Source organism: Panulirus ornatus, chromosome 29, assembly GCF_036320965.1.
Source record: "Panulirus ornatus isolate Po-2019 chromosome 29, ASM3632096v1, whole genome shotgun sequence".
In the NCBI taxonomy this organism is placed as follows: Eukaryota; Metazoa; Arthropoda; class Malacostraca; order Decapoda; family Palinuridae; genus Panulirus; species Panulirus ornatus.
In genome coordinates this window covers 1,329,795-1,401,883 of record NC_092252.1, presented here as the reverse complement: position 1 = coordinate 1,401,883, position 72,089 = coordinate 1,329,795, and the positions used below count along the sequence as shown (strand labels likewise).

Here is a 72,089-nt window from a genome sequence, read left to right as displayed (position 1 = left end):
ACAAACCTTCAAAATATTCACTCCATCTCATCACTTCATCACTACTTGTTATTACATCCCCATTTACCTCCTTCTAAAACATCTTTTTATTCTCCCTAGAATTTAATGGTACACTCTCACCCCAACTCTCATTTGCCCTCTTTTTCACTTCTTTCACATTTCTCTTAACCACCTGCTGCTCTCTTTTATACATCTCCCAGTCATTTGCATTACTTCCTTGGAAAAATCGTCCATACACCTCTCTCTTCTCTTTCGCTGACAATCTTACTTCATCCCACCACTCACTACCCTTTCTAATCTGCCCACCTCCCACCTTTCTCATACCACATGCATCTTTTGCACAAACCATCACTGCCTCCATATTTCTAAATACTTCCCTAAATATTATTATACTTGATCACTGTTTCCCACATCAGTGAGTTAGCTCCAGGAAACAGACGAAGAATGGCCAGTCCACTTGTATACACAAATGCCCATACAGGCACATGCACACATATACATACACATACACAGACATATACATATATACACATGTACATATTTATACTTGCTCGCTTTCGATTCCTGGCGCTACCCAGCCCCACAGAAAACTGTATCACTACCCCCTGCTTCAGTGATATAGTGCCAGGAAAACGGACAAAATAGGCCACATTTGTTCACACTCAGTCTCTAGCTGTCAGTGCAATCCACCAAAACCACAACTTCCCATCCATGTGCAGGCCTCACACACCTTTTCATGGTTTACCGTAGACGTTTCACATGCCGTAGTTCAGTTCATTGACAGGATGTCAACTTGGGTATGCCACATCATTCCAATTCACTCGATTCCTTGCACACCTCTCACCCTCCTGTATGTTCAGGTCCTGATCACTCAAAATCTTTTTCTTTCCATCCTTTCACCTCCGATTTGGTCTCCCGCTTCTCCTTGTTCCCTCCACCTCTGACACATATATCCTCTTTGTCAATCTTTCCTCACTCATTCTCTCCATATGTCCAGACCATTTCAACACACCCTTTTCTGCTCTCTCAGCCAAACTCTTTTTATTTCCACACGTCTCTCTTACCCTTTAATTAGTTACTCGATCAAACACTTCACACCACATACTGTACTTAAACATTTAATTTCCAACACCTCCACCCTCCTCCGTACTACCCTATCTATGGCCTATGCCTCGCAACCATATAATTATGTTGGACCTACTATTCCTTCAAATATACCCATTTTTGCTCTTCAAAGTAACATTCTCTCCTTCCCACATTCTTCATTGCTCCCACAACCTTTGCCCCCTCCCCGTGTGACTCACTTCCACTCCCATGTTTCCATTCGCTGATAAGTCCACTCCCAGATGTCTAAAACACTTCACTTCCTCCAATTTTTCTCCGTTCATACTTACATCCCAGTTAACTTGTCCTTTCACTCACTTTTCCAAAATCAGTCACCAACTTCTGCAGTTTCTCACTTGAATCAGCCACCAGAGCTGTATCATTGGAGAATGACTGACTCATTTCCCAGGCCCTATCATCCCCAACAGACTTTATGCTCACCCCTCTTCCAAAACTCTTGCATTTACCTCTCTAACCACCCCATCCTTAGATTTAAATGACCATGGGGACATCACACACCCCTGCTGCAGATGGACCTTCACTGGGGACCAGTCACTCTCCTCTCTTCCTACTCATACACTTGCTGTACATCCTTGTTAAAAACTTTTTGCTACTTCTAGCAGCTTACCTCCCACACCATATACTCTCAAGATCTTCCATAAAGCATCTTTATCAATCCTGTCTTAAGCCTTCTCCAGATCCATAAATGCTACATTCATATTCATGTTTTTTTTAAGTAAATCTTGCACACATTCTTCAAAGCAAACTCCTGATCAGTACATCCTCTACCACCTCTGGAACCACACTGCTCCTGCCCAATCTGATGCTCTGTTCATGCCTTCACCCTCTCAATCAATACCCTCCCGTATGATTTACCAGGAATACTCAACAAACTTATACCTCTGTAGTTTGAACACTCACCTTTATCCCCTTTACCTTTGTACAATGGCACTATGCATGCATTCTGCCAGTCCTCAGGCACTTCACCATAATCCATACATACATTGAATATCCTTACCAGCCAATCAACAACACAGTCACACCCTTTCTTAATGAATTTTACTGCAATACCATCCAAACCTTCTGACTTTCACTACCTCTTCTCTCGTAACCAAACCATTCTCCCTCACCCTCTCACTTCACACACCACCCAGACCAAAACACCCTACATCTGCCACTCTTATCATCAAACACATTCGACATACCTTCAAAATACTCACTTCATCACTACCTGTTATTACTTACCCCCTTCACTGATGTTCCCATTTGTTCTTTTGTCTTACACACATTATTTACCTCCTTCCAAAACATCTTTTTATACTCCCTAAAGTTTAATGATACTCTCTCATCCCAACTCCCATTTTGCCCTCTTTTTCAACCCTTGCACCTGCCTCTTGACTTCCTGTTGCTTTCTTATCCTAGTCTTTAATGGAGAAAAATTGGAAGTGAAGTGTTTTAGATATCCGGGAGTGGACTTAGCACTGGATGGAACCATGGAAGTGAAAGTAAGTCACAGGGTGGGGAGGGGGAGAAGGTTCTAGGAGCAATGAAGAATGTGCGGAAGGAGAGAAATTTATCTTGGAGAGCAAAAATGGGTATGTTTGAAGGAATTATAGTTCCAACAATGGCATGGCTTATTGATAGGGTTGTATGGAGGAGAGTGGATGTGTTGGAGATTAAATGTTTAAGGACAATATGTGGTGTGAGGTGGTAAGAGAGATGTGTGGTAATAAAAAGAATGGTTGAGAGAGATGAAGAGGGTGTGTTGAAATGGTTTGGACATATGGAGAGAATTAGTGAGGAAATATTGACAAAGGGTATTTGTCAGAGGTGGAGGGAACAAGAAGTAGGAGACCAAATTGGAGGTGGAAGGATGGAGTGAAAAAGATTTTGAGCAATCGGGCCTGAACATTCAGGAGGGTTAGAAGCGTGCAAGGAATAGAGTGAATTGGAGCAATATGGTTATACCTGGGTCGACTTGTTGTCAATAGACTGAACTAGGGCATGTGAAATGTCTGGGGTAAACCATGGAAAGGCCTGTAGAACCTGGATGTAGATAGAGCTGTTGTTTCAGTGCATTAGACATGACAGCTAGTAACTGAGTGTGAACGAATGTGGCATTTTTTTTGTCTGTTTTCCTGGCGCTACCTCGCAGAAGCAGAGGTTAGCAATATTATATGTGCGTGTATGGGCGTTTATGTACATATATGTGTGTGAGTGGATAGGCCATTCTTTGTCTGTTTCTTGGCACTACCTTTCTGATGCGGGAAACGGCAATCAGGTATAATGGATATGAATAATAATTTTCCTGGGGATAGAGGAGAAAGAATACTTCCCACGCATTCCTCACGTGTCATAGAAGGCGACTAAAGGGGACGGAGCGGGGGGCCAGAAACCCTCCCCTCCTTGTATTTTAACTTTCTAAAAGGGGAAACAGAAGAAGGAGTCACGCGGGGAGTGCTCATCCTCCTCGAAGGCTCAGATTGGGGTGTCTCCACACACGCCCATATACATACATGTACATTTCAACATATGCATACATATACATACATAGACATATACATATATACACATGTACATATCCACACTTGCTGCCTTCATTCATTCCCGTCACCACCCCGACACACAAAAAATAGCATCCCCCCCTCCAGCGAGGCAATGCCTGGAACAGACAAAAAAGGCCACATTCGTTCACACTGTCTCTAGCTGTCATGTATAATGCACCAAAACCACAGCTCCCTTTACACATCCAGGCCCCACAGACCTTTCCATGGTTTACCCCAGACGCTTCACATGCTCTAGTTCAATCCATTGACCTCACGTCGACTCCAGTATACCACATCGTTCCAATTCATTCTATTCCTTGCACTCCTTTCACTCTCCTGTATGTTCAGGCCCTGATTACTCAAAATCTTTTTCACTCCATCCTTCCACCTCCAGTTTGGTCTCCCACTTCTCCTTCTTCCCTCCACCTCTGACACACATATCCTCTTTGACAATCTTTCCTCGCTTATTCTCTCAGTGTGTCCAAACCATTTCAACACACCTTTTTCTGCTCTCTCAACCACACTCTTTTTATTACCACACATCTCTCTTACCCTTTCATTACTTTCTCGGTCAAACCACCTCACACCACACATTGTTCTCAAACATCTCATTTCCAGCACATCCACCCTTCTCCGCACAACCCTATCTATAACCCATGCCTCGTAACCATATAACATACCCATTTTTGCTCTCCGAGATAACGTTCTCGCCTTCCACACAATCTTCAACGCTCAGGGAACCTTCGCTTCCTCCCCCACCCTTTGACTCACTTCCACTTCCATGGTGCCATCTGCTGCTAAGTCCACTCCCAGATATCTAAAACACTTCACTTCCTCTATTTTTTTTCCATTGAAACTTACCTCCCTCAACCCTACTGAACCTATTAACCTTGCTCTTATTCACATTTACTCTCAACTTTCTTTTTTCACACACTTAACCAAACTCAGTCACCAACTTTTGCAGTTTCTCGCCCGAATCAGCTACCAGCACTGTATCATCAGCAAACAACAACTGACTCACTTCCCAAGCCCTCTCCTCCACAACAGACTGCATACTTGCCCCTCTCTAAAACTCTTGCATTCACATCCCTAACCACACCATCCATAAACAGATTAAACAACCATGGAGACATCACGCACCGCTGCCGCAAACCAACATTCACTGGGAACCATTCACATTCCTCTCTTCCTACTCGTACACGTGCCATATATCCTTGGTAAAAACTTGTCACTGCATCTAGCAACTTACCTCCCACACCATATACTCTTAAAACCTTTTACAAAGTATCTCTATCCACCCTATCATATGCCTTCTATAGATCCATAAATGCTACATACAAATCCATTTGTTTTTCTAAGTATTTCTCACATACATTCTTCAATGCAAATACATGATCCACACATCCTCTACCACTTCTGAAACCACACTGCTTTTCCCCAATCTGATGCTCTGTACATGCCTTCACTATCTCAAGCAATACCCTCTCATATATTTTTCCAGGAATACTCAGCAAACTTATGCCTCTGTAATTTGAACACTCACCATTATTCCTTTGCCTTTGTACAGTGGTATTATGAATGCATTTCGCCAATCCTCAGGCACTTTACCATAAATACGTACATACATACATACATTGAATATCCTTGCCAACCAATCAACAACACAGTCACCCCCTTTATATATACATTCCACTGCAATACCATCCAAACCTGCTGCCTTGCCGGCTTTCATCTTCTGCAGAGCTTTCACTTCCTCTTCTCTGTTCACTTAACCTTTCTCCCTGAGCCTATCACTTCGCACACCACCCCAATCAAAACACCCTATATCTGTCACTCTTGTCATCAAACACATTCAACAAACCTTCAAAATATTCACTCCATCTCATCACTTCATCACTACTTGTTATTACATCCCCATTTACCTCCTTCTAAAACATCTTTTTATTCTCCCTAGAATTTAATGGTACACTCTCACCCCAACTCTCATTTGCCCTCTTTTTCACTTCTTTCACATTTCTCTTAACCACCTGCTGCTCTCTTTTATACATCTCCCAGTCATTTGCATTACTTCCTTGGAAAAATCGTCCATACACCTCTCTCTTCTCTTTCGCTGACAATCTTACTTCATCCCACCACTCACTACCCTTTCTAATCTGCCCACCTCCCACCTTTCTCATACCACATGCATCTTTTGCACAAACCATCACTGCCTCCATATTTCTAAATACTTCCCTAAATATTATTATACTTGATCACTGTTTCCCACATCAGTGAGTTAGCTCCAGGAAACAGACGAAGAATGGCCAGTCCACTTGTATACACAAATGCCCATACAGGCACATGCACACATATACATACACATACACAGACATATACATATATACACATGTACATATTTATACTTGCTCGCTTTCGATTCCTGGCGCTACCCAGCCCCACAGAAAACTGTATCACTACCCCCTGCTTCAGTGATATAGTGCCAGGAAAACGGACAAAATAGGCCACATTTGTTCACACTCAGTCTCTAGCTGTCAGTGCAATCCACCAAAACCACAACTTCCCATCCATGTGCAGGCCTCACACACCTTTTCATGGTTTACCGTAGACGTTTCACATGCCGTAGTTCAGTTCATTGACAGGATGTCAACTTGGGTATGCCACATCATTCCAATTCACTCGATTCCTTGCACACCTCTCACCCTCCTGTATGTTCAGGTCCTGATCACTCAAAATCTTTTTCTTTCCATCCTTTCACCTCCGATTTGGTCTCCCGCTTCTCCTTGTTCCCTCCACCTCTGACACATATATCCTCTTTGTCAATCTTTCCTCACTCATTCTCTCCATATGTCCAGACCATTTCAACACACCCTTTTCTGCTCTCTCAGCCAAACTCTTTTTATTTCCACACGTCTCTCTTACCCTTTAATTAGTTACTCGATCAAACCACTTCACACCACATACTGTACTTAAACATTTAATTTCCAACACCTCCACCCTCCTCCGTACTACCCTATCTATGGCCTATGCCTCGCAACCATATAATTATGTTGGACCTACTATTCCTTCAAATATACCCATTTTTGCTCTTCAAAGTAACATTCTCTCCTTCCACACATTCTTCATTGCTCCCACAACCTTTGCCCCCTCCCCGTGTGACTCACTTCCACTCCCATGTTTCCATTCGCTGATAAGTCCACTCCCAGATGTCTAAAACACTTCACTTCCTCCAATTTTTCTCCGTTCATACTTACATCCCAGTTAACTTGTCCTTTCACTCACTTTTCCAAAATCAGTCACCAACTTCTGCAGTTTCTCACTTGAATCAGCCACCAGAGCTGTATCATTGGAGAATGACTGACTCATTTCCCAGGCCCTATCATCCCCAACAGACTTTATGCTCACCCCTCTTCCAAAACTCTTGCATTTACCTCTCTAACCACCCCATCCTTAGATTTAAATGACCATGGGGACATCACACACCCCTGCTGCAGATGGACCTTCACTGGGGACCAGTCACTCTCCTCTCTTCCTACTCATACACTTGCTGTACATCCTTGTTAAAAACTTTTTGCTACTTCTAGCAGCTTACCTCCCACACCATATACTCTCAAGATCTTCCATAAAGCATCTTTATCAATCCTGTCTTAAGCCTTCTCCAGATCCATAAATGCTACATTCATATTCATGTTTTTTTTAAGTAAATCTTGCACACATTCTTCAAAGCAAACTCCTGATCAGTACATCCTCTACCACCTCTGGAACCACACTGCTCCTGCCCAATCTGATGCTCTGTTCATGCCTTCACCCTCTCAATCAATACCCTCCCATATGATTTACCAGGAATACTCAACAAACTTATACCTCTGTAGTTTGAACACTCACCTTTATCCCCTTTACCTTTGTACAATGGCACTATGCATGCATTCTGCCAGTCCTCAGGCACTTCACCATAATCCATACATACATTGAATATCCTTACCAGCCAATCAACAACACAGTCACACCCTTTCTTAATGAATTTTACTGCAATACCATCCAAACCTTCTGACTTTCACTACCTCTTCTCTCGTAACCAAACCATTCTCCCTCACCCTCTCACTTCACACACCACCCAGACCAAAACACCCTACATCTGCCACTCTTATCATCAAACACATTCGACATACCTTCAAAATACTCACTTCATCACTACCTGTTATTACTTACCCCCTTCACTGATGTTCCCATTTGTTCTTTTGTCTTACACACATTATTTACCTCCTTCCAAAACATCTTTTTATACTCCCTAAAGTTTAATGATACTCTCTCATCCCAACTCCCATTTGCCCTCTTTTTCAACCCTTGCACCTGCCTCTTGACTTCCTGTTGCTTTCTTATCCTAGTCTTTAATGGAGAAAAATTGGAAGTGAAGTGTTTTAGATATCCGGGAGTGGACTTAGCACTGGATGGAACCATGGAAGTGAAAGTAAGTCACAGGGTGGGGAGGGGGAGAAGGTTCTAGGAGCAATGAAGAATGTGCGGAAGGAGAGAAATTTATCTTGGAGAGCAAAAATGGGTATGTTTGAAGGAATTATAGTTCCAACAATGGCATGGCTTATTGATAGGGTTGTATGGAGGAGAGTGGATGTGTTGGAGATTAAATGTTTAAGGACAATATGTGGTGTGAGGTGGTAAGAGAGATGTGTGGTAATAAAAAGAATGGTTGAGAGAGATGAAGAGGGTGTGTTGAAATGGTTTGGACATATGGAGAGAATTAGTGAGGAAATATTGACAAAGGGTATTTGTCAGAGGTGGAGGGAACAAGAAGTAGGAGACCAAATTGGAGGTGGAAGGATGGAGTGAAAAAGATTTTGAGCAATCGGGGCCTGAACATTCAGGAGGGTTAGAAGCGTGCAAGGAATAGAGTGAATTGGAGCAATATGGTATACCTGGGTCGACTTGTTGTCAATAGACTGAACTAGGGCATGTGAAATGTCTGGGGTAAACCATGGAAAGGCCTGTAGAACCTGGATGTAGATAGAGCTGTTGTTTCAGTGCATTAGACATGACAGCTAGTAACTGAGTGTGAACGAATGTGGCATTTTTTTTGTCTGTTTTCCTGGCGCTACCTCGCAGAAGCAGAGGTTAGCAATATTCATATGTGCGTGTATGGGCGTTTATGTACATATATGTGTGTGAGTGGATAGGCCATTCTTTGTCTGTTTCTTGGCACTACCTTTCTGATGCGGGAAACGGCAATCAGGTATAATGGATATAAATAATAATTTTCCTGGGGATAGAGGAGAAAGAATACTTCCCACGCATTCCTCACGTGTCATAGAAGGCGACTAAAGGGGACGGGAGCGGGGGGCCAGAAACCCTCCCCTCCTTGTATTTTAACTTTCTAAAAGGGGAAACAGAAGAAGGAGTCACGCGGGGAGTGCTCATCCTCCTCGAAGGCTCAGATTGGGGTGTCTAAATGTGTGTGGATGTAACCAAGATGAGAAAAAAGGAGAGATAGGTAGTATGTTTGAGGAAAGGAACCTGGATGTTTTGCCTCTGAGTGAAACGAAGCTCAAGGGTAAAGGGGAAGAGTGGTTTGGGAATGTCTTGGGAGTAAAGTCAGGGGTTAGTGAGAGGACAAGAGCAAGGGAAGGAGTAGCACTACTCCTGAAACAGGCATTGTGGGAGTATGTGATAAGAGTGTAAGAAAGTTGATGGAGAGAGATGGGTGATTATTGGTGCATAAGCACCTGGGCATGAGAAGAAAGATCATGAGAGGCAAGTGTTTTGGGAGCAGCTGATGAGTGTGTTAGTGGTTTTGATGCACAAGACTGGGTTATAGTGATGGGTGATTTGATTGCAAAGGTGGGTAATGCGGTAGTTGAGGGAATAATTGGTATACATGGGATGTTCAGTGTTGTAAATGGAAATGGTGAAGAGCTTGTAGATTTATGTGATGAAAAAGGACTGGTGATTGGGAATACCTGGTTTAAAAAGCGAGATATACATAAGTATACGTATGTAAGTAGGAGAGATGGCCAGAGAGCGTTATTGGATTACGTGTTAATTGATAGGCGTGCGAAAGAGAGACTTTTGGATGTTAATGTGCTGAGAGGTGCAACTGGAGGGATGTCTGATCATTATCCACACACGCAAATATACATACCTATACATCTCAATGTACACATATATATACACACACAGGCATATACATATATACACATGTACATAATTCATACTGTCTGCCCTTATTTATTCCCATCGCCACCTCGCCACACAGGGAATAACAACCCCCTCCCCCCTCAAGTGTGCGAGGTAGCGCTAGGAAAAGACAACAAAGGCCCCATTCGTTCACACTCAGTCTCTAGCTGTCATGTAATAATGCCCCGAAACCACAGCTCCCTTTCCACATCCAGGCCCCACAGAACTTTCCATGGTTTACCCCAGACGCTTCACATGCCCTGGTTCAATCCATTGACAGCACGTCGACCCTGGTATACCACATTGTTCCAATTCACTCTATTCCTTGCACGCCTTTCACCCTCCTGCATGTTCAGGCCCCGATCACTCAAAATCTTTTTCACTCCATCTTTACACCTCCAATTTGATCTCCCACTTCTCCTCGTTCCCTCCACCTCTGACACATATATCCTCTTGGTCAATCTTTCCTCACTCATTCTTTCCATGTGACCAAACCATTTCAAAACACCCTCTTCTGCTCTCTCAATCACACACTTTTTATTTCCACACATCTCTCTTACCCTCACATTACTTACTCGATCAAACCACCTCACACCACATATTGTCCTCAAACATCTCATTTCCAGCACATCCACCCTCCTGCACACAACTCTATCCATAGCCCACGCCTCGCAACCATACAACATTGTTGAAACCACTATTCCTTCAAACATACCCAATTTTGCTTTCCGAGATAATGTTCTTGAATTCCAAACATTCTTCAAGGCTCCCAGAATTTTCGCTTCCTCCCCCACCCAATGATTCACTTCCACTTCCATGGTTCCATCCGCTGCCAGATCCACCCCCAGACATCCAAAACATTCCACTTCCTGCAGCCTTTCTCCATTCAAACCCACCTCCCAACTGACTTGACCCTCAACCCTACTGCACCCAATAACCCTGCTTTTATTCACACTCACTCTCAACTTTCTTCCTTCACACACTTTACCAAACTCAGTCACCAGCTTCTGCAGTTTCTCACATGAATCAGCCACCAGCGCTGTATCATTAGCGAACAACAACTGACTCACTTCCCAAGCTCTCTCATCCACAACAGACTGCATACTTGCCCCTCTTTCCAAAACCCCCGCATTCACCTCCCCAACAACCCCATCCATAAACAAATTAAACAACCATGGAGACACCACACACCCCCGCCACAAACCTACATTCACTGAGAACCAATCACTTTCCTCTCTTCCTACACGTACACATGCCCTACATCCTCGATAAAAACTTTTCACTGCTTCTAACAACTTGCCTCCCACACCATATATTCTTAAGACCTTCCACAGAGCATCTCTATCAACTCTATCATATGCCTTCTCCAGATCCATAAATGCTACATACAAATCCATTTGCTTTTCTAAGTATTTCTCACATACATTCTTCAAAGCAAACACCTGATCCACACATCCTCTACCACTTCTGAAACCACACTGCTCTTCCCCAATCTGATGCTCTGTACATGCCTTCACCCTCTCAATCAATACCCTCCCATATAATTTACCAGGAATACTCAACCGACTTATACCTCTGTAATTTGAGCACTCACTCTTATCCCCTTTGCCTTTGTACAATGGCACTATGCAAGCATTCCGCCAATCCTCAGGCACCTCACCATGAATCATACATACATTAAATAACCTTACCAACCAGTTAACAATACAGCCACCCCCTTTTTTAATAAATTCCACTGCAATACCATCCAAACCTGCTGCCTTGCTGGCTTTCATCTTCCGTAAAGCTTTTACTACCTCTTCTCTGTTTACCAAATCATTTTCCCTAACCCTCTCACTTTGCACACCACCTCGACCAAAACACCCTATATCTGCCACTCTATCATCAAACACATTCAACAAACCTTGAAAATACTCACTCCATATCCTTCTCACATCACCACTACTTGTTATCAGCTCCCCATTAGCCCCCTTCGCTGAAGTTCCCATTTGCTCCCTTTTCTTACGCACTTTACTTACCTCCTTCCAAAACATCTTTTTATTCTCCCTAAAATTTAATGGTACTCTCTCACCCCAACTCTTATTTGCCCTCTTTTTCACCTCTTGCACCTTTCTCTTGACCTCCTGCCTCTTTCTTTTATACATCTCCCACTCATTTGCATTTTTTCCCTGCAAAAATCGTCCAAATGTACATATGTACATATTCATAATTGCTTCCCTTCATCCATTCCTGTCACTACCCCACCCCACAGGAAACAGCATCACTACCCCCTGCTTCATTACGGTAGCACCAGGAAAATAGAAAAAAAAAAAAAAATGGCCACATTTGTTCACACTGTCTATCCCCTACATATGACCTATGCAACTTATGACCATTTGTTCACACGACTGGAAAAATTGAAAATAGAAAGTATAGATAAATATAGAAATTAAGCATGATTGTACATTTGCCAGTGCTAACAGCTGCTTGCATATGGTAGTGACTATCAAGTGATATCCTGGCATCTCTCTCAGTTCTCGTTCTCATTTCCCATTCAGTAAGTGTGTGTTATTCAAGTGAATCCAATGAATTTTTGTGCTGGATAAGCATTTTTGTATTTAAACCCAAAGATGACAGACAAGAGGAAAACCCGTCACATTGGTAGATCTGGCAAGAAGCCAAGGAAGATGCTTGATTTGGAATTGAAAATGAAGGTAATCACCCAAAATGAAGGAGGAAAAAAATTAATGTGATTGCATGTTATCTACAGTTGTCCCATACAACAGTTTCTACAATTTTAAAGGACAAAGAAAAAATACCTGAGTCGGTGAAAAGTTCAGCAGTCATGAAGTCAACAATATTAACAAAGCAATGACAAGAGCCCATCCATGAAATGGAAAAGTTTTTGATGCTGTGGATGGAAGATCAAATTAAACAATGTGTGCCACTAAGCATACTAACAATTCAGGTGAAGGCTAGAAATTTTTTTAGACTTTGAAGGAGCAAGCAGGTGAGGATTACATCAAGAACTTCACAGCAAGTCATGGTTGCTTCAGTAGATTTAAAAGAAGATATATCTTGCACATTGTTCGAGTTATCGGTGAAGCAGCAAGGGCTAACAAAGGAGCTGTTGAAAAGGTATAATATAAACCAAAGATTTTTTTAAACCATAATAGTGTGATTTAATAGAAAATATCTGTTCATAAAACTGGTTAGACTAAAATGAGATAATCACGATAGATCTTGCATAATGTAGAAATGAAAATGAAATATGAATTAAAGAATCATAAATAAAAGGTAAAAAGAAACTACAGAATTGTATGATAAAGCTGGTTAATAAGAAATGAGATAATCATGATAGAAAGTAAGTATGAGAAAAGAATGCTGTACAGATATATGAATTTTACATGCCATGCTGACATATGTCTGACTAACATCCATTTCGAGATCTGACTGGTTGGTCAGAATGGACCTTGGATGTATGTCGAGGATAGATTGTATATATATTATCCATGAGGATAGGAGGGAAAGTATACTTTCCATGTATTCCCTGTGTGTCATAGAAGGCAACGAAAAGGGGTGGGAATGGGGGGCTGGAAATCCACCCCTCCAGTATTTATTTTTCCAAAAGGAGGGCCAAGTGAGGATTTTCCCACTAAGGCTCAGTCCTTTGATTTTGAGGCTTCCTCTTTAACACAGGGAACGGCAAATATGTATGAAAAATATATGTAGGTACAGTAGAATTGAGAATGGAAAGCAACTTTTTTTCCATAAATCATGGGCATGAACCAATTTCTAAATCATTTCTGTGTGCAGTATCTTTTATATGCTGGTACATTTTAGTACATAAGCTACATTAAACTCATTTCAAACATGAATACCTTTCACATTCTGGTGTAGTTTGTAATCATCCTTAGATGACTGCTATGCTGACATAATACTGTACTCTGAATGCTACAAAAATGTATTAATTTTTTATCCCATTTTGTTTATAGAAACTAAGTCACAGCTTCCAAATCAATTACATTCAATGATTTGCTCTCTTTTTTATCTAACATCAATGTATATACATCATTATTGCATGTCAAGTCTAATACTTGCCCTTTTTTCCAGGTTGGTAAAAATGTTATCTACCCTAACCTCGGCCAGTTTGTGGAAGGTCAGAGCTCTCGAAGGGAGATCTCATATTACCAGTGGGTGACATTCTTCCTGCTGATTGAGGCACTAGTTATCTACCTGCCACGGCAGATTTGGCATCAACTTACTCACAGCCAGTGCCTCCCTTTTGACTTCACCAACCTTCGGCGTCGTGAGGATTGGGAAGATAAAAAGAACTTCTTGGTGTGGCATATGAAGCAGACGAGGGGGAATCACGAGTACTGGCTTTGGCAGTATCTTTTGACGGAACTATTAGCAATTGCCCTGCTTGCCTCCTTCTTCATCCTTACTGACGTGTTCCTGGGAGGTGACTTCTACAACTACGGTTTGGATTGGGTCAACTTTATGCACAATGCAACCAACACAACAATTTCTCCCATGACAGCAAGGTTCCCCCGCCTGACTGTGTGTAAACTACAATATCACAGTCGTGGAGGCACCATCAACAGTTACTACCCACTCTGCCTCCTCCCGATCAACTGCTTTAACGATAAGATCTTCCTGTTCCTGTACTTCTGGTATTGCATGTTGTTTGGACTGTCACTGCTACGGGGTTTGTATATGCTAGTGCTCGTTACATGCAAGCCAGCACGTCGATTGCGCCTCAAGTTCAGCGCTAAGCTAGTGCCCGAAGATACCTTGGAGCGGTTCATCAATGCACACAACCTCAGTGACTGGTTTGTGTTGTGCAACCTGGCACCCACCATGGACCCTGTACTCATTGCTGAATTAGTCACCCAGCTCGTGTATGAGGTGCAAGGGGGAGAAAGTTCCGACTCCAAACCGTCCCGCCTCGGTAAGCAAGAGAAATCGCTTCAGTCTGTAAATTACATATGAGATTCAGCGCCGCGCGCTTCCCCACACTCGCTCACACACTGCCTTCCCAATGGCCACCCCAACTACGGATTCCGCGCAAACCTGCACCCGTACGGCCAGTATCATAACCGCTACCCACCTGTACATGGGTATGGCACCGCCTATTCCAATGGCCACTGCGAGGGGCTGTAAGTGTGGTTGGCTCCTGCCTGGCCTCTGTGAGGTCCTCCAACCCTCAGATCTGGGCCACGGCAGTGCACAGGGCTCGGCCCAGCCCCTTATTCCACCTGGTTGCTTGGGGCTGCAGAACCGCACGCAGGGGAAGGCGCCGCGCGACTCTCATACCACCGCACTACCATGTTGGGGCCCGTTGCCCACCACGCACCTGGTGTACCCTTCTAGCCGAGCCTGGGATGGTGGGCCGCGCTGCTCCACCACAGTATCAGCATAAGCAACAGTAACAACAACAGAGCAGAACAAGAGCGTGGTCGAGCCCTGAGCTTTGCCATGAGACCTGCCACCATGATGCAGGATGGTGGGCAACCCTATAGCTAAGTTGCCCACTAACGACACACCTGGCCCTTGCAACATCAACACTCTGTGTTTCCAAAAGGGGGCCTGTCAGTGATAAATATCGTTGAAATTATAATCTGTTTGTTTTGTTACTGGCACGAGTTTATGGGAAGTATCTGCAGAGATCTTGGTCACTGCTGCACTGGCCATGACATGCAACTGGTCGACGGCTCTTGTTAAGTCAAGTTTTTCATATAGTGAATCTAATCTTTAAAGGACTGTTTGTGTGTATTTTATATGCTCGTAGATATTTTGTTTTTGCCTACTTGTCTACGCTGTGTAGCTGACTGGTGATATTAAAAGAAAATGTTTTCTGCATATGAAAGAGTTTAATCAGTATTTCAAGTATTCTTCAGTATTATGAATGAAAGAACGTATACTCAGATGAATATATATATATATATATATATATATATATATATATATATATATATATATATATTATATATATAAAGTTTTGCTATTTAATTTGCGTGTGGTCTGTCATAGTGCTTCTTGTTCATTAACTCAAAAACAGAAACACAGTGGATTAACACTACTTAATGGTTGCTGATGAGCCATGCATCAAGCTCTGTAGGCAACAGTGTGTATCTCGGTCGTTTGACACTTGGCTAACCTGTGAAGAAATGGCCACTACCTACACATGTCTGGGCCACACCCATGCCCATAGCCCAGAACTGCATCCACACCCTTGGACCTCACAATTCAAAGGTACACACACTTGACAAACTGTCAGAATCACACAAGCTGCTCCCTCGGCTGCCAAACACGCTTCAAGACACATTGCAGGAAAGTGATTTGTGACAAAATAATGTGAACAATATGAACAGATACAGGGTCACGTGGATGTTTCATATGGGTAGTGAGGCCTGGCCTGTGGTGAGGCTCAGGTCATATAGGTCGTCCACACCGCTGCGGGCTTCCTGCTTTTCGGGGTGGTTCTTGGATGATCACACACCCCAGCCATAATAGCAAGAGACTCTGCCAAGTATCACACAGCACGAGGAATATTGGGTATCCTGGATGGACCTGTGCAACTATAGATTTAACCATAAGTTGACGTACCCGCGAGGTTCCGAGTAGTATTTTAGGATCCCCATACTAATTTCTAGGACATCGACATAATGGTCGTTCTCTCCTTGTTGAAGCTGTACAGAGGCTGGGGTGGCTGAAGGTATCATGACCATATCTAACTCTCCTAGTTGTGGCTCTTATCCTTGCCACCCCTGCCTCCCCCTCCCTCCCACCTATCATCTTACCAGCCTAGGTTGTATAGCTATTATGTTTACTCGTCAGGCGGGGCGTCAGACAGGTAACGTAAGTGTTTAGACTTGTATAAAACATTGTTTTCTCACATTCTTTATGGAAATTAAAGACTTTTCTATTGTTTTGTTGTGATGTGCATATTTTATATGTACCAATGTCTTTTTTCGAGCTAGGTGAAATCGAATTTTACTAGATCATATTTATGTTGTCTGTTCAATATGATGTTTATATATCCTTACAGCAGAATGTTATTAGTTTTAGCTTCTTAATGGAAATGTGAATTAATTCTCCATAACTAAAGAAAGTTACAGTAGGGAGTTGCTTGATCAACACTTGCTTAGTTGACCTGTAGCTACTCACAGTTTAGAGAGCTCTCAGTAACAAACATTTTCTCACACTTTCTCTCTATCTATCTAGCTATCCCTCCTTATCTCTTACTCCCTCCCCTTTTGATCATCCTTGACCATATTCCTGAACCCCTCCAGTGTGTTGATTTTACCACTAACTCAGGTATGTGTTTTCTTTAAACAATAGTATGGTATCTGCAGCATGTTCCTGAATTTCAAAGCATTGGTGCTAAGAACTTAAGACAGGACATGATATATTACTAAAAATTCCAGTAGCTGTTGTTGAAGAAATTATACACTTTACTTTCCTGTGACGTAAACTCTCAGCACTGGAGCAGTTTGGAAGTGTGGTCCAGTCTCACAGGTAGACACTGTCAGTGACTTCTGTGTGGTCAAGAGGTCTAGGACTTGCCCCCTTGTTGTATATGTAGAATGGGACCTTTTGTATTCATGCTGCCAAGATGTGTATCAGAAGAACCTGGTGCCACTATTGTTGATAATTCTTTCATTATACACTATGATTACATTATCAAGTATATTTCATTGTAAATTAATATTCACCTGTAGTACCTAGCTTGCCTTATTCCCTAATTTAGAATCTGTGAGATGTCCCTATTACCTCCTCAACTAACTATTCCCTATCCAAAATAATCATACATTACCCATTATAACTATAAATGACCTTGTCTATTGAGCCATCTGCTCTAACCCTCTCCAGAGAACTTGTATCAATCCTCAGCCATCAATACATATTTAGAAATGGCACCAGGTTCTGAACATACTCACCAGTCTCCCAGTCAACCCTACCAGGGGGAAGGTTAGGTCAGCCCCATGAATCCTGACAGTCAATCTTGCTGGGCAGGGGAGGGAGGAAGGCTGACTGATGCAACCCATACAATACCATTTGTCCCAGAAGGCCAGTTACGAAAACAATACAATTGATTTTGTTAAGATCCATAATTAAAATCAGAGCAAATGTATTTCTTGTCAGATGAGATGCTTAAAAAGTTACGTTGCTGTGAGAGCTCTTACTAAAAGATTTTTAAATTGAATTTACTATGAGAGGTCTGGTACCAAGACTTTTCATACCACATGAATCCTGGGAATCAAATTTCCTGTGTGGGCTTACCAATTACAACCCTTGCAGTCAGCCTTTTTCTAGGGAGGGGAAGGTCAATATGCCTTACCTCAAAGACAGCCATGTTAGGGGACAAAGATCAACTGATGCATTTCTTACAGTCAACTGTGGTGGAATCAGCTACCATTACAGTCCTCAGTGTTAGCTATGCTGGCAGAGTCAGTGTCATTGCAACCCTAGCGACCAACCTTTTCAAGGAGAGTCAGTTACTGACATAACCTGGATTAAGCCACAGGTTGGTAGTCAGTCCTGTATGTGTCAGGTCTTCAATAAAGTTTAAGCGTGTTGTGACTGATATTGAAATTAATGGTTACTAACATTAAAGTCAGGCTATATTATTTTAAAAAATCAAATATATCAAAGATTTTGTTTCTGGTCACTGAACTGTGGACAGCTTTCAAATGCCTTTTACTAAACTGTAAGTTTATGCAAAGTTTTGCAGAATGAAATATATGTATATATTTTTCATTTTTTTTTATTTTGCTTTGTCGCTGTCTCCCACGTTTGCGAGGTAGCGCAGTGTCACTTAGATCTAATATGTGTACAGTATTTAGGTTAACATTGAATTTAGAATTATTTCCAGATTGGAAATGTATGTGAATATGAGTGCTCTTTAAATGGTTACAAAAATATGTATTGCATTAAAACTTTATTGAAGTAGTACACAATCTAAAGGTTACTATAGGTTACAATGCATTTCAAGTAATTTAGATATTTTCTGATGAAAGGTATCAGAGTGGTTTAAAGCAAGATTGGCTGTTAGGTGACGAGGCACAAGAGGGTTGATGGTGAAGACATATAGAGGTATATCCTGACAGTTATTTGTTTGTAACTACTACATATGAAACCTAGACAAAATCATGCTACTTTATTCAGGGTTAGATCTCATTTCAGAAGTTAAAATGAAATTTGTAGGAACTTTTTTGGCCTGTGTATCATATTTAACTTGGAACTGAGTAAAAAATCACTGAATATCTTGGGGTTGTTTACAAATGGTGGCCTACTTGGCTGTGACTCCAGCTGACCTCGGCATGGAAGGCGCTTCATGATCAGCTGGTGATATGGCCACACTAATGTCACCTACAGTGGTACTGGAAAGGTCACTCAGTCTGCAACCACTTGGGATTTTAAAATGAAAATAGTTCTCCAAGTATGAACTGTTAGATATTGTAATGACTTGTTATAACTTTTGTGATCACGGTAGTGGGGTATTCTATTTACAATTGCTAGTCTTCGTTATAGGTTCAGTAGACAGAGACGTTGTTTTATATATAAACTTTGGGTGATCTTTTTTGTGTGCATCTTGCTAAATGTTCTCGTGGCTCCTCAGTTTCCAATGAAATGTGTTGTATAGAATTGGTGTTTGTAACATTGCTATGGTGTGTGTACTACACCACAGCTATCAAGTTGGTCTCAATGACAAACTAGTTTTTTCAACATCTTTCTTACATTCATTTATTTAAGTGCAAGAACAGACTTCTTTACAGTTGTAATACCTTCATTGTCTTTCAGACTGTCCAGATAGCATACAAAAGGAAACATTTCACTGATAAATCTCAAAAATAGCATATGACAATTTTCATTACATGATTTATTAGCGCATGTTGTGTTATTCTATTGATCTTGTATTTAACAGAAGATATGACCAATAAGCACTCGGTAGTTATAAACCTGGCTTCAAATAACTTCACTGAGGACCAATTTTCAAAGGAGATAATTGACTTGAGGTTGAACCTCAAGGAGGGTATTTAAAACTAGCTTATTTGAACCCCCTCCAGCCTTTCACTGAGATTAGTGGTGTCAATGGCTTCTTAATGTCTAATAATTCAGTTTTTACAATAACTATAATAATTGTCAAACATGCATACTTTTCTGCTGCACATAATTTCAAGAGATTTCCACACACACATTGAACTTGGGGGATCTTTTAATACCGAATACCTTCAACTCTCATATGTTACATTGTGTATCTCATGTTTGTGATTGGAATCATTCCTGTAAATTAGGTGCTACTTGTATTCTGGGAGCATTTGCTAACTTCATGTTGGCACCACTGTACGTCTCTGTCTGTTGTTCCAAAAATTGCCCCCTTTTAGTCAGTTATAAGAGGACGAAGCACTGAACTGTAACTTTGCATTTCTAGAGGCAATAAGGAAATATAGTTAATATAATGTAAAGTTCTCGTGTTGCAAATTTATTAAATAAAACAGAGAAACTGCTATTTAGTGTTATTGTTCCGATAAAATTTTTCACGAAATGTTTATCCTTAAAATGACTATCTATCCACATTCATACAATGAATGCCCTCTTTCCAATATATGAAGCAGGGCTTGCATAAAACCTTTCCAAATTTTTTTTTGTCATCTACCCTTTCAACCCAAAAGTACTATTGACAACATTTGTCAAGACAATACAAATTTACTCATTTACATGGTCACTTGTTTTAGCTGTTTTCTATTAGAAATAATTTATGTAAAGCATGTATAATACAATTAATGTACAATGTATAAATGACAGATGCACAGCACTTGGTGGTTGTCAAGTTGCACTCCTTTTGACCCAGGTGGCAGTATTTTCTTTCTGCCTCACCCACACATGTACTGATAGTATGCTGTCCACAAACATAAAATCTCTCCTTGTCACAAATAACACGTGACAACTCTCAACTCATTCTTAGCAACTCTAGATTTTCTTGTGGTTAGTGCTCTGCACTAGCTCTACCTTTTGGTAAAATGGTAGAAGCAATAACTAGAAGTAGACAGAAATGTTGGACAGGAGCCTCAGGTAGAAACATTAGGTAGTAGTACTGGGTGGTAACATTAGGTAGAAATATTACGAGGACACACAGTTAGAAGTACTTGTTAAGAAAATTAGGTAGGGGCCTTTGAAAACACTGCACTAGAGTTGCCCTGTGCCAGTGGCCTGTAGGCACTAAAGACTAAGAAGCGGCATTGGAGTTCAACAGTTGTGTATACTCTCTTACTGTGGCCACCTTGTGGGAGTTCCCAAAGGGAATGAGAGTCAGAAATGGAGATAGAACAGATCTATTTATCTACATCTCTGATGCCCATTCCCAACTGGAACCCCCTCAAGGGGGTGGCCATGGCAATAGTCTCCATAACTAGTGAATTCCAGTGCTGTTTTGCCTTTAGTACCTCACCCTTAAACAGGCTACAGGCAGAGGTTCCTACCTAATGTCCCTACCTACTCCTACTACTATCTATTGCTCCTACCATTTGGAAAAAAGGCAGGGCTTGCACATACTGCTCACCACAGGAAAATCTATTGTTGCAAAGAATGAGCTGGATGAGTTAAGTGATGTAAAGTGTTATGTATTGACAGGGAAAGATTGTATGTTTGTGGACAGAATGCCAGTAGTCCACATGTGGAAGAAGCAGAAAGAAATGACAGCTACCTGGGTCAAAGGAGTGCAGCATGGCAACCACTACGCAGCTGTCAAAACCCTCCTGATACCTAGGTGAGTTTTACGGGTTGTTGGCTTCCAGATACTGATTATCAAGCCAGGACTAGCCTAAAGTTAGAAAAGATATAACATATGAAAGCAAATTCACAAAGCTGACAAGGAATTATCAAGTTATACAGACATCCTAATCTGAAAATACAGTATATCAATATTCAAATAATAAATTTGGTACCTACAGCAACAACAGATGACTTTTCTATTAATGAAACCTCACGATTTGTAAGCATAGATGATCTAACTTCTACATCATCTTGCGTTTTTCCCATCCTTAATATCACATCAGAAGCTTAAACACATCTCTGACACTGCTGCTTGGCTTACAACAGTATAGGGCACAATGGTTGGCAAAATGCTTTGCCAGAATTCTGGAAAGACACTCAACTTTTACAATGACAATTGTCTACGTATAGATAATCTTTGATGCCTGTTCCTACTGGAACTCCCTCAAGGGGGTGGCCATGGCAACAGATTCTCCAGAACTAGTGGACTCCGGTGCCACTTCATAGCCTTTAGTGTCTCGCCCTTCACAGGCCACTGGCAGAGGGCAACTCTAGTGCAGTGTTTGCAGAGTCTCCAACCTAATATTCCTACTGACTTCTGCTACCTAATGTTTTGACCTAATACTCCTGCCTGCATTTTCCTACTTACTACTACTCCTGGCGACCAAGTTCATCAACCATACCCAATCAAAGATATTACATTTAACCATGTGGTTTCATTTTTAAAAAAATATCTTTTCTGACAATAAAGTGAATATGTCATATTTAAATCATATATACACTTGAAATAAAAAGCTTCTTAGCACTCAAAATAAATAAAAGAAAATATATTTGGTATGTACCACAACACTGTATACATTACCCAAAAAGTCAAATACTATTAAGAGACATCTGACAATAACAAAAACCTACTATTTACCTAGTAATCATATTACACTACATGAAATTCACCCATTAGCTTTTTATAAGTTCTTCGATTCTTCTTTCCTTGACTATCAATTACGAAATCATTCTTGTACATAACTTCTTTCATAATAATTCAACTTAAGGTAAAAAATACAGCCCACATACTCAAAATCATTTCTCATGAACATCAAATAAAACATTTAATGTCTTTCCTTTCAAATCAGGCTCAGTTAAAACAAAGGTCTGTGTTAATCAAAATTTACAGGAACCTGATTCTAAATGGGTAAAATTGTTTCACACATAGCTTGATGTCCTGAGCAAAATTTTCTTGTCCATCACTTCATACAATGGCTAAACAACAATTGGCTTACTGGATATAAATCTTAGATATCAAAGCTTGGCAGAGAGCAAGGAATACTTTAAAACTAAGTATATTTTCATGTTTCTCCAGAAATAAAGTATTTTCAATTGATCAAAAAGCATTAAAAAATACCATTTCTTTGCTACGTCCATTTTGTGCATCACCAAAAGAAGATTCAACAAAACTTTTACCAATAAACAAGCATAGCAATGCAGAAAAAGTATACACATTCAAAATATTTTCCAATGAAAATAATTCAATTTTTGTATGACAATAACCAGCAGATACACAGTGTTTCTCACTTCACTGAAATAAGAACATCTAATCAAAGGCCCCTTATCCTGAACTATTACTTTATGTAATAATTACATGATCATAATGAAATATTACTGTATGAATGAGATGTTATTACACTACACAACTGATCAAAGCAATGTATTTTAATCAGAAGGATCAAATGCAGAGCCTTTTTATTCATTCATTCATACATTCAAATTTTATTTGAATTAACACTTAAGGATATCACCAATAACTATCGTCATAACAGAAGATGGCTGACAAACAAGGAAATGCTTGTGGATAATATGTGAAGTTATTTGAATTGATTCTACAAGGAATGGCAGAGTGAGGTGTACTAGGTGAAACTTGATTGAGACATGACCAGCATGTCCTGAAATAGTCTACGTATGGAGAAGACGAGTAAAGAACTAAGAGGTTCTACGGGTCAGAGGGGGTGAAAGACCACAAAGATGTGAGGTATCAGGGTTTGAAAACCCAGGAGGGTGAGAGTCGTGCATGTTATAGATTAAGTTGGATCAATTTATATACAAGGGGCAATGTTCTGTCAATAGGCTGAACCACAATATCTGTTAAGATAAACCTTGGAATAGTCGGTGTGGGTTAACTGTGAATGGTATGTATATATATATGAATCAAATATTGTCTGTTCCTGACACTACCTTACTAAGGCAGGAGAAGCAATTGTGTATAAACAAGTAATTCATACCAGCCTACTTTTACCACCTTAATGAAGCAGCATTAGAAACAAACAATTGTGATATACTTATCATAAAATATCAGGGAGAGATTTTCTAATCTGTCAAACTACTCAGAATGGAAACCAGACAGATACATAAAAAGTACTCGGTATTTGCTGTCACTTTTGAGAGGGAAGTGAAATATGATTATGAAATAATCACTAAAGTACTGTCAAACCTAAGCACTCCAACATGTGTACCATGGGCCAGCCACAAAATTTAAGGAAATAATACTGTGCTACCTTGAACATGCATAACAAAATCTCAGCTTGAATTATTGGTCATGTCTCCTTACATATTACTCAGATGAGTTAATACTAAAATAAAGACTATTCACTGCTAGAAGCAGAGAAGCTTTTATCAAGTACGTAAGGAATGTGTACGAGTAGGAAGAGAGGAAAGTGATTGGTTCTCAGTCAGTTTGTGGCAAGGGTGCATGATGTCTCCATGGCTGTTTAATTTGTTTATGGATGGGGTTGTTAGGGAGGTGAATGCAAGAGTTTTGGAGAGAGGGGCAAGTATGCAGTCTGTTGCGGATTAGAGGGCTTGGGAAGTGTGTCAGTTGTTGTTCGCTGATGATACAGCCCTGGTGGCTGATTCGGGTGAAAAACTGCAGAAGCTGGTGACTGAGTTTGGTAAAGTGTGTGAAAGAAGAAAGCTGAGAGTAAATGTGAATAAGAGCAAGGTTATTAGATACAGTAGGGTTGAGGGACAAGTAAATTGGGAGATAAGTTTGAATGGAGAAAAACTGGAGGAAGTGAAGTGTTTTAGATACCTGGGAGTGGATTTGGCAGGGGATGGAACCATGGAAGTGGTAGTGAGTCAGGGTGGGGGAGGGGGCAAAAGTTCTGGGAGCGTTGAAAATGTGTGGAAGGCAGGAATATCTCGGAAAGCAAAAATGGGTATGTTTGAAGGTATAGTAGTTCCAACAATGTTATCTGGTTGTGAGGTGTGGGCTAAAGGTAGGGTTGTGCGGAGGAGGGTGGATGTGTTGGACATGAGATGTTTGAGGACAACATGTGGCTGTGAGGTGGTTTGATCAAGTAAGTAATGAAAGGATAAGAGAGATGTGTGGTAATAAAAGGTGTCGTTGAGAGAGCAAAAGAGGGTGTCACATAGTTTGGTCACATGGATAGAATGAAGAAAGATTGAAAAAGAGGATATATGTGTCAATGGTGGAGGGAATGAGGAGGAGTGGGAGACTAAATTGGAGGTGGAAGGATGGAGTGAAAAAGATTTTGAGCAATCAGGGCCTGAACATGCAGGAGGGTGAAAGGCGTGCAAGGAATAGAGTGAATTGGAACGATGTGGTATACCGGAGTCGACGTGCTGTCATTGGATTGAACCAGGTTATGTGAAGCGTCTGGGGTAAACGATGGAAAGTTTTGTGGGGCCTGGATGTGGAAAGGGAGCTGTGGTTTCGGTGCATTATACATGACAGCTAGAGACTGAGTGTGAACGAATGTGGCCTTTGTTGTCTTTTCCTAGCGCTACCTTGTGCACGTGCGGGGGGAGGGGGTTGTCATTTCATGTGTGGCTGGGTGGTGACGGGAATGAATAAAGGCAGCAAGTATGAATTACGTACATGTGTATATATGTCTGTGTATGTATATATATGTATACGTTGAAATGTATAGGTAGGTATATGTGCGGGTGTGGATGTATATATATATATATATATATATATATATATATATATATATATATATATTTTGAAGGTTTGTTGAATGTGTCTGATGACAGAGTGGCAGATATAGGGTGTTTTGGTCGAGGTGGTGTGCAAAGTGAGAGGGTTAGGGAAAATGATTTGGTAAACAGAGAAGAGGTAGTAAAAGCTTTGCGGAAGATGAAAGCCGGCAAGGCAGCAGGTTTGGATGGTATTGCAGTGGAATTTATTAAAAAAGGGGGTGACTGTATTGTTGACTGGTTGGTAAGGTTATTTAATGTATGTATGACTCATGGTGAGGTGCCTGAGGATTGGCGGAATGCGTGCATAGTGCCATTGTACAAAGGCAAAGGGGATAAGAGTGAGTGCTCAAATTACAGAGGTATAAGTTTGTTGAGTATTCCTGGTAAATTATATGGGAGGGTATTGATTGAGAGGGTGAAGGCATGTACAGAGCATCAGATTGGGGAAGAGCAGTGCGGTTTCAGAAGTGGTAGAGGATGTGTGGATCAGGTGTTTGCTTTGAAGAATGTATGTGAGAAATACTTAGAAAAGCAAATGGATTTGTATGTAGCATTTATGGATCTGGAGAAGGCATATGATAGAGTTGATAGAGATGCTCTGTGGAAGGTATTAAGAATATATGGTGTGGGAGGCAAGTTGTTAGAAGCAGTGAAAAGTTTTTATCGAGGATGTAAGGCATGTGTACGTGTAGGAAGAGAGGAAAGTGATTGGTTCTCAGTGAATGTAGGTTTGCGGCAGGGGTGTGTGATGTCTCCATGGTTGTTTAATTTGTTTATGGATGGGGTTGTTAGGGAGGTAAATGCAAGAGTCCTGGAAAGAGGGGCAAGTATGAAGTCTGTTGGGGATGAGAGAGCTTGGGAAGTGAGTCAGTTGTTGTTCGCTGATGATACAGCACTGGTGGCTGATTCATGTGAGAAACTGCAGAAGCTGGTGACTGAGTTTGGTAAAGTGTGTGGAAGAAGAAAGTTAAGAGTAAATGGGAATAAGAGCAAGGTTATTAGGTACAGTAGGGGTGAGGGTCAAGTCAATTGGGAGGTGAGTTTGAATGGAGAAAAACTGGAGGAAGTGAAGTGTTTTAGATATCTGGGAGTGGATCTGGCAGCGGATGGAACCATGGAAGCGGAAGTGGATCATAGGGTGGGGGAGGGGGCGAAAATTTTGGGAGCCTTGAAAAATGTGTGGAAGTCGAGAACATTATCTCGGAAAGCAAAAATGGGTATGTTTGAAGGAATAGTGGTTCCAACAATGTTGTATGGTTGCGAGGCGTGGGCTATGGATAGAGATGTGCGCAGGAGGATGGATGTGCTGGAAATGAGATGTTTGAGGACAATGTGTGGTGTGAGGTGGTTTGATCGAGTAAGTAACGTAAGGGTAAGAGAGATGTGTGGAAATAAAAAGAGCGTGGTTGAGAGAGCAGAAGAGGGTGTTTTGAAATGGTTTGGGCACATGGAGAGAATGAGTGAGGAAAGATTGACCAAGAGGATATATGTGTCGGAGGTGGAGGGAACGAGGAGAAGAGGGAGACCAAATTGGAGGTGGAAAGATGGAGTGAAAAAGATTTTGTGTGATCGGGGCCTGAACATGCAGGAGGGTGAAAGGAGGGCAAGGAATAGAGTGAATTGGAGCCATGTGGTATACAGGGGTTGACGTGCTGTCAGTGGATTGAATCAAGGCATGTGAAGCGTCTGGGGTAAACCATGGAAAGCTGTGTAGGTATGTATATTTGCGTGTGTGGACGTGTGTATGTAGATGTGTATGGGGGGGGGGGGTTGGGCCATTTCTTTCGTCTGTTTCCTTGCGCTACCTCGCAAACGCGGGAGACAGCGACAAAGTATAAAAAAAAAAAAAAAAAAAAAAAAAAAAAAAAAAAAATATATATATATATATATATATATATATATATATAAGAGCAAGGTTATTAGGTACAGTAGGGTTGAGGGTCAAGTCAATTGGGAGGTGAGTTTGAATGGAGAAAAACTGGAGGAAGTGAAGTGTTTTAGATATCTGGGAGTGGATCTGGCAGCGGATGGAACCATGGAAGCGGAAGTGGATCATAGGGTGGGGGAGGGGCCGAAAATCCTGGGGGCCTTGAAGAATGTGTGGAAGTCGAGAACATTATCTCGGAAAGCAAAAATGGGTATGTTTGAAGGAATAGTGGTTCCAACAATGTTGTATGGTTGCGAGGCATGGGCTATGGATAGAGTTGTGCGCAGGAGGATGGAGGTGCTGGAAATGAGATGTTTGAGGACAATGTGTGGTGTGAGGTGGTTTGATCGAGTGAGTAACGTAAGGGTAAGAGAGATGTGTGGAAATAAAAAGAGCATGGTTGAGAGAGCAGAAGAGGGTGTTTTGAAGTGGTTTGGGCACATGGAGAGGATGAGTGAGGAAAGATTGACCAAGAGGATATATGTGTCGGAGGTGGAGGGAACAAGAAGAGGGAGACCAAATTGGAGGTGGAAAGATGGAGTGAAAAAGATTTTGTGTGATCGGGGCCTGAGCATGCAGGAGGGTGAAAGGAGGGCAAGGAATAGAGTGAATTGGAGCGATGTGGTATACCGGGGTTGACGTGCTGTCAGTGGATTGAAGCAGGGCATGTGAAGCGTCTGGGGTAAACCATGGAAAGCTGTGTAGGTATGTATATTTGCGTGTGTGGACGTATGTATATACATGTGTATGGGGGGGGGGGGTTGGGCCATTTCTTTCGTCTGTTTCCTTGCGCTACCTCGCAAACGCGGGAGACAGCGACAAAGTATAATAAAAAAAAAAAAAAAATATATATATATATATATATATATATATATATATATATATATATATATATAAGAGCAAGGTTATTAGGTACAGTAGGGTTGAGGGTCAAGTCAATTGGGAGGTGAGTTTGAATGGAGAAAAACTGGAGGAAGTGAAGTGTTTTAGATATCTGGGAGTGGATTGGCAGCGGATGGAACCATGGTAGGGGAAGTGGGGTATATAGGGTGGGGGGAGGGGCCGAAATATCTGGGGGCCTTGAGGATGTGTGGAGTCGAGAAGATATCTCGGAAAGCAAAAATGGATGTTGAGAGATAGTGGTTCCAACAATGTTGTATGGTTGCGAGGCATGGGCTATGGATAGAGTTGTGCGCAGGAGATGGAGGTGCTGGAATGAGATGTTTGAGGACAATGTGTGGTGTGAGGTGGTTTGATCATGAGTAAGTAGGGTAGAGAATGTGTGGAAGAGAGGTGAGAGAGCAGAAGAGTGTTAGATGTGTTGGGCATGGAGAGGTGAGGAGGAAAGATGACCAAGAGGATATATGGTTGGAGGAAGTAGAAGACATTGATATATATATGTGTGTGTGTGTGTGTGTTATCCCTGGGGATAGGGGATTAAGAATACTTCCCACGTATTCCCTGCGTGTCGTAGAAGGCGACTAAAAGGGGAGGGAGCAGGGGGCTGGAAATCCTCCCCTCTCGTTTTTTTTTTTAATTTTCCAAAAGAAGGAACAGAGGGGGCCAGGTGAGGATATTCCAAAAAAGGCCCAGTCCTCTGTTCTTAACGCTACCTCGCTAACGCGGGAAATGGCGAATAGTTTGAAAAAAAAAAAAAAAAAAATGTGTGTGTGTGTGTGTATGTGTGGGTGGGTTGGGCCATTCTTTCATCTGTTTCCTTGCGCTACCTCACTAACGCGGGAGACAGCGACGAAGTATAATGATAAAAAACTGATTACCATTAAGAATAAGAATATATTCAGAGACAATATTATTGCAGGTACTTTCAAAAAATGTGATTTTCAATCTCGGCCATGTCCATCTTTAAAACAAGAACTTATAATACATGTATGTGCACAAGTGTGAGTGAGTATATGTGCACATGCACGTCTTATTTGCCTAATGCATACATGAGTGTAAATGAGCATTTCTATTTATGCAAACTTGTGTCTATGAAGGTTTGAGAGGATACATGAGTAGGCATATCTGCAAAGTGTGCATATAAACATTTTTTTTGTGCATGATTGTGACCAGATGCCACTCAGACTGAAAAGGTGTGTGAATGAACTGCTTCAGTAAAAATAGCAATCTATATCCAATAAAAGTGCATTACTGGAAAAAAAGAAATACTCATAAGTAGCAACCTATCTATCTATATCTCTGATGCCCATTTCCTCCGGGAACTCCCACCAAGAAGGTAGCCACAGGAAATGAGTCTCCACTTATCTCTATCCTTAAATGCCATCCTCGCATACATCATTCCACATGTTTGTCCATTATTTCTCTCTTTTCAGTACTCTTTCACTCTGATTCCCCAGGCTACAGGTGGCCTTCTCACCTACCACTTTAATCTTACTGTCATACAATCTCCTTGTAAAATTGACATCTTCCATTCTTTCCAAATGCCCATATCACCTCAAAGTATTGTTTAATGTACTCTACCACTCCAAAATTCATTCCCTTTGCATTCCCTACCATGTCATATCCCTTATACACCTCATTTCTTTCTTCATTCCATCTGATCACACCACTCATTCATCTCAAATAACTCACTTCTACAGCCTGGATTACTGAACTCTGTGACTCATTCCATGTCCATTTTTGGCTGCATTGATCAGGTTTGAGTGGACTATGCTGTCACTTAATTCTTTCTTCACTTCCATACATACACCTCTACTGTTCATTATCCTATTATGGGACCCGATGGCTCTTCTACTTTATACTGCTCTCTACCTTTTCTCTCCTTTCAAAACACCAGACTTACCCAAAATAGCTTCTAAACAGCAACTGTAACTGAAAAACATATGAGGGATGATGATCAGTAAATCTGGCTGCTTAATTTGTTGTATTAATTCACCCATGGTTACTTTTGCTATTCAAAACATCAAAAACATTTTTAAAAAGATTCTTTTGTTCTAGCTCTACTAAAGTAAAAAAAAAAAATACTAACAGATGTCAGATTTATCCTTTTCATGTTATATAAAATTACAAATATCTATACAAAAGATATAAAAGGTATATATACATAGAAAATGGTTACACAGTATTTTAATCTAAAGCAATGTGTCAGAAGCATCCTTAATACTACATAATGTATACAACAGATTTATGCAGTATGTTCAACTGCTTTAGCCTAGCATATGGGATTGAGTAGCTAACATACAAAACTAAACTGGGAAAGGAATGAAAAGCATAACATACAGAAGGGATCATCTCTACTGGACATAATAAAATGCTAAGGAAGATTATGGGTGGCAATTATGTGATTTTCCATGGGGAGAAGTTGGCAGAATGAAATACTTCATCCTTTCTTGATGAGTGGAAGAAAAATGGGTGAATAATAATCAAATCAAATGTGGAAGTTGAAAAGCTGATAATGTATGAAGAAAAAAACCAAGGCATGAGGGAAATATGAAACAAAAGATTATATGAAAAAGTTAGTAACAAATTATATATGCTAAAAGAATAAAGATGTACTTAAGCAAGGTAAAAGGAAAGTGACAAATGGTAATATCTAGCTTCTGCAGAGTGATGAAGTACCAGAAGGATGGAACTATGGATAATACAGTTGTCTGAAAGAACAGAGATGCAAATACAAGGTTCTGCATGTGCCATCCTGCAGGATAATGGATTACAGCATACTGGATAAAGTTACAGAAAATCTCAACTTCAGACCAGTGAAGACAGAAAGGACAAAACATGTTACACCTTTGATCGTTTATTTGGAACAAATGGTCGAGGTGTAACACAGCCTTGGATACCTGTAGAACAGCGATCCTGGACTGTCAGAGCATCAACTTTAGGAGTGTCATCTGAAGATCGCTTACGAGTGGATACAGCAAGGGGATCACGCTGCTTGAGGATTTCCACATCTTGGAACACTACCTGTGAACCTCCACCTGCAGTGGGTAGCACATCACCCTAAAGGAGTCAAGCAATAGTCAGTTATCAAAACCAATAAAAATTCTGCAGAAAGCAATCATTAGTAGAAACAGCATTCATGCATATAATGAGAAGTCCTTAAAGTTGTAAATTTTGAGCTGGTAAGGACATATAGTGTCATCAGAGTACATACTGAGTTGGTGTGCAGAAGGAAACTGTAATGAATATCTACTTATGTAAGGAAACAGAAGTTTCTTTCAGTAACTGGCTGATTACATAGGATTTCTTTTAAAAAATTTTAGCTGATGAGCATCACCTGATCTTAATTAAGCCTTATAGAAAGGAGATCAGAAAATTTAAGGTAAGCACCATTACAGAGGTTTATTAAAGAATAAAAAAAATATTTAAGTCTTACCAGTAGAGAATAACATCATGTAATAAACAGTAAGTTATCCATATCTATCGTTGACAGACAACTAAATGTGTACATCACACGTGCTCAACTTATCACGTGTTTGTTAACATTTGTTGACTTTTATCATCTAAGTCTCTTTTCTGCCACCACCAATGGATTACTTACTGGTAAACACTTCCAGACAATTTAACATCTGGGTAATCATTATTACCATAATAAGTGCCAAAAAAGACTATCTATAATTAGCCTCTATTGATGTGGGTGATACATAACACACTTACCAGGCCCATTCATTCCCACAGTGTTATATGGGTAGACTGACAAACTAGGTTTCTTTATGAGTATCATATGTAGCTGTCTGTAACATAAGGCATTTCCAAATACCAATAAAACACATCTTCCAGTTAAAATAACAGTGGTATAAGGCGATTCATACAAGTATGGCTAAAGGCACACAACAAAACTGACCCCATCCCTTAGAGATCTGGCATACAAAAAGGCTAAAACGACTGGATCTCTTCTCCCTTAAAAAATGTAGACCACGGTGACTTAATCTAAGTGTTCAAAATTCTGAACAAGTTCATTACGTAAATCAATCTTTTTTTTGAAATACAAGAAAATATGGTTACCAGGACTAATGGAATAAAACTCAAAGCTCAAAGTTTTAGTACAAACATGGGAAAAAGCTTCTTTTCCTACAGGTGTATTGAGCACTGGAATAAGTTACTGTCAGATGCAGTGAATGCTAAGATTATAAATACCTTCAAAAGTCATTTACACAAATATTTTGTAAAATCAGGTATATTCTGAGAAAAACACCAGCAATAAACTGCATAAACGACAGCAGTAACGGGGACAGTAGAGAGCTAATGTGCAGCAGCTCATTACATTTTCTTGTCAAGTTAAAAGCCATTTGTTTTTTACCAGACAACCCAGTCATGGGCCAATCAGGCCTCCTGTTGTCTGTCTCAATGTAAACTCATGTAATGACTCCTGATTAAGCCATGTTACCCCCACTGTGTTATATGAATATTTTTTTTCCTAGTCCTAATAATAGTTGCTTGTAACATAAGGTATCTCTGTGCACCAATAAAGCATACCTTTGAATTACAAAGGGCAGGCAGAGGCAACTCTTAATATTCCTAATATTGTAAACCACACAATTATCGGGGCAATCCTAAAAGGGTTAAGAAAATTAATTGCAACAGTTCAGTTCAAAATACATCAGGAGAATGGTACAGATTAGCTTATTCTTTGGAAACTAAACATAGAGACAGCAATCAGTTATTTTTGGCATCAGCCAATTCAATGAAAAGTGATGTAATTAAAGACACATGCAATATAGAAAAAATAAGGACAACCACATGATTATGTAATAATTCATAGATGTAAGACAGTACATGAAACTGTAATATGGATGAAACAAATGCCAAAATTACATCAAAAATGATATGATACAATTAATCTATATCTGCAAAGCCAAATACTTTACATAATATGATGTCTAATCAGTACAAAGAGTGGTGAGAATGAAACCATCATGCACGTTTTCAATTATGCTTATTACCTTGTACAATTTTGTCTCAAGTTCCCCCTCAGAATCCTGCTGTTGAGTTGTCAAGCAATAATTTGTGATTTGCCCATCTACAAAATCTTCACTACGCAGACGAGTAACTGATTTACGTCTCTCTAAGGATGGCTGAAGCACTGTTGCAGTTGGTACCTCCTGCAGCCATTTTGACATGGAAGGTACATTATTGAGATCTCATTATATCAAAGTTCGGGGATTAAAAACATAAAGATCAACTCCCATCACATCCAAATTAATGAAGGCTAAGGGTGAGTGTGAGTAATACTTGCACCTGATCCACTCCATTAAACTGGGAATGGAGGGCCAGGTAATGATAAGGGGTAAGTAGCCTAAACAAATTAGATTAACCCATTCCATCATTGTACCACTTCTTAATAGATATCATTTGTCTCAAACACTATGAGCAAAAATCCTCATACACTGTCTAAAGTTGTTACTGTCTCTTCTTTCATTTACACATACTAACTTCACACAAAAAAATCTGCAAATATATAAGAGTCAAGTGAATAAATCAAGTCCAATCATTATATCTATCCATTAGTTGTTAAGCTGCACTCCTTTGACCCTGGTAGCTGTCTTTCTTTTCTGCCTCACACACATGGATTGCTGGTATTCTTTTTACAAACATACGGTCTCTCCTCGTCACAAATAACACTTTTTTATATCTTGAAGGCTCCAGTCATGGACAAAAGCAACATTAAGGCCAGGCCTTAATTGAAACATAAAGAATCATGAAACAAGAAAAGAAAAGACAAGGGAAATACAAATTTTTGATAAAGTGAAAAACCTGTCTTTTGAAATGTGCCAGGTAATAGTTATTGGGAAAGACATGAGAGAGTAGAGAGTATCAAAGCTTTGATGTGTAGGTAAAGAAGCAGGTATTAAAATGGCCCACCCTTGAGTTGCTGATGGCCAAACAATAATCGTGTGATGCAGCAGCTTGCCGAGTATTGCATGGTCTAGCTAGTGGTGTGGACACACAAGTTGCCAGCCCTCAGGAGCAAAAACCAAAGTAATATCTATAGAAGAGGGAAAGTGAGATAGGTAGTAGTTGGTTAGCAGCCAATGACCAGGGAGGTATATAACCAGTACTACCCGCCTAGGTATCAGGAGGGTTAGTGACGTCTGCTTAGTAAACCAGCACTTAAGTGGTTAAGCTGCACTCATCTGACCCAAGTAGCTATCTCTTCTTTCTGCCTCACTAACATGTGGACTACTGGTATTCTGTCCACAAACATACAATCTCTCCTTGTTGTACGCAACACTTGTCACCAGTTAACTCACGCAGCTCATTCTTCGTAACTCTAGATTTTCCTGCGGTGAGCACTATGTGCTAGCCTTGCCTTTTAGCAAAATGGTAGGAGCAGTAGATAGAAGTAGTAGGTAGGTACATTTAAGCAGGATTAAAGTGTAAACATTAAGTAGGAGCATTAGATAGAAGTAGTCATTAGGGATATTAGATAAGAGCCTCTGCAAACACTGCACTAGACTTGCCCTCTGCTAGTGGCCTATTAAGGGTAAGGCACTAAAGGCAAGAAGCAGCACTGGAGTTCTTTAGTTATGAAGACTGTTGCCATGGCCACCCCTTTGAGGGAGTTCCAATTAGAACAGTGATGGAACTTCCTCTTGACAAAAATTGGGATGTTGGAGGGAGGTTCTGCAGGGATCAACCTTCATATGACAGAAGAAAAAATGCATAGAATATCAACAGAAAATGCAAAAAGAAAAAAAACATACCTGTACTGGCCGATGATCTAGCCAAACATCTGTACCCTGGGATCTTGACCTTCTGTGCCGCAAGTTCACAACAGCAGGACCCTGTATTACATATAATATGTTTTCAGTACATATGCAGAATATATCAGAAAACTGTTGGAAAACTGTATGAAAAATAAAGTTGTGTATGAGGTCTTGAAGTTACATAGTATTGTATCTTTTTTTTACACAAAGAAATTCAATGTCAAGAAACAAAGACAATGAGAACTTCAGCATTTAAGACAACAAAAGCGGTAATGTTAACAATAGACTATTTTCTGTACCTCACCAAAAGACAATAAAAAATAAAAGATGATCAAACTGTCTGATCTAAACAACCATACATAAAATGGTAATCCAGACAACGTTTACCAAAATATTCAACATCCCCAAGTAAACTGTTTGCCATTAACCAGCCAATCACACCTTGTGAAATAATAAAAACTGATCATCAGGTCATTTCTCAGCCAGGGCTTTACAGCAAGCAGACAACAAGGAGACCATCACATAAATGCAACCAGAATACAACAGTCAAAACACACATAAGTCAAAAGACAGCTTAGGAACTACAGATTTTATAGAGAGCAATAGCAAGGGGACTGATCGACTGAGCAGGGCTAAAGGGACATGCTGCAGCTGTTAATCTATTAGAACCAGAGAATCTCCTTCGAACCTGTATGATCATTCACTTGTCAGATGGGAAGTATTAGTTTAGTTTGGTAACAAAAATTTTACATCCAATCAGACATTCTATTTGCTTTATGAATCAAAATACTTTATTAAACAAAAATCAGAAGTATCATTTACTATCAAATGCTTTTAAGTAATGTTACTTAAAACTAAATCAACAAACCTGAATACTGTTATGTGAATCTCATTTATTTAACAGAAACTACATGATAAGTCTGAATGTCTGAAAAGAACTTAAAAGAAAACTTTTCTCCTACAAGAAAAATCACATCATATCCTTTAAACAAGTTGAGAATGCCCATAAAGACTGATGAACTATTTATTTTACTAACTATAGTCTATCTTGAAAACATTAAGTAACTGGTTAGAAGTGAATGATCTACCGTGGAAACCCACTTCACATTTCAGCTAATTGCCTTATCTCAATAGTCTTCAGTGAGTCTGCAGCCTACACACACACACACACACACACACACACACACACACACACACACACACACACAAAAAAAAAAAAAAAAGGAAAAACTGAACAACATTTTCTTGTAAACAACATAATTTCTATGGTACTCATGTACATTGGTATCTCTTTTCACAATCAATTCTGTTAAGATGTGAGGAACTGCATTATAAAGAAAAAAAACTTTTGCCAAATGGGTTATTTACAAGGATATCTCATATCTCTAATCAATATCATCTGTAATCCCTGAAGCAAGGATGCATCAGGAACAGGAACAGGTGACTGAACCCTAGAGAGAAGAAAACCCTCACTTGACTCCTTCCCGTTCCTCATTTGAAAAGTAATATGGGAAGGGATTTCTAGCCCCGTTCCTCTCAGCTGACTTTTATGACGCGAAGATATGTGGTGGGTATTCTTTCTCACTATACTCAGTTATGCATGGTTCACAAATGTTGAGATACTGGATCTCAGGCCCAATTTGAAGTTGTTTGTGAAGATTATATAAAAATGGGACCAGGAAGAAAACACTCTGACACCCTACTTGTCACTTTCATCCACCTGGAAGCTTCACTATTTCATTCCATACATCTCTTTCTTTTGGTGAGCCAGTCTTCAATCCATGAATAGATTCCTAAATCAAAAATACAGATAACACAAAACTGAAAAAGCATAAGACCAAAAACATTTTTCCATGAGCATAACATCAATTGAGGATGTGCTCCAGGGTGGTAATTTTCAGTCACCTTAACCTGACTAAAGTAACCACTAAAAACAAAATAACTTCATAAATCCAAGCAGAACACAGACAAATGTACAAATAAATGAACACTAAAGAGCAACTAAATGAATTGATACAAAACATAGATACAGTATAGATTTCCACAAATAAATTACTGCATGTAAATGCATACAGTATTCATCTACAATAACAGCAAGCTGTGCATGTTGAGGCCTGAGATGTGCAGGTCACTACTGACATGGTTACTGAGACAGTATTGCAAAACTGTATGCCTTCCTGTCTGACATCTTGCTAGTTTTATATGTGGCTGGTGAAGCTTTTCTGCCTGCTGGAAGAGTATGCTCCATGATAAAGCATACACACAAAAAGTATGAAGTGTAAATAAATAATGCTTTTCAATGGCGTTAAATCAAGGCAGCACACTGTACCCAAAATGAGTGATTACTATGCCATACCATTTTTAATCATATAGTAGTCACTCATGTAGTACTTGACTGAATTACTCTTGACAATCTATGAATAATACGTCTGAAGCTGCAGTACTTCTGAATCTCGGTGGTCTTCTGTTAACACTAAAAAATTCTACTCAGTTTATTAGACATGATCTTTCATTGTGGCAACCATGCTGACTGTATGTTATTAAGTTGTAATCTTCTAGAAACCCCAGAACTAGCATGAGACAAACAGGGCAGTAATTTAAAGCACATTTCTTATCCCTGTTCTTAATCATGGAGAGGAAAATAAAAAGATGAAAATGCACCAAGACTAACAGTGAATGAGGAAGTTCAGAGATTCAGTACGTGTGAAAGCTGGTTGCTTCATAAATCACTGTTTTCAATACTTTTTCTAGGTTTCTGGGGCAGTCACCTTCTCCCACAGGACAATCTGCAATTATGCTTCCTTAATGAAACCCTGATTGACCAGGCTGTCTGATGGTGAAGGTCTTATTCCTAGATATGTTGTGCAACCTGACTGATTTAGTAAGCTTTGGAGAAATTCATCCAACTCCTTATCACAAGTCTTCCCACTGTTTCATATGCATGTTGTTAGTAGTTCAAGATAATGTATGCCCTTAAAATTTAAGTTATTTTCCCAGCTCATATAAGTACATCTCTGCTTTCAGGTGTTGTTGGATTCTGCCTACTTGTGGTTATACCATAAGTGAAAAATCATCTTCAGTGAAGTTGCATCACTGGAGTACAATCTTGTCAGAGAACTATTCATTACCAAGGAGTCCATTTTTCCCCTGCTATTGATTAAAGCATGTCTTTGAAGCTGCAGGAACCTCTAGAAATGGGGTCATAGTAGTAATGATAATGATAATATATTTTTTGTACATGCTCACCATCTCTCAAACGAGAGAAGTAGCGTCAAAAACAGATGACAACCTCGAAGGGAAAATTCCTCACTTGGGTCCTTGCTTTTCTTTCTTTTGGAGAATAAAACAGGAAGGGAGGCTTTCCAACTACCTACTCCTACCCATCTTAGTCACCTTCACTAATACCCAGGGAATATGTGGCTAGTATTCTTTCTCCCCTATCCCCAGGAATGATAATAATAATAATGAAACATTATATATTATGAAAAATAAAAAATGAAAGGGTAAAATAAAGGTGTGGTAATATAAAGAGTGTGGTTACAAGAGCTGAAAAGGGTGTGCTGAAATGGTTTGGACATATACAGAGAACGAGTGAGAAAAGGTTGACAAAGAGGATATATGCGTCAGTAATGGAAGGAAGAACATGGACACCAAACTGGAGATGGAAGGATGGAAAGGAAAGGTTTTGAGTGATGAGGGCCTGAACATGCAATAGGGTGACAGGTTTGGACACATACAGAGAATGAGTGAGAAAAGGTTGACAAAGAGGATATACGTGTCAGTAGTGGAAGAACAGGGACACCAAATTGGAGATGGAAGGATAGAGAGAAAAGATTTTCAGTGATCAGGGCCTGAACATGCAATAGGGTGACAGGTGTGCATGGGATAGAGTGAACTGGAACAATGTGGTATACAGGGGTCAATGTGCTCTCAATGGACTGAACTAGGATATGTGAAGAGTCCTGGAAAACCATGGAAAGGTCTGTGGGGCTTGGTTGTAAGTAAGAAGCTATGATTTCAATGAATTACACACAACAGCTAGAGAATGAATATGAGCAGACATGGCCATTCTTTGTCAGTTCCTGGTGCTACCTTGCTAATGCAGGAAGCGGTGATCAAATATAAAAAAGTAATAATAAGTAAATTCAATTTGTATATTTTTCCCACACTAGTAATCAGTTCTAGCAAGAGATATATATTTGTATGCAGGTTAGAAATAGACCTCGCAATACATTACTTGCGTATACCAAAATGTATCTCTCACAACCATGCTCTAATTAGTTTAAGAGCTTAGCCCATACAGAAAATAGATTATGTACAGAAAAGACCAATCACTATAAACAATCTACTTACATGCAAATCTGATGTATGGATAGCCTGGCTTGCGTTCAGCTTTGGGTCAGAAATGGAGGACTTTACTGGACTTCTGGTGTTGTGTCGAAGTTGGGAGAGGTCAGTTTCCGAAGAAGAAGGAGGAAAATTGGTAGGCGTATTTTCATTCCCATCTAAGAGGATTTCTTGTAGAGCACGTACTTGGGTTTGATATATTTTGGACTGCAAATATGAGTTTTCTTTCTTTAACATACAATACAAATTCATTATAAACATCTATACCCTGAAACTTGCTAAACAAAGACAAACCAGAAAAATTCCAAATGTTGTTAAACACAAGTCTGGAATATTTTGAGCTCAGAAATCGCAAATGCACATGATCTGATAATGAAACACTTTAACTTAAAACCTATGACATTACAAGCAACACTATTAAACATTTTTACTAAAAAAAATTCATCTTTTAATTACAAAATAACTAACTGCAAGAGATTTCTTCATGAAATGGCAATATACCATCGATAAACCTCCTTGATAATAGGACACACTGGTTTCACTTGACGTAAGTCACTGCTACCAAACAGCAGTCATATACCCCTTAGTAACCAGTCACTCAGCACTTGCCAAACACATGATGCTGAATTCAACCTAACAATCAAGCTGTACATTTACTTAGCTAATAATTGGTTAATCCCTGCACTGCCAAGTTGCATGTACAGCTAAAGATTTTTCAGAAATGGCATGGGCAAAAGAGTGCCCTAATCAAGATCATCTCATTTATACAGAAGGGGCAGAAAGTAAGTAGAAAAAAGCTAGTATAATTCATATATACTCGAAACTGAGCCAGGTATCCAATTAATTCTGAATATGGGATAATGTATAAAACTGGAAAGGTTCACAACAGCAAGGAGCTTTGGGATGATGAAAGGAAGGATGCCAAAATATCTAAGAGGGCACTGAAGATAAGCTGGCACTGATGAATACAAATGTCTGAGTGTAACAAATTTGTAATAACAGAAATGAATGAAGACTGTAAGCTGTGGAGTGATATTTCCCAAAATCAGGATGAAGAATTGGAGGGGAGTGCAGTTAAAACTGAATATGTGACTAAAGTATGGAAAACAGAAAGGAATTTTGTGGTTGTGAAGGATGGAATGGAGATGAAATATGCTTTGTGCAAGCAGAAACAATAAATGACCTGAACTGTGCATATATAAGTACAGTAAAAGGAAGAGGAGATGAATGAAAAGTAAGGGAAATCATGGTTGGGAAAGGTAAAAGCATGGAATGCAGTTTGAAACAGTGCAACAAGGCTTAAATGAACCAGCCTTATGTCCAGTGGACAATAGCTAAAAAATGATAAACTTCAGATATAGATCAATAAATCTATTCAGAAGATTATTACTGTCTAAACTCTGCTTACATAACTTGGATTTATCAACCTATGAAGATGTTTGTCATGTCATATTCTTATCATCTGAATAAATATAAAGCCAATATAACATTCAAAGGGATCATTAAATCTACAATGCTATTCTAGATTATCAAAGAGACAAAATGAGAACAATTATAATGATTCTTAAAATCATATAAGTCTAATACTTATCCTTCTACTTTATCTATTTTTATGTAAAAGGATATGGATCATGTGCATAAGTTGCTCTGCATAAACAAATATCAACAACTTAAGTCTAGTGTGAATATTCGATAACCCAACAATTCTCTATCATTTATTTTGCACACTACGATGATTCGCTATGCAGGAATAATAACACCAAACATGAGGGAAAAAATCAGCAGAGGGATAAACATAATTACAACTGTGATTATGCACATGACTGGTTAGCTTTTGCTATCAACCTCAGGGAAAAAATGCTGTCATCTTTAAGCAGGAAGTCTTCAGAGTGATGGCTGTTTACCTTTTAGACCTTCTTGCAGCCCATAGGCATAAATATTCATGACCCATGTTAAATATACAAAAATTCATTAAAGCTAGAGCTTTATCCACAGGATTCTGGGAAAATTATGCTAACCAACATTATATACACTGAAAACTTACCAGTTGCCCAAAAAACAAACTCAAAAATCTAAATAAATAGGAACTCCAAATATACCTATATTTTTGGGGTTTAAACCTACCTTTTGTTGACTTAGTTTAGTATTCATATCATTTTTTAGCTTCTCCTTCTCCTGCTCCAGTTTGGTCTTCAACCTTGCTTTCATTCGTTGCTTCTCGATTTGCCCTTGTGCTTTGGCCATGTCCCGCTCCTCGCGCTGATGATGGTAAAAAATGCAGAAAAACAAATGTGGACATACATCAAGTAAAAAGAAAATAAACAAATAAATAAATCCAACTGGACAATGTATTTTCTACACTTGGACTCTACTATCTGGTGATTCACTTTCCCCAGTATTCACGAAAAAATGAAGTACCATAAACAACAAAAATAGAAAAAAAGTTAAAAACTGTGTGCTTGATTGCAGGTGATCACCAGCAAGAGCGGGATGACCATTAGCATATACATAGCTAGATTTATAGTCATCAACAATGATTACCTTATAAAACATATTCAGCCAATCCCATGAGTGAGGTTGAAGGGGGAACTTTAGGTGACAGGTAGGGGAAATAAGCCTTGAGAGTAACCTCCAACAGTAGGCTATTCCTCCTCCTTATGGAGGTGGTAAAAATTGAATTCAATAAATAGTAGAAAAATATACATATTTTTACAGTAGAAAATCTTTAAAAAAAATGAAAGATAACATATTTTTATGAAATTGATAATTTCTATTTTGATGAAAGTAAATGGGCAATTAAGTATTTTGACATAATGTCAAGATGTGTGGTGATACATGATGCTTTAGATGAGTATTTATGAGATGTCAACACCAGGCTGCTCATTGTTCCATAATATTATTTAATTCTTGCACTCTGTGTAATTTGTTCATCAATATGAATGTGTGTTATGAACAAAATTGTATAAATATAGATATATAATGATAATATATAATGATATTATATAATATATAATAATAATAATATATATAATGATATATAATGACAATATGTGGTGTGAGGTGGTTTGATCGAGTAAGTAATGTAAGGGTAAGAGAGATGTGTGGAAGTAAAAAGAGTGTGGTTGAGAGAGCAGAAGAGGGTGTTTTGAAATGGTTTGGTCACGTGGAGAGAATGAGTGAGGAAAGATTGACCAAGAGGATATATGTGTCAGAGGTGGAGGGAATGAGAAGTGGGAGACCAAATTGGAGGTGGAAAGATGGAGTGAAAAAGATTTTGAGTGATTGGGGCCTGAACATGCAGGAGGGTGAAAGGTGTGCAAGGAATAGAGTGAATTGGAATGATGTGGTATACCGGGGTCGACGTGCTGTCAACAGATTGAACCAGGGCATGTGAAGCGTCTGGGGTAAACCATGGAAAGTTCTGTGGGGCCTGGATGTGGAAAGGGAGCTGTGGTTTCAGTGCATTATTACATGACAGCTAGACACTGAGTGTGAATGAATCGAGCCTTTGTTGTCTTTTCCTAGCGCTACCTTGCACACATGAGGGGGGGAGGGGGTTGTTATTCCATGTGTGGTGGGGTGGCGATGGGAATAAATAAGGGCAGACAGTATGAATTATGTACATGTGTATATATGTATATGTCTGTGTGTGTATATATATGTGTACATTGAGATGTATAGGTATGTATATTGCGTGTGTGGACGTGTATGTATATACATGTGTATATCGGTGGGTTGGGCCATTCTTTTGTCTGTTTCTTTGCGCTACCTCGCTAACGTGGGAGACAGCGACAAAGCAAAATAATTTTTTTTTTTTTTTTTTGCTTTGTCGCTGCCTCCCACGTTTGCAAGGTAGCGCAAGGAAACAGACGAAAGAAATGGCCCAACCCACCCCCATACACATGTATATACATACGTCCACACACGCAAATATACATACCTACACAGCTTTCCATGGTTTACCCCAGATGCTTCACATGCCTTGATTCAATCCACTGACAGCACGTCAACCCCGGTATACCACATCGCTCCAATTCACTCTATTCCTTGCCCTCCTTTCACCCTCCTGCATGTTCAGGCCCCGATCACACAAAATCTTTTTCACTCCATCTTTCCACCTCCAATTTGGTCTCCCTCTTCTCCTCGTTCCCTCCACCTCCGACACATATATCCTCTTGGTCAATCTTTCCTTACTCATTCTCTCCATGTGCCCAAACCATTTCAAAACACCCTCTTCTGCTCTCTCAACCACGCTTTTTTTATTTCCACACATCTCTCTTACCCTTACGTTACTTACTCGATCAAACCACCTCACACCACACATTGTCCTCAAACATCTCATTTCCAGCACCTCCATCCTCCTGCGCACAACTCTATCCATAGCCCACACCTCGCAACCATACAACATTGTTGGAACCACTGTTCCTTCAAACATACCCATTTTTGCTTTCCGAGATAATGTTCTCGACTTCCACACATTCTTCAAGGCTCCCAGAATTTTCGCCCCCTCCCCCACCCTATGATCCACTTCCGCTTCCATGGTTCCATCTGCTGCCAGATCCACTCCCAGATATCTAAAACACTTTACTTCCTCCAGTTTTTCTCCATTCAAACTTACCTCCCAAATGACTTGACCCTCAACCCTACTGTACCTAATAATGTGAAGCATCTGGGGTAAACCATGGAAAGCTGTGTGGGGCCTGGATGTGGAATGGGAACTGTGGTTTCAGGCATTATTGCATGACAGCTAGAGACTGAGTGTGAACGAATGAGGCCTTTGTTGTCTTTTCCTAGCGCTACCTCGCACACATGAGGGGGGAGGGGGATGGTCTTCCATGTGTGGCAAGGTGGCGATGGGAATGAATAAAGGCAGACAGTGTGAATTGTGTGCATGGGTATATATGTATGTGTCTGTGTGTGTATATATATGTGTACATTGAGATGTATAGGTATGTATATTTGCATGTGTGGACGTGTGTGTATATACATGTGTATGGGGGTGGGTTGGGCCATTTCTTTCGTCTGTTTCCTTGCGCTACCTCGCAAACGCGGGAGACAGCAACAAAGCAAAATAAATAAAATATATATATATTTTTTTTTCTTGGATGATTAATTTCCTTAAACAGACTGATATCCCATGTTAAAATCTTCAATGAAACCATAATCACCTAATCCTTATCATAAGAACAGATACCTACAGAACTTACCTACTGATAATGAAAGGACCACCACATATGACATGTAAACATATGCACAATATCCATAAGACATAATAAATATGTCATTAAACTGATAACTCAGCATTAGAGGTAGTAATATACTCTACAAAACTTTGAAAATCAAATGGCATTTCTAGACACTGCAATATGCTCACTTACCACAGCATTGCATTCATCAACTAGATTGTTGTAATCATTAAATTTTCTCTGCAAGCTTTCATTTACAGACTCTGCATTAAGCAGCAGGGACTCCAAGGTGCGGACCTTTGACATAGCATCATGATAGAGGGAACGAAGACTGGTTATCTCCTTTTTCATTATGATGCTTTCCTTTTCCATCACCACGATGCCTGAGCGCATTCTGAGAACTGTTGAATTATAGCATTAGTGCCATTCTCCACAACAACTTACGCATTATCTCATTCTAAAACTAGTATCACTTATTAGTTGAATTCAGGAGACCTATTCAATATATTTTCTTGTACAATCAAACAACTCACTACAAAGTCCATATATTTCCATCACAAATTCTTTTATTAATCTATGTATATTACTTGAAAATAAATAGAAGTTTTAGCCATGTGTTTGTCAATCTATCTATCTATCTATCTATATCTCTGACACTTGTTTCCTCCTGAAACTTCCTTAAGGGAGAGGCCACTGTAACGAAATCTCCATAACTAATGAACTACAGTTTTGCATTTTACCCTTTAGTGCCTCACCCTAATAGGCCACTGGCAGAGGGAAACTCTAACGCAGTTTTTAGATGCTCCAACCTAATGTTCCTTGTGACTTCTTCAACCTAATGTAACTAAATAATGTTCTAACCCACTACTTTTACCTAATGCTCCTCCCTAATGTTCTTACCTACTACTTCTTCCTAATGTTTCTACATCATGCTCCTGCCTAAATGTTCCTACCTACTACTTCTATCTGTTGCTCCTACCACTTTGCCAAGAGGCAGGGGTAGTGCATAAATGCTCACCACAAGAAATCTTGAGTTACAAAAATAAGCAGTGTAAGTTAAGTGTTATCAGGTGGCCTATATAACAAGAAACAGTAAGTTTGTGGAGAGAATGCCAGTAGTCCACATGTTGGTGAGGCACAGAGAAAAGACAATTATCTGGGTCAGAGTGCAACTTGACAACCACTGAAGTGTTGGCTCACTACACAGCCATCACTAGAAGTACTAGTAGTACTGGTAACATACCTTTCTGATTGTTGACTGCCTACCAACTACTACCTACAGTCAAGCTCCAACATGATGAAAAAATTCACTCACTCTTATCTTGCACATCAGCATTCAGTTTCTCTCTACTATGAATCCTCTTCAATAAGTATGCCTTCAGTTTAGCTATGACTTCCTCCATGACTTCTGTAGAATATGTGACAGCAGGCCATTCAGGGGCCAATGTGTAGATAGGAGTTAAATCAACTTCCAGATTCTAAAACCAAAAAAATTCATTGATCTCTTAGTACAGGATATAAAGTCAAAACATATGCCTATAAATGATAGTGAAATGTGGATAAGGTAAATGAATAAAAAAAGGCTTCATTTTATTTTCTATAAGAAAAAATATTGCTGAACTAAACCACACAAGAAGTTACAAACATAAATTTCATCTTTAATTTTAAAGAAAATTTCAAGATTCAATAGAAAAGGTATGCACATTACACTAATCCAATACAAAGTTAGTCAGAAAAGGATTTCTTCACTTAATCACTGACAAGATTTTCCCAAAATGGACACATTTCACCCAATTTACTAACTTTTAAAAGCAAAATGGCACATGCAGAATTTTACCTAACATCAGTCACCAAAGACCTTATATTTCCATATATCAAAGAATTCTGCATGTCAGTAGTGGTTTGCTTAAAAAAATTTTTTTTTTACATACAAATGCTTCTCCCACCCTAGTGAGGTAGCATCAAGAACAGACTAACAGCAGCCTCATTTACACAAATCTGCTCTTTAGCTTCTCATGTACAATACACCCAATGACAGTACATTGCCCCTCCATATACATCACTCCAATTCATTCAATCCTATGCATGCCTCTCACCCTCCTGAATCTTCAGAACCCAATATCCAAAATTCTCTTTCACTCCATCTTTCCATCTCCTTGGTCCTCCCTTCCCAACTCCTCTTTCCACTTCTGAAAAGTAAATCTTCTTAGTCAATCCTTCACTTAACCTCTCCATATGTTTAAGCAATTTAAGTGCATCATTGTTAGTTCTCTCAATCATACTGCACTTACTACCACAAGTATTTTCTTACACTGCATTCTTTACACAATCAATGCACAACACACCACATCCTGTTATGAGGCATTTCATTTCCAACATGTCCATGCTCTTCCATCTTTTACATTCAGGGCCCATACAACACTGTCAGGACTACTATACTTTTAAACATACCCATATTTGCTATTACAGACAGTGACCTCTCCTTTCGCACACTCTTCAGTAAAACCATAACCTTAGTCCCCACTCTCTCACCTTATGTCTTTTTCCCCATGGTTCCATCCATAGACAAGTCCAAATCTAGGTATCTTAAGCATTATACTTCCCTGGGTTACCCCAATTCAGACTAATTGTTTAACTAACCTATTACATCTTCTTGCTGCACCTCATCACCTTAGGTTCAACTTCATTCTTACACTTTTCCTTCCACACAATATTCCAAATTCAGTCAACTGCTTCTGGACTTTCTCTTTTGAGCCTGCCTCCAGAGCCAGACCATCTACAAACAACAAATAAATCACCTCCCTTGGCCCCAAACTCCTAATTCACAGTATACTGTACCTGCCACTCAGTCTAAAGATACTTGAATTCATCTCCCCAACCACCCAATCCATAAACAGATTACATAACCATAACATAATCATACATCCTTCATGCAGATCCATTTTCATCAAGAACCAGCTCACCTTCATCCCATACTATTCATGTAGATGTCTTATGGTCCATGTAAAAAACTCCTCATTGCAATTACCCTATGTATTCAGGTAAAAAGAACAAATGGGGGCAACAGTCAGGAAAACAGGTGGCAAATTGGTAAGAGGCCAAGAAGAGGGGAAAGAGATGGAGTTAACATTTTGAAAAACTATTCAATATATTTTATGATACAGTGGCACATGTTGTGTGTTTAGAATGAGTAAGTCTTGACAAACGGTTCAATAAAAACATTAAACAATATTGATATATTCAATAAAAAAAACTAACCTTAATATTTTCACCCTCAACATCCAGCCTTCTGCGAACTTCTTTGAAAAGCTGGTTGGCACGTCTTCTTCCTGGAAGTAATCCTAGGTCATGCCTTGTAGATTGTACTGATCTCTGGATCTGCACCTCAGATGCAAGCTCAGCAAATTTCATCACAGGCTAAAATAAATACATACATCAAAACTGCTTAGATTATTGAAAAGGATTACTTCACCTCATTCCTCAAAAACACAAGGTAATGAAATGGAAATTTTTTTCTAAAGGCAAACCAAGCGCAAATCTATCATGTAGAAGAGCTTTTCACCAAATTTTTCTAAAATTGATACTTCCCACGACACAAAAGGTTAAGAAGCAGCACTGAAGTTTACCAAATGTGGAGACTATTTTGTCATGACTGTTCCCTTGAAGGAGTTCCTGAAGGGAATGGGATTTAGAGATATAGACGGATAGACATATAAAAGTTCTAATTAAACAAAGCATACTTGCACCCAAATTAAAGAAAAAAGGATCAGAGACCTTGGGGAGAACTTTCTATATTTGGACTGTGTGAATCAAAGCCAACAATAATGCTATACACCTGTGTAGGATTCACCTAGACAAAAGAATTCATGGAATTTTTTTTTTAGTTGCTTGCTATTTCCCATGTAGGCAAAGTAACACTAGCAACACATAAAGAATATCTGAATTTGCTCACATCCACTCTGATGTTCCCCTCCTCAGCAAAGCCTCGTGGAACATTTTATGATTTCCCAACCATTTCATATGCCCTGGTTCAACTCACTAATTGCACGTCCTCCTTATATTCCTCATAAACCACATCTCTCCAATTCACTCTCATCCTTCTGAATGTTTAGGCCACAATAACTCAGCCTCTCACACTCCAACCTTCCATCTTCTAATCAGTCTCTTTCTTTCCTCTTGCAGTCTCCATTTACTCATGGTCTCTAAAAGTCCAAACCATTTAAACATACCCTTGTTGGCTCTCTCAATCATACTTCACTAACTACCAAATATCTTTCTTGTCATTCCTTGTACAATCAACCCTCCCCATGTCAAATGCTGTCCTATAACGTTTCGTTACAATACATCCACTTGCTTTCATTCTTTTGTATTCAAGGCCCAGACTTGCTCACATAAAACATTTTCAGGACTACTGTACCATCAAGCATGCCCATCTAAGCCCACACAAACAGTGACCTCTACTTCCACACACCCTTCAGTGCACTCAGGACCCTTGTTGCCTCCTGCACTCTATGATCCACTAATTCCCATAGTTCCATCTGTTACCAAGTCCATTCCCAAAATATCTAAAGCACTCCACTTCTGCATTCTCCCCATTCAAACACAAACAAAACTGGCCTACTCCATGGTAAACCTCCAGTAACTTACTTTCATTCACATTAACTCACCTTCCCTTCACACACTCCTAAACTTGGACACTAGCTTCTGTAGCTTCTCTCCTGAGTCTGTCACCAAATTGTGTTATCTGCCAACAGTAACTGAAGCACCTCCTAAGCACCCCCCAGTCCCTATCATCATGTAGATCCACCTTGTCTCCAAGAGCCTTACACCTTCCCCATCCCATTCATATACAGATTAAACAATCATGATGGTATCAAAAACCCTTGATACAAGTAACACAGCCAATTACAGTACCAACACCATTATTAATGATATGTCAGCAATGCAAAGTTCCATCATGCTGCCTTAGTCTCAAGACTGAATTACCACCTCCTACTTCTACTGCTCAACACAGAGCAAGATACATCTGTCAAGGTGCAGTAAACTTAGCAAATGGCTGAGTAGCAAGCATACCCCTGGTTTACCGTCTAACCAAAATGAAGTTTATCAAAACTCTAAGACATTTTTCAAGCCTGAAAATGAGCTAAAGACAAAAGTTATTCTTAATAACATGGTAAATGGTGTTCAAAGTGGTGGATTTACTCGTCATTCTCTGCCAAAGTTACAATTCCTCTATCATTCAGAATTAGATACTTACAAATGTTTCATCATAATCATCAGCTCTGGGGTTTACACACACTACCATTTTTACTTTGCCCTCTCCATCAAAGTAATTCTTAAAGTAGTGTGTGAGCTTCGAGTCTCTGTAGGGAACTTTCTTTGATCCTCCTGTAATCTGATTTTCTCGTAGGACTTCAATACAAGTTCTTAGATTCATGAGTGAGTTATTGATGTTACCTGAAAGTAAAAACTACTGTCATAGCACTTCACTCTCCATAATATCAGACAGTAACCACAACTTTTTCTTCAAATACTAATCTGATTCATAAAATAGAAATTTTTCATAATACTTATAGTCTAACTCTTAATGCATATGACAAACAGTACAACAGTGCATCATATTTACAGCCTGAGTTAAAATGAAAATTTATCAAAAACTGCACACTACAAATCAAACTGAACTGTCAATAAGAAAATCAGTTCTGATTTAGTCAGACTTCTCAGCCTAAACAGGGCAAATCAAGGTCATGTGTTCCAACCTTTAGCCTTAGTTAATTTGGTGATATACTACATTATAAATTCCAAAAATTAGTAGAAAATCCCAACAACAAACCTCATCAAATATGTCCTGTGGCTACAAAATCATGATCACTACAAAATGAAATTTTAGTTAAGTTGATTAAAATTTTCAAAAAAGCTGAGAAATTCCCTTAACTTTTATATACAACCTTATAGGAAACAAAAACCAAGTAATACGTATCACTCATGTTCACCATTTCCCATGTTAGTGAAGTAGCGTTATATCTGAAATATTTCTGAGATTTTTTTTCTTACCATGACTGACATGACATGGGCAAAACTTGCCCCAATCTTAGCCAGTGCAAGTAAAATGAACCTAAAGCATGAGAAAAAGAATGGGAGGAATTCATCACTGCTTCTCAGGAGTTTGTAACCCTCTCTTAAAAAGTAGAAACATCATAGAAAGAGAGAAAGATGATAAAAGGAAGAGAATTTCAGTTTCACCATTCAACCCCTGTGTGGCCTGTCTTCATAAAGAAACCATGGGAAGCAGCAGCAAGATGCAAGACATGGGTCCAAACCCTTGTGATATGGACACATGCAGACAGCTCACAAAAGGAATAGTCAAATAAACCTGAAAAACAAGGACAGGACAACCTCATCAAGAAAGACAGAAAGGGATGGTTGGAGATGTAATGTCAGCAAAATTAATGAGATGGAAGGTTTTGATTCCACTTTGGTTAATAGAGAGATAGAAGAAGAACCAATCCAGTTATGTAAGCACTGCTCATTTTGCAGTGAATAAGTGCCTGTAAATATGATGTAGCTCCTCAAAGAATTAATTACAGAACCTAAACAACATCACCAGCTTTTCAGGAACAAAGGCTATCACATGTGAAATGTCACTGTCAGGGAGATATGTGAAATGAAGCATGGTCTGAAAAGGTGAATCTGGGTGTGCTGAAAATGGTTCTGGCGTATAGGGAGTATTAGTGAAGACACTCTGACACAGTGGATACTACCTGTCTGAAGCATTGGAAGTATGGGGGAGGGGTTGATCAAGGAAATGGAAGGATGAAGTAAAGAAGAATTTACAAAGGCACAGAGGCATTAACATTCACAAAAGTGAGAGAGGTACATTAGATAGAAAAAACTGGAATGACACAGCATACGGAAGGGGCATGTTCTGTTAACAGGTTGAGCCTGAGCATATGAGGCAATCAAAATAAGTGAGGCTTAACTGTAACTGGTAGGCTCTGGTTTTGGTATATCATCAAGACAGCTAGAGGCTGGATGTGTGCAAAGGACATCCTTTATCTGATCCTGATACGACCTCACAAAGATGGGAAAGCCAATTAGGAATAAAATAAACCTATAGATATAAATTCTTTTGTCTGTTTCCTTGCGCTACCTCGCTAACGTGGGAGATAGCGACAAAGCAAAATAAATAAAAAAATAAATAAATATCATACAAATAAGTTCATTCATTGCTAAGCTATGCTGGTTATACTATTTTACTAACTTTTTTTTTCAGATTCCAGTCATGTATAAAAGTACTTTCCAAAGTTGGGGCACGATAAAAAGGCCATATAAAGGTGAAAAAATGGATGAAACTCAGAATAGGCATATCTATACAGCCATATGGATCTATAAACGAAATTTCATCTAATCATGATCAACGGCTGCAGATCATCCCCACATAACCAAAAATGTCTTGCAGATATCAAGCTATACCAAGTGCACAAAACTAAAGATGAAGAGAAAGCAATACAGACAAAGACAAACAAAAATATATAGATAAAAGATTGAAAAATTATGAAAGGGCTCCATTCCAAGGTGTTGGTCTTAAAACATTACTTCTATCTATCGATCTATATCTCTGACGCCTCAAAGGAGTGGCCATGGCAACAAGGTATCCATAACCAAAGAACTCCAGTGCTGCTTCTTAACATTTAGTGCCTCACCCTTAACAGGCCACTAGCAGAGGAAAAGTCTAGTGCAGAGTTTGCAGGGGCTACTGCTAATGTTCCTGATGAATACTTCTAATGCTCCTACCTAACAATCCTGCCTAAATGTTCCTCCCTACTACTATCTACTGCTCCTACCATTTTGCCAAAAGGCAGGGCATGTGCACAGTACTCACTGCAGAAAATCTAGAGTTATGAAGAATGAACTGCACGAGGTCAGTGTTGTCCAGCGTTACATATTACAAGGAGAGATTGTATGTCTGTAAACAGAATGCCAATAGTTCACATGTCAGTGGGCCAGAAAGAAAAGACAGCTACCTGGGTCAGAGGAGTAGTAAATAACATACAGTATTCTGGAAATAGCATAAAAAGAATAACCCCCCACATGTCTCCTATGGGTGTTTCCAGACTCTGCTTCCATGTGGTAGCAACACGTGTGGAAAGTCACAAAAGTACAGTACAGTCAAGGACCTTTCTGCCCTAGAGGAGACCTTCTTACCCTACTCCTGTGTGGAACAGCCTCAAAGCTGCAGGAGCCCTATAGGTGGGGTCCTTGGGTTACAAAGCAAATAAGAGAAGTGAGTGTGGAGAGCTAGAAAACCTTCTTTCCTGCATCACTTTCTAAAATAAACAGAGAAGGAGCCATGTGAGAATTTCTTTCTTAAAAAGGCTCAGGCTAGGGTGTCTAGATAAAAACTAGGAAAAAAATCCAACAATTACCACTTAAAATGAAGTATTCATGCAACCCAGTTTATTTACAAAACAAATCCTATCACTCACTTATGATGGAGATACTTTATGTATGCAAGCATGGTCCAGTCTCAGAAGTCAGGTGACATGATTTGCCACCTCAGCTACCCTGTGGCACTGAGAGTGGAAGGGTGCTAACTTTTGCTCGCTGTCCTTATATCTAATAACATTTTCAGCGCCAAGTGATATCTGTCCTCTACCAGTAACTAATCATGGGTCCTAAGAAGTTTCCCAGAAAAGAAAGGCCCATAGTCTTGCATGAAAGCAAGAAAATTTATCAACTCGCAAGATTTCAATGTGTTCTGAGAAAAATTATTACCGAACTCCAATCCTAAGCGTTGATCATAAAACATTATTCACAAAAACAATATGCCTGCAGACATCCGTATAGTTGCAAATATTACTCACAGTACACAGTATAATGATTAGACAATAGAGTATGAAATTCTTTTACAAAGAAAAATCTCAAGCACATCCCCTAGTTAAGGATTAGATTCCTAAGCCTAAGAAGAAAGAAAGGCTTCAAACATACCACGTGGTATCTTGTCATACTATAGTACAGTACAACAAAATGGAAATGGGTGAATTCTGAAATGAATGGATCATGTTAATATCTCCCTCATTACTAATTCTACTAATTTGCCTCATAAAAAAAAAGCATGTATGGTACATATAGTGCATTTTGGTGACTGGATAAAGGGCCTGAAGGATCCATCAACTTCAATTCAGTGAGAACAAAGACAAATCTGTCGTGTAACAACACTCAACTTACCTGCTTCTTTGATCCTGTCGCCTACTGCTTTTGTACGGATGTTACGCTCTGAACCTGCCAAGTCCACCAAAGAAAGCTGAGATACAGTCATGGCATTCTTATCTGTGACGACATCTTCACCTTGTGCATCAAGAGGCGCCTATAGAAATGGAGAAGATAAATACATCTAATCTTTGAGGTATTTCTATACTTGATCAACTGAAAGGTGTTACCAGACTCAGCCTGCTTAAGGTTACACCACAAGTGAAAAGTCACCTTTAGTGAGGCTGCATCATCATCAGTTGATAAAATAGAGTAATCTTATCAAAGAACTTCTTGCTTTCAATAAGTCCACGCCATCTTTTACTGAGATAAGCACAACCTTGAAGTAGCAGGAACCCCTGGATAAGGGTCTTGGAATTATAGCCCCAGGATCCCCTTGTAAGAGGTTCTGGAGTTGCATAACAATACTGATGATAATTTACAGATCATGGAAACCAGAGCCTTGATGAAAGGCAGCATCAACCCCATAAAACATTAAGTCACACTATGGTCACCTATTCCCTAAAAACCAGTCATTTATAGGCCTAACAATCAAATAAGTTTACTTAAATGCATCTGTCCAAATTCTTACTGGCTTTGCTTGCTACCAGTTAACTGCAAACAAGCAGCAGTTCACCCAGTTGAAAGTTAAAAACCAACCACTTCCGTAAACAGACAAACCCAATTGATATACAAACCTGTTACAACTAGCGTTAGGCACCGATAACTAAAAAGTTAACTTCTATAACGATAATCCGATAACGCCAATTCTCAAGTCCAATATCAATAATCCGATAATTTTCATACTTACCCATCAGAAGTTAACAATAATCCAATGACAATAACTTTTCTAATAAAAATTAAATAAACAAGGAAAAAAGCTTCAAAATCTAAAAAAAGAGCCTATTAATGCTAAATCCAAGAATTATTAAGGCTGGTGACATGGCCTCTGACAATTTTCTTCATTGGGTGGCATTTTTAGCACTCAAAATACAGTAATTTGTTGTTGTCCTTGTCCTCATGGCTAATCTTGAAGTAGTGCTCCAGGTGGGGCCAGGGGTTTTGGAAAGGCTCCTGGTCCTGGCTGGTGGCAACCTGGCTGTCATATGGCTGAAAAGTCTCCACCAGAGACAGAGTCAGGCTGAGACTAAGAAGTACCTGAGGCAGAGGCAATCTCAATGTTCAGAACTTCGTCTTGGTGTTCCATGGACCATGGTACGTTGTAGTCTTGTGCTATTGTAAGTTAACTTGTAGAGACCAGACCGTAAGAAAGAAGTTAGAGAACTGAACGCACCCAAGTTGACGATGATACTGAACAACATTACCGGCGACTGCTGATAACGGCCAAATCCACAGTGTGTGACAGGGTTGCTAGGACTGTCCTTTTAAGGACAATCTGTCCTTTTTCTAGATCAAGTTGTCCTATTTATTTTGAGAAAAAGAACAGCCTATATCTGCCTTTTTTAAAGTATCTTATTTACATTTCTGCATAACAATTACAAAGTTCATAAAACTTAATAGAATTCTTTCCCTGTCAGATAATTGGCACTGTCAAAAAACAAAATCTATGGACACGTCCACTTCCACTTGTAACCTTGCACTGCACCTGTTCGGTAAGGAAACAGTATAGGGGAGGGAAGAAAGGGAGGACTAAGGGAGTTAGAACCAGGGTCCAGGAGGGATTCAATAATGGTGTGTTTGGTGAGTGAGCTATTACTAACATAAAATGTAAGGCCAAAAATTAGTTTTTAATATTCATTTGTATTATTTTACTAACAATATCATTTTCATTACGATACAGAAATAATAAAAATGAATCAGTGCATGATTAGGTTGGACATATGAAACAAATGAACAATATATCTGAGCTATATATTCAATATGCGCAGGAGGATGGATGTGCTGGAAATGAGATGTTTGAGGACAATGTGTGGTGTGAGGTGGTTTGATCGAGTAAGTAACGTAAGGGTAAGAGAGATGTGTGGAAATAAAAAGAGCGTGGTTGAGAGAGCAGAAGAGGGTGTTTTGAAATGGTTTGGGCACATGGAGAGAATGAGTGAGGAAAGATTGACCAAGAGGATATATGTGTCGGAGGTGGAGGGAACGAGGAGAAGAGGGAGACCAAATTGGAGGTGGAAAGATGGAGTGAAAAAGATTTTGTGTGATCGGGGCCTGAACATGCAGGAGGGTGAAAGGAGGGCAAGGAATAGAGTGAATTGGAGCGATGTGGTATACAGGGTTTGACGTGCTGTCAGTGGATTGAATCAAGGCATGTGAAGCGTCTGGGGTAAACCATGGAAAGCTGTGTAGGTATGTATATTTGCGTGTGTGGACGTGTGTATGTACATGTGTATGGGGGGGGGGGGGGTTGGGCCATTTCTTTCGTCTGTTTCCTTGCGCTACCTCGCAAACGCGGCAGACAGCGACAAAGTATAAAAAAAAAAAAAAAAAAAAAAAAAAATATTCAATTTATATAACACGTGACATATTATCAAATATACATGTAAAGGAAAACAAATAGAATGAACAACAAAGTATACAAGTTATATAAACAATTATAGTTTAAACTTTCCTATTTCAAGAAATAGAATTGACAACAAAGAAGAACATTTATACTGATGAACCTAAGATGAAAATGTAAAAATTTTATTAGGGAAAAAATTAACAGACATTATTGAATTAAAAAATCAAGTTGTCGCAAGTTAAATGGTCCGATGATGATTATGAAAATAAACTTCCAATAATAGTCCGATAACAACAACTAAATCATTCATTATATTTTCTTATTATACTTAACCACTGTTTCTCGTGTCACAGGGGTAGTACGAGGAAACAGACAAGGAATGGCCCAACCACTCATACACACATATATATACATAAATGCCCATACATGCACATATACATATCAACTTATACATACATATACATACAAAGACATACATATATACACATGTATACACTCATACTTGCTGCCTTCATCCATTCCTGTCGCTACCCCGTCACACAGGAAATAGAAAAATCAACTTTGAGAATTATCTGTTATTGGATTATCCCACCCATCCCTACTATCTCTTTTCAAGTCTTACACTTGATCACAGATAAAACCAAACCCTTCCTTCTTATGTTTTTCATCTAATAAATCAATTTAGTTTTCAAAGTGAAAAATCAATTGTACTTATATTACCAAAGAAGTCTTTGGTCACCTTAGAAAAATGGACATGAACCTAGAATACAGTAGAGTGTAATGAGAGGCTGTATGCACTTAATCTATCCCATTTGCTGTAAAAATATATAAAAATATTACTGATGATTTGGCATATCATTCAATCATCAGTCATATAAAGTTTTGATTATTTAAAAGCACTCATGACCTGTGTACACATGCCCCAGGTACTAATTTGCACAAACATGCACTAGACAGAATCACTCTAAGAGATATTCCAGAATAAAATCAATAACCCAAATTAAAACTTCTTTCATACAGCTGAAACATTCCATTTTTCCTGAAATTCATAAACAAGGGTGCGCATATGTATATACATACACCAGGACCCTGAGCTGCAATGCTTTGACCTGCAACATTATGAGCCTACAATGCCTCAGAATTAGGATTTATTGCATAACCCTGTGACATGCTTTGACTTGTGACAAATTTGGAAAAAAAATCACTTTTTAATGTGTATAAAAGAATTTGTTTTCATGAAAAAGTATATCATCATAGTTTGAGGTACTGTGTATCTAACATGTACATTCCACTGATATCAGTTGATTTATATCCCACCAACTGACAAAATACATTCATCCTATTCAGTGCTACCCATTATTCCCCTCATCTACAGTAAGTGTAGGTATTTCATCATGTCTGGGAGGAAAAGCATTACGCAGAAATAGTAGGCTGGAACATTAGGCACGAATGGCAGCTAGTAGTTGATAAGAACATTAAGTAGGAGCATCTGGAAACTGAGCTAGAGTTACCCTCAGCCAGTGGCCAGTTAAAGGTGAGGCACTAAAGGCTAAGAAGCAGCACTGAAGTTCAACAATTATGGTCACTTTTGCTGTGGCCACCTCCTTGAGAGACTTCCCAAAGGGAGCAAATGTCAGAGATACAGATGGAGAGATAGATGTGAAAATTAAAATATGTACTCAGTGGAACACAAATAGTTCAGGAGCTGATATAGATAACTCCAGTTCCTATCCTCCCAATAACCCTCTGTCCACCTCATCCTACTCAAGCAGCACCTAAAGCACTAACCATCACATAACTCATTGAAACACCTAGATTCTTAACTTCTTTGACTCAGCCCACAAGCATGTTTCATCTGTAGAGGTCAGTGTCAGGAGGACTATGCTGTCCCTTAGTCCTTTCTTTACTTCCATACTTACACGTCTACCTTTCATCATTAGTCCTTTCTTTACTTCCATACTTACACGTCTACCTTTCATCATTCTTTTAAGGGACCCAATGACCCTTCTACCCCATACTACTCTCTCCTTCCACATCACCAAACTTACCCACGATATCTCCCAAATACTTAAATTGTCTCACTTCTTCCAGTCCTTCTCCCTCCATATCTACACACATTCTAATGCACTTTCTTCTCCCGTGCTATAGGGACACTGCAAAATCTATACTTTCACTCTGATTCTTTTTGAACACAACTACTTGTACTCACATTTACCTTCAACTGCATAACTTAACACATCATAAATCACTCTTAATACCTTCTGCAACTCCTCTCCACTCTCAGCAAACAACACAGTATCATATGCAACCTCAGGTAATCAATGAAAAAAAGCAAAACATTCTTGGTATTGATGCTTACCCCCCTTATAAACTAGTTATACTGTAACTGATAAGAACTGTTCTGGTCATGGGGATACCATACATCTTGATGAAGATTACTGAAACCTTGAAGAGGTCATAGTAAAGATCACCATAATGGTAAAGATAACCTTAAAGAGGTGTAGAAGCTTACACTGTTTTCCTAGATTCCATGATGGAAGACTAACCTTAAGGAATCTATGGGCAATAAGCTGGTGCAGCCATTAGCTGACCTTAGAAGCCATAACAGACTAGCAAGTCCATGGTAGATTTGACCTTGATGAGGAAACCTGCCAAGGATCTCATGAAAACAGCGCTTGATTATTGGACCATAACATTCTACACAAGTGAAAGAAATGAGTGATAAGTAATAGGGAATATCACTAGAGGCAAATATATTCTGAACATACTCATATATGCAAGTACATGTAATAACAAACATTCCAGCCTGTTGACTAGGAAGCCACAAGGAACCGATGCTTTCATTCCTCATTAGGGTTCTTCAATTTCTGTCCTTTGCAAGCCTAAAATTGACCCTATATCACCTCTACAAAACCAGCAAACTACTAAAACCAAATCTAAACTTATTACCATATTGGATAACTGCACCTTCACACCCAAAACTGATACAGGTATCTGATCATGACATGTCTACCCCAAACAACCCTTGTCAAATATCCACATCAACTGAAAACAATTCACACCTTAAATGGCTTCTGCAAGGGTGAGCTCTAACCCAACCCCAATAACATGAAACCAAATCAAGTGATGCCATGTATCCAAATAATAAGACTTACCATAATATTGCCCAACTTTTTTACGAAACCTTGTTTAAATATATGAGAAAACCACAAAGCTAGTAAGAGTGAGCATGATACTCTTATGCTTACTTAAATTAAGGATTGAACAATAAATTTAGCTTGTGAAACTACAATACTGACAGTAGTAATAAACTAACAGCTGACTTCATCAAAGTTTTAAGATTTTTTTCAATTTTATAAAATCAGAACCTAAAAATTGGTAATAAAAAATGATCTAGGTTCAACAAATAAAAACTTTTATCCCTCAGTCTATTAGAACTGGAAGCTAAAGTATATTTGCCTCAAATTGTTAATGTGCCTTTCTACAGCAGGCATACTATTTCTAAAAGACAAGTCCAACTAGAAGCCAGGTGGTTGGTGCCTTCTGCTAAGTCACTTAATCCCAGCAGGTAGGGTTAAATAATGGCTAGTTAAGCTAACTCACATGACTAATACATTCACATCAACTCTACTTGCATCTGACTGGTTCATTACAGTTAATTACTGAGATGGTGATCAATGTGTTTGGAAGTCTGATTTCTGCTTATATAGGGTAAATACTGCCTTTTGAAAGAAGAAAACCTTAAGGCATAGGTCTTTGCAATTCATTATCAGGTACAAAAAAATTGCTAATAACTATGAACATCAGTCACTATCAATTCTAGATTCATGACATCTTAGCAGGTAGCCTTTTCAGGCCTACTACAGTTATGAAATTTGTGATCCTTTCTCAGGCAAACTTTAGAATACGAAACATGAAAATGCCTTGAAGGAATGCAGCTCATCTTTTTGCCCAAAGACTATCTTTAAACTGCAAGAAATGCTGAGAATTCCAAAACTACTGTTACTGGATAAATTGCTGACACTTGCAAATCAAATAATTTCTTTATATCAATTTAAACTTACCTGAACAACCCTAATGGTAAAAATGGAGTGTGACCGAGACGACTCACAGTTCAAGCGGGTATATGCAATCTTGCGCCTCTTCTGGCCTTTGTAGAGAACCTACCAGAAAAATTCAGATATAAATAATTTCTTGAGCTTTATATAAATCTTACTCAAGTATAATCATTATGAACATTCTGCAAAAATAAGAGTAAAGAAGGATGCTGGTATGAATGCTGTATCTCAAGGTTGAACTGTTTGCCCCCAGCTGATTTCCCTTTTACCAGTTTTGTACATAACTCTTCTTAATATGCCAACACAAAGTATTTCAGGACTACTAACCTCTAATGCATCTTCAGGAGTCTTAACTTCCACTTCTGTACATGCATGAACATACATGTTGTGCTGGGCATCTTCACGAATTATTTTAGTTTGCAATCCCCTGGAAAAAATTATTACTGTAGCTGAGCTTACCAAAATTTTCTTTAAATAACTTACATGTAACGTGCAAAAACACACCCATGTCAAGGCCATCTCAGATGAAAGAATATCTGGATAGAGTACAGTGGTATGAGAAAAATAAAGAAATCAAGTACTACTGTACTCCTTAGGTATTTGTAGAACTAATTCCTAAGTGTGAAAAGAATGTAGGAAGAGGAAAAGATGATAGAAGGAAAAAATTCTACAGCTCTGATGTTTAAGGATAGAAGATATCTTAATGGTCAATCCTTATGTGGTTGGTCTCCACAAAGAAACTACGAGAAGCAGAAGCCAAATGCATGTTATAGATTCAAGACTTAGTGGCAAGGACACATGCAATCTACCATAATGCTGCTCCCCTCCCTCACTTGGCTCCCTCATATCAAGCTTCCTCTCTAACTGGCCTATCTCTGTGGTTGTTGATGGATCAGCCTAACCCCTTTCTTTTCTTCATCAACAGCGGTATCACTCAAGGGTCTGCCCTGTCCCCTACACTTTTCCTTCTTTTCATCAATGATTTTCTCTCTTCCACAAATAACCAGGTACTCTCAAACACTGACAACTCAACAGAGCATTCCTCCACATCCTTAAATTCTGCTCCTTCTCTCTTTCAATCAGCATCTCATCTTGACACAACTCCCTCAATGAACTCAGACTTGGACAGGATATCTCAGTGAGATAGACGAAATCTATTTAAGTTTAATACCTCCAAGACCCAGTTTCTAAGCATCTCTGTCTAAAACTTCACACAACTTTCGTTTCTTCTTTGATGGTTCTGTAATTCCACCTCTTGACTCTATGAACATACTGGAATTACTGTAACATCTACTCCTTCTGCACTGGAAGTCGTTTAAATGTCGAAACTTCTTTTCCTCTGAACAGTGGCTCCTTTTATACAAAGGACTGATTCATCCCTTTATGGAGTACTGCTTGCACATCAAGGGTAGTTCTAGCTCTGCATCCTAACCTGACAGGGTTGAGTCAAAAGAGTCCGACTTATAAAATCTCCCCTAAACTAACTTTAAAACTTCAACTGCTTGTCCTATGCCACAATGTTGGTTCACTTCACTCTTTTATAGGTATTACTATAGTTTTTGCTCCTGAAGGCTAGCTGCTTGTGTGTCCCGACCAAGCAATACTTGGCAAACTGCTGCATCACATCATTACTGTATGGAAGTTGGGCTGTTTTGATACCTGTTTCATTCCCTATACATCAAAGCTTTGGAATTCTCTACCTCCACATCTTTCATTTTAAAAGACAAGTTTTTCACTTCCTCCAAAACTCGTAAATGCTTTTCCTTGTCTCTTCTTTCTCCCTTTCTAAATCCTCTACATGTTTCAATTAAGGCCCAGCCTTGATGTCAATTTTTGTCAGTGACTGTAGCCTCAAATTATAAAAAAAAGTTACACATATACTATACCCCAACTTGCAATGATTTGCCTAGAGACATTATGCACTTGCAACAATTGAGAAACACAGCACATCACCTACTTCTAACATTTATGCTTAACTCTTACAAAGGTACTTAAAAGAATTTCTGTGTACTTTTCTTTACCAACAAAATATCCAAATACTTTAAGATTTATCTGTACTTATCATGCATATTTTAATGATACCATGCAAAATACTATTTGATCCATGTCCCACCATGTGCCAAAATACATTCATATCATAAGGTAATCAACTTGTAAACAAGATGTCACCTGATGCACACTAAGGTTTGGGTAATTACCTATTTGTACTGTACAAGGAGGGAGTTTTACACTCATAGGGTCCCATCTCTTGAACATTCTCAACTATCACACAATTTCTACGTTTCTGTACATTGAACATTCTCAACTATCACACAATTTCTACATTTCTGTACATTTTCTGCATTAACCATGTCTTTAGTATAAAATTACTTTTTAATAACTTGACAATTTTCTTGTTTAAGTTCATATTATTGTCCTTTGGTTGTTCTATCCCTAAATCTCTCAAGAGAACTATTTACTGTCTACACCATCAAGTTATGATCCAGTCAACAAAGGCCACACCAACACGTACGTTCATACATCATAAAACCAGAAACCTTGGCTCATATTTCCTTCAATCCTTGTTCTCCCTTCCATTTTTGTCAGACATGCATGAATCTTGGGAATAATTAGAATAGAAAGAATAAAAAATGCAGTTTTATGAGAATCTGTCAAAAAATCTCGTGTATGAATAAAAGATGATGTGGTCAGAAGAGAACAGTTTGAAGAGTATGGATAAGTAGATAATATCACTGAGGCAAGAAAAGTAAATAATTGCCTCACCTTGAAGGGCCCACCTCTGGAATTTCTTCCAACAAGTCGTATATGTAGTTGTTGTAAATCTCAATATATGCAACAAAGACTGAATAAACATTGTCTTCATCAATATTCTCAATTCGAGATGTATCAGGAATGCGCTGGGAGTTGTCCTGTGACCCATTTGTATCTCTTCTGAAACATTATAGAAACTTATCCTACATATGGCTCTCACAATACTTCAAATACATAAATTCCACTAATATATCTATTCATCCTAGACTAGGCCTAACCCTGTGCAACATAGTTTATTTTGCTGAGATACCAAACCATCTCAAAGGTTATTTTGTACACAAAATAGTATTTTTTTCCATCATATCAACATCTAAACACAGCAGTAGAACTAGGTATGGTTAGCTAAGTTAAACAGCAATAATTGTTTGCATTATTCATAAAACTGATTAAGCAAACAGGAATATCCTCTTAAATGTTACTGCACATGACAAAGGATATTTAAGCAAATACATGGTAAAAAAAAAAAACTCAATCGTACTCTTACTCTTCCAACTCTTTAGGTTACCTGGAATGAGCTGTTTGTTTACCTGCTGTATTCTGCCAATGTTTTCAACCTCCCACTTTCACTGGATTTAGCCCAGTAATTATAACTATAGTATCTGTTTGTTTTGTGTGCAGCCTTGTTAGATGTCATATCAACAACATGGCAGTTCTAACAACTTTCTAAGCCACCTTGGTTGACTTTATCTGCAAACTAAAACATCTACAGCAAATTAGGTTTCAATCACTCATGTAAGAAAAGTATGACTGAGGGAGTTAAAGAGGGTAAGCTGAAATGGTTTGGACATATGAGGAGAATAAGTGAGGAAAAGTTGACAAAGAGGATATACATATCAGAAGCAGATGGGAAAAGAATGGGGACGCCAAACTGGAGATGGAAAGACAAGAGCGAAAAAGAATTCAAGTACTCAGGGCTTGAACAAGCAGAAAGGTGACAGGTGTGCACAAGATAGAGTAAATTGGAGCAATGTAGTAGACAGGAGGCAAGGTGCAACCAAGAATCATAAAGATAGCTTTCCCATATAGTTATATACCTAGAATTGGTTGTTTGTCAAACACATCTTTAATCATACCTAATTTTAGGAGTCTTTGGTATTCTATTATTTGGAGTTGCATCTATTTTTCGTCGATCACTGAAGGCATCTGATTCACACTGAGGATCAAACCCATTCATACCATCTGGTTTGAAGATACATCTCTTGGCTTGGTATTCCTGGATACTATTGAAGATCACATCAAGAGTCCTCCTTACAATTCCACCATCTTGTGGAGAACCCTAAAATCAAAAATGGTCCCTTTAAACTCAAGCTCACTCATTACTCTTACAGTCGCTAAATTCAGATACATTCAAAGCACAAACATAATCCACTTAAAAGCTCTTGACATAGTTAGTTCTGCATTTTCATTTCCTTTTAACAGGAAAACTTTCCATACCCAATATACTATTTCTGGCTGTCTAGAAGGGTGGCTCCTGCAATACAGGATTTCCCAGAGGAGCAGACACATCTCGATTAAATTTTGATGACTCTACAACCCAATTTCTGTCCATCTCTTTCTAAAACTTTGTACAGATTTCTCATTGCTTCTGATGAATCTAAAATTCCATCACTCAACAATAAATATGCCTCAAAACGCTGGAAGTCCTGTTCAGATACCATAAACTCTTTTCTTCAAAACAGTTGTTCCCACAATAACGATCCATCCTTGTTATAGAGCAATGCTCTTACATCTAGGGAGTCTAACCCAACACACAAACTACTACACAGAATGAACTCCAAAGCAATCTGACTCATCAACTATCCCACCCTGACCTTATAACTTGACCCACGTGCCCTATATTGCATTGTTGGTTCACATTCTCTCTTCTACAGATATCACTTTGGTGTCTGTTCCCAAGAGCAGGCTGCTTATGTCATTAGGTAAACCATGTAATAGTCAATAAGGTACTGCATCACATAATCATGAAACTGATGATGACAAAAAACGAACCACTGTGAAGTCTATATCTTTCCCGATATTGTGAAGCTTTGGATTTTTCCCCCCTTAACTTGCTTACTAACTTGCACAAATCAAAAGGGATGTTTTCTGCTTCTTCAAAAAACTCTTTAAAATATTCTTTCTCTTCCTTTTCCCTCTTTAACCCCCACATCAGTGCAAAAATTTGTCTGTGACTGGCACCTTCAGGCATAAAAAAGCATCTTCCATGCACCTGATATTCATGATTTACTCATGTTCTTCCAACAAATGCCACTCTCACCTGCATAACCCTCATGCCAACTTTCTATCTCATTCTTATCCCGTCTATTGATCTCATTACTAAAATGTGAGTGTCATCCCTTCAACACACAGCCTTTCCATGTGCCAAAAACATATCAATTTCATCAAATCAGTCCTTCATACTAACATTCTTCACACACAGATGAATCATGCAATATACCTGAAAAGCCATAATCAAATACAATGATACAGTATACAGCACTGTGAACACTTACCTCCATTGTAAATGTCTTGCCAGATCCTGTAACACCATAGGCAAAAAGAAGGCCATTTTTCCCATTCAGAACATCTGATACCAAGGGTTTAGCAGTTCGGTCAAACAGGTCTTTTTGTGATACATCAGGACCAAAAACATGTTGAAACTTGTAATACTGCTCTTTAGCAGTTCCATTACGAAAAGCAAAACATGTCACTGGTGGAGTAAGCTGAAAATATGATTAAATTACCTAATATCAATTTTGTATCCTGAGATAGTGATACATGATTATGTCATAGCCTCATATCCTGAAAATCAAAGAGAAATAAAATCATGACAAAGTAAGTGGTAGCCTAAAAATGAAGTTCATCCCAGCCTCATGCATATATCTATAATTTTACATAATCCATATAAAACCAAACATATTACAGTACACATGCCCATCTTTTTATAAAGCAATTTTACCAAATTTTTTTAACACTCATTACAGTATCATCTGCATAATAAACCTTGATAATTTGAAATTTACTCTAACACTTTTAAAATGTATGTCCTATCTACAAAATCATCAAACTACCATGTTAACATTAAACAGCACTGATGCACTCTAACAATTATTTAGAACTACCTAACCATATTTCTACTTACATACTCATTCTATCTCTGTATTCCCTGCATGTCGTAGGTTACTAAAGGGTGCATAAGCAAAGGACTATAACCCCCCCTTCTCGTATTTCAATTTCTAAAAGCAGGAACAAATGGAGCCAAGCATGGAGCGCTCCTCCTCTCTGAAGGTTCAGGCTAGGGAGTCTAAATGTGTGTGAATGTAACTAAGATAAGATGAGAGGAAAGATAGGTAGTTTGTTTGTAGAAAGAAACCCTGATGTTCTGGCTCTGAGTGAAAAAAGATCAAGATTATGGGGAAGAAAGGTTTGGAAATGTCTTAGGAGTAAAGCCAGGGGTTGGTCAAAGGACAAGAGTTAAGGAAGGAGTAGCACTACTCCTGAAGCAGTTTTGGGAATGTGTGATAGAGAGTAAGGAAATAAATTCTAAACTGATGAGGGTAAAACTGAAAGTGGATGGCAACGAGAATGATTAGTGCTCATGCATCTGGCTATGTGAAGAAAGATCATGAGAGGCAAGTGTTTTGGGAACAGCTAAGTGTGTTAGCAGTTTTGATGCAAGAGACCAGGTATTAGTGATAGGTGATTTAAAAATGAAGGTAGTACTGTGCTAGTTGAGGGAATAATTGGTGGGTATGGGGTATTTACTGTTATGAAAGGAAATGGTGAAGATCTTATGGAGTTATGTACTGAAAAGGGACTGATGATTGGGAATACTTGGTTTAAAAAGAGGGATATACAAAAGTATACATATATGACTAGGAGATGATCAGCAAGCATTACTGGAATACCTATTAACTGATAAGTGCGTAAGAGAGAATTGGATGTACATGTGTTGAGAGGAGCAACTGGCGGGATGTCTTTTTATCTTTTACAGGCGAGAGTAAAGATTCTCGAAAAACAGGAAGTGAGATAGGAAAGGAGACTTGTGTGAAGAAATACAAAGAGAAATTAAGTGTAGAATGGCAAAAGGTGTGATTAAGTGATGCAAGGAGAGTGAGTGAGAAATAGGTATTTAAGGAAGCAGTGCTGGCATGTGGAAGAGGTGCATGTGGCATATGAAAGGTGGGAGGTGGGCAGATTAGAAAAGCTAGTGAGTGATGGGATGAAGTAAAGCAGCTCATGACAAAGAAAAGAGAGGTGTTTAGACAGTACTTACAGGGAAGGAGTTCAAGTGAGAGAGGGATGTATTACAGAAAGCAGCAGGAGGGCTAGACGAAGGTTTTCATCAATTTTGGAGATTTTCAAGATAATTTTTGTGCAGTCAGGCTGGGATCTAGGGGTAAGGAGCCCTCCCATTAGATATATTCAACTGGTACAACTGCTTCAATCCAAAACTTTCCCTGCAATCTAGGGCAGTGATGGGTAAGACTGATCCAACAACACCTGCTAGACTTAGAGGTAACAATCCCGTATCAGAAAATTTCCGATAACAGCACAAGCTCTAATCACTAAAAAGCCTCTATCACTATTGCAGCTACTGAAAATTACAAAAATTTTATGCATATACAGTAACATGAAATCTAATATTAACCACTACAATAAGTCTATTGAAATACTGACCTTGACTGTACGTGAGTCTACAGCAATGACACACTCCTCCTGGTCAGGGATTTCAATTGGTCGAATGCGGCAAAAGACTTCCACTGGGTCCTGTTCTACATTTCTCTCTGCTGTCTTTGGCTTTGGGGTTGGTCGAGGTCTCCGAAACATGGGTGTTCTACTGAAATATGAATCAAATCATAAGAGCACCACTACTTTGCCTACATTTTCTAAGAGGAGACTGAATCTTTAGTAAATCATGAAGAACATGAAGTTTTTCTCAACTGCAATACATCCTACTTCAAAGCATTAATAGCAAAATCAAAAAGTTATCTTACTTGCCACAGTAATCTATAACCATAAGAGATTTTTGGACCATAAAAGGAAGTAGCAAAACAACATGAAGAAATAATGGTAAAATTTTTGATATCCACCTGGAACCAGGGTTTTGGGTGGGAATAATCTCAAACAGTAGTGACTGGCAATAGAAACGAAGATCAGAAATGTTTAATAAAAATCCAGAACAATTTAAACCAAACCAAACTTAAACTAACCTAAAGATCCATGTATGTCCAAAATGGTAATAATACAGAAATTCTGTTACTTACACATATAAAACGAAAAGGACATACTGGTACAACTAAAAGCTTCAGGTGGCTCAATTAAACCTAATGCTAGGTTCATTAGTTAAAACAAAATGAAAAGAACCAAGCTTAACTTAATCTCTGCTACATTACACAAGAGAAAGTTATACTTATAAAAGCCTTAAAATCTTCAATGAATCAGCATTTGAGACTGAAAATTTTACTACATGTAAAAGTAACTGAATAATTTAGGCAACGCGTTTTCCTGAGGGAGGAAAAAAAAGCCTGTTTACATTGTAATATTCAGTAATTTATTTCTCTAACGAAAAAAGTTAGGGAAATCTGCAGTCTCAGTGAGTTAAACTATACGGTGGGGAAGGCTTTGACGCCCAAGACAAGTGTAAGAATAAATCATTATACCAAAACAACTACTACTAAATAATACACACTACCAAAAAACGTTCAAATAGTCTTCATTCAAAGGTCTGCTGAATGAGGGTTTCGGAAACCTCTTACACACTTTTAAAGGAATTTAATTAATGATATTCAAGTAAATGAGTGAAGAACAAACACAAAATGATACTTGTGAAGGGAGTCACTTTCCTTATCCTGACTGTGTAGTATCAACAGCCTGTGTTTACCTTGTCAACATCCACCCCTTAAAGTCTATTTTCCAGCTTTATCATCCTAATAATTATACCCGACATATCTCACTTTATACACAATACCGTAAAAATTCATATCTAACAATCAAATGCAATGAAATACTTACTCAGGCTTCATGATATCGAGAAATATGAATGGACACAACAGAGAGACATTCGAATACAGTGGCGAGTTTTGGCGGTGCTGCCCCCCTGCGGACACTGGCCCAAACTCCTGCTTCCCCGCCAAGTTTGAATCACGTTAAACTCAACAGATTTTCCTTCACGAGTGAATATCTTTAACCATTCATAAAGTCTTGCCAGTCGACAGTAAAATGATGTACTTATGAGTTTGTTTTAACAGTTGAAATAAAGACAAACTGGCTCCCAACCAAAAAGATGCGTTGGAGAGTGAGGTACACCAGTGTTTTCGTAGTCCTTATTGACTACCTTTCTTATGGCCAGCTTTAAACTGACAGATCTCAGATGAACGTATGTCAGTGCAAGTGTGTGGAGGGTGGAGTGTCCCCTCACGTACCGCTTACCAGATCATACATCTGTTTTTTTGTGCGAGATTATTTGCTATTGCCAAAGCCATAGATCATATAATTAACAAATTCTAAATCAATATTTTTCAGATTCACTTTCAGCTCTTAAAGCTATAGACTCTGGTCACACAGAGATAAGTGGAATACAAGGCAATATTATTAATAAATCATATACATACACCAAAGATATCATCTTGATATGGATGCCTGGTGGGTCATTGCAGTATCTACAGCAATAAGCAGGCAAACAAGTTGGCCAGGTCGACCTCAGAACTCGAGGAGGTCTTTCCGATCCCTCGGAAGCTTGGGTCTTGCCTCTTCTGGGGAGACATCAATACTTCTGTGGCAGAGTCAGTGGACCGACCTGACAATAAACAACAGATTTAAGCAAGAAGTGGCGGACTGGCCGACTTCCTACATAAAGAACACGAGAGAGGAAGTCGTGCTAGCCCGCCTCAAAATGAATTGTACATACACCACCCACCTCAAACCTTACTTTGAAAAAACCTTCACCTCCCAATATGTAATACAGTTGATGATATTAATTCAATAAAACATATCCTCTTCTGCACACAATTCACGCAGCGGAGGAACTTATAGGGACAAGACAGCAAAGTCAAAATCAAATAGGGTTGCAGACCTAATGACCTTTCTTATAGGAAGCTGGCCATAAAACCCAACAAACAACAACAACATTAGGTATGTAACCGTATCTTTGTTGTTAAGTAACTCACGTTTCTTTTTTTTTCATGAAATAATATTGCCAGGGGAATGAATTATGACAAATATGATTATCTGACATGAATACTGCTCTTATCATATGAAAACACTGAAATTTCGTTAAATTGTGAGTCACTAGAATTCATTCATTATAGTTACAATAATTCAGTTGAGATGGCGCACTAAATATTCATCTCTTTAATAATTAAGGAGAGTGGAACAACGGTAGATAATTGGCTGGTAACTTCTACTCGAAAGTCAGATATGGGTCTAGATTCTCTTACCTTAATGTTGCTTAAGTACTGTCAGGAAATGTGTCTCACAGCTGATATGTCAAGTCTCATATGGCGCAATGGGCGATGTCATTCTCTTTTTCCAGTGAAGTTCTTTTCCTAAACTTTTCTGCAGTCCATGTTTCCGTTTGATGTATAGATTTTATCACTCTATACAAAAATATGATTTCAGTATAGAGCTAAGTCACATTCTAGAGGAACCCATCGATGAAATTAAAGTTTATTTATGATAAATACACATATGGGGCCTCTCATGTTTGCCTGTCACTAAGTCAACAGGAGGCCTGCCTTAACTCGTGACCAGTATCTCGAGGGTAAATTTCCAGAACACTTTACTTTGGACGCCTCGCTCCGTGCTGCCAGATAAGTGGATGTACAGGTGTAAGAAATCTACAGGAGTCAAATGATAAACAGAATTTAAAAGTAATTCGAAAAAACAAGCTTTTAAGTTCTCTGCACAGGTGAACACTTTCCTTAGAAACTCTTCCAAAACACCAGTAAATAACCTGCTACTTAAGTGCTTTATGGGCTGAGATTTATGACGTGAAATATTCCGATGATGTTTTATCGTTAATCTCAAAACCTTAAGAAAGGATGAATCCATAATTTCTTGAGGCAGCCATAAATCGTTTTCTATCACTTAGAAGACAAAGTATATATCATTGAAAACAATGAATCAATTAGATTTTAGGATAAACTATTGTATTTGTAAAGTCTTCGAAAATAGACATACAATGGATGGTTGCAGACAAAGGAAATGGAGAAAGAGAGAAGTAAGAGTAAGATGCAAAGTAAAGAATATATGCTAGAAATATGTTTACATTGGTGAATGATTACTGTTTTGGAGAGGCAACTTTCTATTGGCTTCTACACTGTAATAAGACATGACATACTTTCAATAGATTGATACTAACAGTAAATAATGTCCAGGGTGGACAAAAAGACATCATTTCAAAAATTCTTACTGTACCATCTGCACCAGTGAAGATACATTACCGTCTGCCTGCACCAGTGAATGCTAAAATGACTACATAACTATTATTTGTCTTCTGATGTAAGCCATTTGGTTACACTATTGGAACCACAATAAACTAATAACCTGTACTTCTTTTACAATTACTGGCTATATCTTGTTTTTCCTCTGTCATATCAATTATACAACTTATTTACTTATGCAATTCAATTTCTCTCTCTCTCTCTCTCTCTCTCTCTCTCTCTCTCTCTCTCTCTCTCTCTCTCTCTCTCTCTCTCTCTCTCTCTCTCTCACACACACACACACACATACACACACACACACACATACGCAGAAACACAGAGGGAAGTGCATGTAAAGGAAACTATTGTTTCGAAAAAGACAGAAAAACTAG

General features: G+C 39.0%; 2 protein-coding genes across 14 annotated transcripts in view; one reads left to right on the top strand and one right to left on the bottom strand.

The window, feature by feature from the left end:
• LOC139758001 (innexin inx2-like) overlaps positions 1 to 20,329 on the top strand; it is a 419,086-nt gene extending 398,757 nt beyond the window's left edge. For all 11 annotated transcript variants that reach the window (XM_071678973.1, XM_071678970.1, XM_071678966.1 and 8 more), the window contains one exon: positions 13,926 to 20,329. In XM_071678973.1, the coding sequence (XP_071535074.1) occupies positions 13,926 to 14,807 (882 nt within the window). In that variant the 3' untranslated portion in view covers positions 14,808 to 20,329. The remainder of the gene's footprint in view (positions 1 to 13,925) is intronic.
• Positions 20,330 to 29,158: 8,829 nt separating this feature from the next.
• On the bottom strand, positions 29,159 to 69,365 carry pav (kinesin family member pavarotti). 3 transcript variants are annotated; one of them, XM_071678951.1, is made up of 17 exons: positions 69,290 to 69,365; positions 67,955 to 68,114; positions 65,788 to 65,997; positions 64,369 to 64,571; positions 63,248 to 63,415; positions 60,812 to 60,911; positions 60,491 to 60,589; positions 53,942 to 54,080; positions 49,971 to 50,170; positions 47,972 to 48,130; positions 46,029 to 46,191; positions 44,906 to 45,114; positions 41,652 to 41,786; positions 39,534 to 39,734; positions 35,178 to 35,258; positions 33,417 to 33,575; positions 29,159 to 31,473 (listed from the first exon to the last, which is right to left on the bottom strand). In XM_071678951.1, exons 1-17 carry the CDS (start codon positions 69,298 to 69,300, stop codon positions 31,255 to 31,257), a joined length of 2,616 nt encoding a protein of 871 aa, XP_071535052.1. In that variant the 5' UTR covers positions 69,301 to 69,365; the 3' UTR covers positions 29,159 to 31,254. The 3 variants fall into 3 exon arrangements, with proteins under 3 accessions (XP_071535052.1, XP_071535053.1, XP_071535054.1); XM_071678952.1 differs by having other exon boundaries at positions 67,955 to 68,111; positions 69,290 to 69,363; XM_071678953.1 differs by lacking the exon at positions 33,417 to 33,575.
• Between the last annotated feature and the right edge of the window lie 2,724 nt (positions 69,366 to 72,089).

Excerpts from the sequence above, each read along its gene's own strand:
- pav (XM_071678951.1), bottom strand. Across the intron at positions 64,572-65,787 it reads GCAAGACATTTACAATGGAG|GGTTCTCCACAAGATGGTGG; the intron begins GTAAGTGTTCAC and ends TTTTGATTTTAG. Across the intron at positions 46,192-47,971 it reads TTGAGGGTGAAAATATTAAG|AATCTGGAAGTTGATTTAAC; the intron begins GTTAGTTTTTTT and ends TTTTGGTTTTAG.